A 72,089-nucleotide genomic window follows, 5' to 3' on the forward strand; every position below is an offset into this window, starting at 1 on the left:
CAGGCTGTACAATTCAGCCACTATATGGTCTGCTCATGCTTCAGCCACCTCTAGGCTGTGCCATTCAGCCACTATATGGTCTCCTCATGCATTACCACCTCCAGGCTGTGCCATTCCACCACTATATGGTCACCTCATGCTTCAGCCACCTCCAGGGAGTGCAATTCACCCACTATATGGTCTTCTCATGCTTCAGCCACCTCCAGGCTGTGCTATTCAGCCACTATATGGTCTCATCATGTTTCATCCCCTCCAGGCTGTGCCATTCAGCCACTATATGGTCTCCTCATGATTCAGCCAACTCCAGGCTGTGCCATTCAGCCACTATATGTTCTACTCATGCTGCCGCCAACTCCAGGCTGCGCCATTCAGCCACTATTTGTTCTACTCATGCTGCCGCCAACTCCCTCCATGCTGTGCCATTTAGTCACTATATGGTCCCCTCATGCTTCAGCCACCTCCAGGCTGTGCCATTCAGGTGGTCTCTTCATATGCCGCAAACTCCAGGCTGTGCCCTATGGTCTCCTCATGCTGCCTTGAGCTGCAGACTGTGTCATTCGGCCTCTATATGTTCTACTTATGCTGACGTCAACTCTAGGCTGTGCCATTCAGCCACTATATGGTCTCCTCATGCTTCAGCCACCTCCAGGCTGTGCCATTCCCCCACTATATGGTCTCCTCATGCTTCAACAACCTCCAGGCTGTACAATTCAGCCACAATATGGTCTCCTCATGCTTCAGCCACCTCCAGGCTATGCCATTCAGCCACTATATGGTCTCCTCATGCTTTACTACCTCCAGGCTGTGCCATTCACCCACTATATGGTCTCCTCATGCTTCAGCCACCTCCAGGGCATGCAATTCAGCCATTATGTGGTTTTCTCATGCTTCAGCCACCTCCAGGCTGTGCTATTCAGCCACTATATGGTCTCCTCATGTTTCCCCACCTCCAGGCTATGCCATTCGGCCACTATATGGTCTCCATGCTTCAGCCAACTCCAGGCTTTGCCATTCAGCTACTATATGGTCTCCTCATGCTTCAACCACCTCCAGGCTGTACAATTCAGCCACTATATGGTCTCCTCATGCTTCAGCAACCTCCAGGCTGTGCCATTCAGCCACTATATGGTCTCCTCTTGCTTTAGCCACCTCCAGGGCGTGCAATTCACCCACTATATGGTCTTCTCATGCTTCAGCCACCTCCAGGCTGTGCCATTCAGCCACTATGTGTTCTACTCATGCCGCTGCCAACTCCAGGCTGTGCCACTCAGCCACTATATGTTCTACTCATGCTGCCGCCAACTCCAGGCTGTGCCACTCAGCCACTATATGTTCTACTCATGCTGCTGCCAACTCCAGGCTGTGCCATTCAGCCACTATATGATCTCCTCATCTGCTGCCAATTCCAGGCTGCGTATATGGTTTTCTGATGCTGCTTGGCCATGGACATTATCTACAAATTTTTATGGTAGCTCTAGCTACCATAAATCTTCAATTTAAATTTTAAAATTCATCTTTAAATCTTAGGGATTGTGAGGCCCTATGGTCTCCTCATGCTGCCGTGAGCTCCAGACTGTGTAATTCGGCCACTATATGTTCTACTCATGCTGCCGTCAACTCTAGGCTGTGCCATTCAGCCACTATATCGTCTCCTCATGCTTCAGCCACCTCCAGGCTGTGCCATTCAGACACTACATGGTCTCCTCATGCTTCAACCACCTCCAGGCTGTACAATTCAGCCACTATATGGTCTCCTCATGCTTCAGCCACCTCCAAGCTGTGCCATTCAGCCACTATGTGTTCTACTCATGCCGCTGCCAACTCCAGGCTGTTCCACTCAGCCACTATATGTTCTACTCATGCTGCCGCCAACTCCAGGCTGTGCCACTCAGCCACTATATGTTCCACTCATGCTGCTGCCAACTCCAGACTGTGCCATTCAGCCACTATATGATCTCCTCATCTGCCGCCAATTCCAGGCTGCGTATATGGTTTTCTGATGCTGCTGGGCCATGGACATTATCTACAAATTTTTATGGTAGCTCTAGCTACCATAAATCTTCAATTTAAATTTTAAAATTCATCTTTAAATCTTAGGGATTGTGAGGCCCTATGGTCTCCTCATGCTGCCGTGAGCTCCAGACTGTGTAATTCGGCCACTATATGTTCTACTCATGCTGCCGTCAACTCTAGGCTGTGCCATTCAGCCACTATATCGTCTCCTGATGCTTCAGCCACCTCCAGGCTGTGCCATTCAGACACTATATGGTCTCCTCATGCTTCAACCACCTCCAGGCTGTACAATTCAGCCACTATATGGTCTCCTCATGCTTCAGCCACCTCCAGGCTGTGCCATTCAGCCACTATATGGTCTCCTCATGCTTCAGCCACCTCCAGGGCATGCAATTCAGCCACTATATGGTCTCCCCATGCTTCAGCCACCTCCAGGCTGTGCTATGCAGCCACTATATTGTCTACTCATGTTTCACCACCTCAAGGCTATGCCATTCGGCCACTATATGGTCTCCATGCTTCAGCCACCTCCAGGTTGTGCCATTGAGCTACTATATGGTCTCCTCATGCTTCAGCAACCTCCAGACTGTGCCATTCAGCCACTTTATGGTCTCCTCTTGCTTCAGCCACCTCCAGGGTGTGCAATTCACCCATTATATGATCTCCTCATGCTTCAGCCACCTCCAGGGTGCTATTCAGCCACTATATGGCCTTCTCATGTTTCACCACCTCCAGGCTGTGCCATTCAGCCACTATATGGTCTCCTCATGATTCAGCCAACTCCAGGATGTGCCATTCAGCCACTATATGTTCTACTCACGCTGCTGCCAACTCCATGCTGTGCCATTCAGCCACTATATGGTCTCCTCATGCTTTAGCCACCTCCAGGCTGTGCCATTCAGACACTATATGGTCTCCCCATATGCCGCCAACTCCAGGCTGTGCCATTCAGCCACCATATGTTCTACTCATGCTGCCGCCAACTCCAGGCTGTGCCATTCAGCCGCTATATGTTCTACTCATGCTGCCGCCAACTCCAGGCTGTGCCATTCAGCCACTTTATGGTCTCCTCCTGCTTCAGCCAACTCCAGGCTGTGCCATTTGGCCACTCTATGGTCTCCTCATGCTTTACCACCTCCAGGCTGTGCCATTCAGCCACTATATGGTCTCTTCATAATTCAGCCACCTCCAGGCTGTGCCATTCAGCCACTATATGGTCTCCTCATGCTGCCACAAACTCCAGACTGTGCCATTCAGCCACTATATGTTCTACTCATGCTGCCGCCAACTCCAGGCTGTGCCATTCAGCCACTATTTGTTTCACTCATGCTGCCGCCAACTCCCTCAAGGCTGCGCCATTCAGCCACTATATGGTCCCCTCATGCTTCAGCTACCTCCAGGCTGTGCCATTCAGGTGGTCTCTTCATATGCCGCCAACGCCAGTGTCACGATGCCGGCTGGCAGGTAGTGGATCCTCTGTGCCAGAGAGGGATTGGCGAGGACCGCGCTAGTGGACCGGTTCTAAGTCACTACTGGTTTTCACCAGAGCCCGCCGCAAAGCGGGATGGTCTTGCTGCGGCGGTAGTGACCAGGTCGTATCCACTAGCAACGGCTCACCTCTCTGACTGCTGATGATAGGCGAGGTACAAGGGAGTAGACAGAAGCAAGGTCGGACGTAGCAGAAGGTCGGGGGCAGGCGGCAAGGTACGTAGTCAGGGTGGATAGCAGAAGTTCTGGTACACAGGCTTTAGACACACAAAACGCTTTCACTAGGCACAAGGGCAACAAGATCCGGCAAGGGAGTGCATGGGAGGAGGTCAGATATAGTCAGGGACCAGGTGGAAGCCAATTAAGCTAATTGGGCCAGGCACCAATCATTGGTGCACTGGCCCTTTAAGTCTCAGGGAGCTGGCGCGCGCGCGCCCTAGAGAGCGGAGCCGCACGCGCCAGCACATGACAGCAGGGGACGGGAACGGGTAAGTGACCTGGGATGCGATTCGCGAGCGGGCGCGTCCCGCTGTGCGAATCGCATCCCCAACGGCCATGACAGTGCAGCGCTCCCGGTCAGCGGGACTGACCGGGGAGCTGCAGGGAGAAAGACGCCGTGAGCGCTCCGGGGAGGAGCGGGGACCCGGAGCGCTAGGCGTAACAGCCAGGCTGTGCTATTCAGCCACTATATGTTCTACTCATGCTGCTGCCAACTCAAGGCTGGGCCATTCAGCCACTATATGTTCTACTCATGCTGCCGCCAACTCCAGGCTGTGCCATTCAGCCACTATATGTTCTACTCATGCTGCCGCCAACTCCAGGCTGTGCCATTCAGCCACTATATGGTCTCCTCATCTGCCACCAACTCCAGGCTGTGTATATGGTTTACTGATGCTGCTGGGCCTGGGACATTCAGCCACTATATGTTCCCCTCATGCTTCAGCCACCTCCAGGCTGTGCCATTCAGGTGGTCTCTTCATATGCAGCCAACTCCAGGCTGTGCCATTCAGCCACAATATGTTCTACTCATGCTGCTGCCAACTCCAGGCTGTGCCATTCAGCCACTATATGGTCTCCTCATCTGCCGCCAACTCCAGGGTGTGTATATGGTTTACTGATGCTGCTGGGCCTGGGACATTACCTACAAATTTTTTTGATAGTTCTAGCTACCATAAATCTTCAATTTAAATTTTAAAATTCATTTTTAAATCTTAGGGATTGTGAGGCCCTATGGTCTCCTCATGCTGCCGCGAGCTGCAGACTGTGTCATTTGGCCACTATATGTTCTACTCATTGTGACACTCACTGGAGGAAACAGGAGGTGGATCCGCTGGGCCCGCGTGGCAGGTGTAGAGAGCCGTACCAGGGAGCGGAATCTAAGACGCCGCTGGTCTTCACCAGAGCCCACCGCAAAGCAGGATGGACTTGCTGCGGCAGGCGACATCCAGGTCGCTACCGCTGGCACCACTCGTCCACGCGGGCATCCGAGGTGGAACTAGGCACGGAGAGGTGGTACTGGGAGATAGGAAGCGGACTGCCGGCCAGGCAGGTGAGAAATTCGTGGTCGGGACTAGCCGAAGGTCAGAGGCAGGCGGCACAGATACGTGATCAGGGACGTAGTAATAGGTCAGGGGCAGGTGGCACAGATTCGTAGTAAGGGATGTAACAAAAGGTCAGGTACACAGGTGGGTCAGAACAGTACACAGTAAGCTTTCTCTAGGGCAAAAAGCACAAAGATCAGGCAGGGAACCATGGGAAGTGACTTGCTTATATAAGGTGGGGAAAACCAGGGACCAATAGAAAAAGCGCACTGTCCCTTTAAATCAGACAGAGTGGTGCGCGCGTGTCTCTCCCCTAGGGCGCGCGCGGGAGGACGCACGGGAGGCGCGCTGTGACAAGTCCAGGGACGCGGCTCCCGTGCGAGCAGGGCGAGGCGGCTGCTCGCGGAGAAGCCCCGGGGAGAGACGTCAGAAGAGAGAGGTGAATGACGGGATTGTGACGCCGAACCACCGGCATGCGGGAGCGAGGGAGAAGTCGCAGATGGCCCCGTGCTGGACAACGGGACCCGGCGCGGGCCTTGACACTCATGCTGCCATCAACTCTAGGCTGTGCCATTCAGCCACTATATGGTCTCCTCATGCTTCAGCCAACTCCAGGCTGTGCCATTCAGACACTATATGGTCTCCTCATGCTGCCTCCAACTCCAAGCTGTGCCATTCAGCCACTATATGTTCTCCTCATGCTTCAGCCAACTCCAGGCTGTGCCATTCAGCCACTATATGGTCTTCTCATGCTTCAGCCAACTCCATGCTGTGCCATTCAGCCAATATATGGTCTCCTCATGTTTCAGAAAACTCCAGGCTGTGCCATTCAACCACTTTAGGGTCTACTCATGATTCAGCCACCTCCAGGTTGTTCCATTCAGCCACTATATGGTCTCTTCATGCTACCACAAACTCCAGGCTGTCATTCAGCCACTATATGGTCTCCTCATACTGATGCCATCTCCAGGCTCTGTCATTGTGCCGCCATGTGACATGTGACTCCTTGTTAGATTTGGTCCTTTGTAACCACATGCCGGGGCCCGGGACATTAAAACTTGGAAGTGTAATCTTAAATTTCAATTTCAAAATCTTAAATATAAATTTTAAAATCTTAAATTTCAATAAAAAAATGGATGTAATCTTTTCAAGACTGAGGCCCTATGGTCGTCGATGTCATATAGTAGCTGTGGAGTAACCACAATAATCCAATGAAACAGGTTGGAGCGATCACAATGAACCATTACTGATAAAATCAAACATTTGCAGTTCCACAAAAGAGTAAGACAGTGGGATGGGGGGCGGGGGCGGTGAGAGGCATGGGCAGGAACAGGTGGTAGCTCGCCTCGCAGCGAACCGCCAACACGATGCTCACCAGTATGGGTACTCACAAAATGTAAATAAATTCTAATTAAGTTAAATAAAAATGACATTAAAAATCTATTTACTCACTTCAATTTTGACGCCTTATGGTCTCCCTTTTGCCACATTCGGACGCTCTGCTGCAGTGATTCTAATAGCGATGCCTGTAATCTGCATATCGTATTGAATAACAGCATTATTTCACTACCCCAGCACACTCCCTATGCGTGGTAGAACAAAGCAAACTGTTCTACACCCCTATTGAGGATCTCTGTACGCCAGAAATAGCCATTTTTAATACAGATTCGCTGCAAATAAATTTGGACCGAACCGAACTCTTTTGGAATATTCGGCGAATTGGTCTAATCCAATTTTACAAAAGTTTGCTTATCTCTAGCTTATAGTAAGGTGTATACAGATCCTGTGTACAGCTGGTATCTACTGCTATATGTGTCAGTGTATGGGGGTAATACTGTTCTTTGTACAGCTGTTTTACTCAGTAACAGTATGGTTCATTAGTCAGTCAGTGTGATCATAATGTGTGTTCCTTGTGTGCCGGTATTATTAAACCATTGTACACTGGTATTATTAGTAATGTTATTCTGTGTATAGTGGACATGGCACTTTGGATCTCGACTGAGAAAGGAAACTGAAAGAAGACACTGCTTCATGAAGACAGCCCTGAGATTGAAGACACAATTACTACAATCAGGTTTAATGTTACTATATGTTACATCATATGTAACAATTATCATTAGTATTATTACACTGTTCTCACAAGCGGTTATGAGGCTATGGTTATGATTCTTCTAATGCCATGATAACAAAATAGCAGCGATGTGACCATTCTGAATAATTGTCGCCTCCATTAAATTCAATAATCTAGCGATGAAGTTATCACTGCTACATTGTAAACATTTAGAAATAACTCAAAATTCCGTATATTTTTTAATTTTCACATTATAGTATTTTGGGTACAAAACATCCAACTTAAACTCCCAGTAGCAAACATATTGTACAAGCATTTTGCATCAAACAACAGCATGTGCAGATTACACAAGCATGCTGCATTTCATATGCAAATAGAAAAACTATATTTTTCTGGCTGCAAGAAATGGAATGGAGGGGGGGGGGGGGGGTTCACAATGGAAGAAGACTGGTAAATAAACTTGGATTATTCATTTTATCTTTTTGTAAATCAAATTTCTCAACCAAGCACTATTGTCAGGAAAATATGACATGGGTGTGCCTCCTTTCCATGTTGAAAATGAAGGAATAACTATAGAGGGTGCATTTGCACCAGGGCCTCAGTAGTTGGGGTTAATCCACCCTAAAATGTTGTGCCATAGCAGGGAGTGAGATGCTGGAGATGTATGCATGTATTTGTAAATAAGGCACAATTGGCATTGGAAAAAATAAATATCTCATCAATAATTTATATGGACTTTTTGTAAATCCAAGGAGTTGGCAACCTTGATGTATTGGCAGCCTGTCAACCACTGTCCTGATGGGAAGGGGAGAGGCAGGGTGCATTTTCCTTATGAAGGAAACAGACTCGTAACTATGAGTCCACTGTATTCTTTTAGTGCAACTATTAGCCAGACACAACAAACTTGTTTTGTGTTGTTTTGACTTCTAGTATTAACCTGAACATACCTGTCGTAACTGGAGACTTGGGTCCCTTTTCTAAGTTTGCGAAGGGTCCCAGCAGTCAGACTCCTCACAATCAGACATTTATCCTTTATCCTGTAAACAGGTCATATGTTATTGTGGTATGCTTTAAGGGCAGGTAATGGGACCTACTTGCTCTTCTCATCTGTGAAACTTAAAGCGTACCTGTCATATCCCACAAATTTTTTTTTTATATGTTCTCAGTACCTAATCCTGATCATGTACATATAAATTTTCATTTGTCAAACACTTATATTTCTCAAAAACACCTTCTATCTGTTGCTCACTTGCTTTGTTATTCTGTGCTGAGTCTACTGTGCTGTGCTGAGTCCCTTCATCTAATCACTACAGGCTTTTCTTTAACCCCCTCCTCTCTGTTTTCATGCTGCAGTCTGATAGGACAGGGGAGAGCACAGAGGAGTTCTAGCCTCATCCTCACTTATTGGACTTTGGCCATGGCTGTCTTTTAACTTGGACAAAGATTACGCTGCAGCCAGACAGGATTTTGCTGTCACCTTGACTATGCTCATTTGCCCTCCCTTTGACACGCCTCACCTTTCTACTGTGGTGACACACTGTAACAGACCTCCTCCTCATGCTGCTGGTTGAGCGAGTGGTTTGGATGCTGGTTATCTAACTTTCTTGTGGTAGGCAGAGTGGTGCCCTTCATCAAGAGGGGGCGCTCTAGGCAGTTGCCTATTTTGCCAATAGGCAGAGCCAGCCCTGTCTTTATTTGATAAAAATGCAGTTCCCTGTGGAAAGGCCTGCACAGTTTCCTACTAGTAGCAAAAGGAATGGGATCAACCAGAGCTGGGCCCAGTCTCTCTAAGGGCCCTATAGCAATCTCATTGTCTATCTCCATGGTTTGTACACTCATGCCCACAAACATCATTTTTATTACATTTGACATATCTTTTAAAAGATAAGACATGCAGTATGTTTTTAAGAAACTATGCAGGAATGGTAATTGTCTAACCTGCTATTTTTTCATGTGTATGTATATACTACTTTTAATGAACGAAGACTGTCAATCATGTTCTCCTGCTTTCAAGTTGCTGCTCTTACTAATAAAAGTATTTAGCAGTCTATAGATTTTTCATATTTTACTAAATAACTGGTTTCCATTTCTGTAGAGTGACAGATCTAGTCCTCCAGTGAGCTATTTATCCATTTCATCCATATAAGTCAAACTGGTGATTATTAAAAAGGTTTGACAGTTCTTAAAATAATACAGTAACCTATTCTGACAACAAAAATGTAAAAAACAAATTTTTTGTTCATTCTGTGTAAATTATTATAAACAGATTACATACATGACATTATACTTGTAACAGTCAACAGGTAAGGACTGTGCCACCCAACTGGATTGGCCTTAGTCAACTCTCGGGCAAGGCTCCAAGGGGACAGGCAGAGGCATGTTTAGGTACTGGCCAAGATCGGGGACAGGCAGCATACTGGCATAGTTAAAGGAGTACTCCCGGATGGTAAAATTGCCCGTCATACTGCCGGCAGTAAAAAAAAATAAAGAGGTACATACTTTCCGTTGCTCCCCCAGTGCCTCCGGTAACCCGCTCCGGCCCCTGCCGCGAGCTTCTTCATGATTGCTGGTGGTCGGCGAGTTAGCGAAGTCCCGCCCCGGCCGGAGATAGGCTGAGCGGTAGTTTGACATTTTAGGCCCCGGCAGCAGGTAGAGGCACCAGTGGAGCAACGAAAGGTATGTACATCTTTATTTTTTACTGCCGGCAGTGTGATGGGCAAATTTCCCATCCCAGAGTACTCCTTTAAAGACAGGCTAACTATTCAGGGTGGGGAGCATAGCTACTTATTTAACAGGCCAGGTCATACACAGTAGAATCAATAAGGGATAAAACAGGAACAGTCAAGAGACTGGCAGAGAACATACACTGTAACAGAACCGCATAGATAAATACCTTCAGTGGGTTGGTGAGAGATTTTGGGTCCCCACGCTGGCACATCCTCACCCTGTGGTTGGCGCATGGAACTCAAGGTACATTAGAAGCAAGACAGCGGGAGGGAGCAAAGGACAGATCATAGACACCAGACGTAACCCGATGTCTATGACTGTGGGATTGGACTGCCAGTGTTAAAATGTTCTTATTTACCTATCGTTATAAGTAAATCATCTCCCATGCATCATTCTGTACTTTACATTTATGTGTAATATTTATAAAATTGTTTTTTGTTTTGTTTTTACATTGAAGTTTGAGAATTTTTTTTTTTTACCCCATTCATTTCATAGATAGATAGAACCTAGGAAAATTTCTATAAACATTTGTTTAACTCTTTAATGAACACGCTGCTTTAATTTTTATTTTTTTTGTTTTTTTGTTAGCCCTGTCAAAGGCTTCATTAAGCCATGGTAACCCATTTATGTCCTAGTGATTGTGTCACCATACCCAAGATATATTTTATCTCGGGCATGGAGTTCCCATCCCAGAGTACTCCTTTAACCTCTTCAGGACCCATGATGTATGCATACGTCATCACACCCTGGGTTTTAAGGACCCATGACGTATGCATACGTCATGTCTTTTCCTGGTCTCCGCCGCTCACCCGGCGGAGATCGGAAGCGGATCCCTGCTGAAATCCTTCAGCAGGGATCCAGGGCAAACGCCGAGGGGGGCCATGTAGGCCCCCCATGTCGGCGATCGCCGCAAATCGCAAGGGAAATCGTCCTTGCGATCTGCGGCGATACCGGGCTGATCGGGTCTCTGGGACCCGACCGCCCGGTAATTTCGCATGATCCCGGCTGTCACAGACAGCCAGGACCATGCTAACGTATAGGAGCGAGGTGGCAAGCCTGCCACCTCCTCCTATACCCTGCGATCTGTCGGTTAGTTAACCGACCAATCGCAGGAGGGGGGGCGGTTACTTCCTCCCGCCCTGCCCGGCCCCTTGAAGTCCGGAGAGGACGGGAGGAAGACCGGAGGACGCGGCGGGGGACGGGGGAGTGCTGGGGACTGGCCCCGGTACTTACCTCGTCCCTGAAGACCCGGATCCCGGCGAGGAAGATGGCGGCGGCGGCGACGGCGACAGGTGAGTAGATCTTCAGCCGCGGTCAGGCCCTTTACAGCAATGCACGTCGCCATAAAGCGACATGCATTGCTGTATTGGGACCCTATATACTACAACTCCCAGCATGCCCAGACAGCCCTTGGCATCTGGGCATGCTGGGAGTTGCAGTTTTGCAACATCTGGAGGTCCACAGTTTGGAGACCACTGTGCCCTTCCAGATGTTGCAAAACTACACATTCTCAGCATGCCCTTACTGTCCAGGCATGCTGGGAGTTGTAGTTCTGTAACATCTGGCCCTTCAGATGTTGCAGAACTACAACTCCCAGCATGCCTGGACAGTTTTGGCATACTGGAAGTTGTAGTTTTGCACCATCTGGAAGGGCACAGATTGGGAACCACTGTATTAGTGGTCTGCAAACTGTAGTCCTCCAGATGTTGCAAACTACAACTCCAAGCATGCTGGGAGTTGTAGTTCGGCAACATCTGGCTCTAAAGATGTTGCCGAACTACTACTCCCAGCATGCCTGAGAATGTTTGGGAGTTGTGGTTTTGCAACAACAGGAGGCACACTGGTTGGGAAACATTGTCTGTTTCCTAACTCAGTGTTTCCCAACCCCTGTGCCTCCAGCTGTTGCAAAACTATAACTACCAGCATGCACTGATAGACTGTGCATGCTGGGAGTTGTAGTTTTGCAACAGCTGGAGTTCCCCCCCCCCCCCTGTGAATGTACAGGGTACATTCACATGGGCAGGGGGCTTACAGTGAGTATCAGGCTGCAAGTTTGCAATGCAGCAAATTTTGCGCGGCAGCTCAAACTCGCAGCGGGAAAATCGCTGTAACCCCCCCTGCCCGTGTGACTGTACCCTAAAAACACTACACTACACTAACACAAAATAAAATAAAAAGTAAAGAACACTACATATACACATACCCCTACACAGCCCCCCTCCCCAATAAAAATGAAAAACGTCTGGTACGCCACTGTTTCCAAAATGGAGCCTCCAGCTGTTGCAAAACAACAACTCCCAGAATTGCCGGACAGCCGTTGACTGTCCAAGCATGCTGGGAGTTTTGCAATAGCTGGAGGCACCCTGTTTGGGAATCACTGGCGTAGAATACCCCTATGTCCACCCCAATGCAAATCCCTAATTCAGGCCTCAAATGCGCATGGCGCTCTCACTTCGGAGCCCTGTCGTATTTCAAGGCAACAGTTTAGGGTCACATATGGGGTATCGCCATACTCGGGAGAAATTGCCTTACAAATTTTGGGGGGCTTTTTCTCCTTTCACCCCTTATGAAAAGGTGAAATTGGGGTCTACACCAGCATGTTAGTGTAAAAAAATAAATTTGTTACACTAACATGCTGGTGTTGCCCTATACTTTTCATTTTGACAAGAGGTAAAAGGGAAAAAAGCCCCCCAAAATTTGTAATGCAACTTCTCCCGACTACGGAGATACCCCATATGTGGGCGCAAAGTGCTCTGGGGGCGCACAACAAGGCTCAGAAGGGAGAATGCACCATGTACATTTGAGGTGATTTGCACAGGGGTGGCTAATTGTTACAGCGGTTTTGACAAACGCAAAAAAAATAAAACCCCACATGTGACCCCATTTCGGAAACTACACCCCTCACGGAATGTAATGAGGGGTGCAGTGAGAATTTACACCCCACTGGTGTCTGACAGATCTTTGGAACAGTGGGCTGCGCAAATTAAAAATTTTGTACAGACCACTGTTCCAAAGATCTGACAGACACCAGTGGAGGGTAAATGCTCACTGTAGCCCTTGTTACGTTCCTCAAGGGGTCTAGTTCCTCAAGGGGTCTAGTTTCCAAAATGTTCTGACACCATTGGGGCTTCCTAAATGCGACAAGCCCCCCGAGCAAAATTTGCTCTCAAAAAGCCAAATATGACTCCTTCTCTTCTGAGCATTGTAGTTCGCCCGTAGTGCGCTTCAGGTCAACTTATGGGGTACCTCCATACTCGGAAGAGATGGGGTTACAAATTTTGGGGGGTATTTTCTGCTATTAACCCTTGCAAAAATGTGAAATTTGGGGGGGAAACACACATTTTAGTGAATTTTTTTTTTTTTTTACGTATGCAAAAGTCGTGAAACCCCTGTGGGGTATTAAGGCTCACTTTATTCCTTGTTACGTTCCTCAAGGGGTCTAGTTTCCAAAATGGTATGCCATGTGGGTATTTTTTGCTGTTCTGGCACCATAGGGGCTTCCTAAATGCGACATGCCCCCGAGCAAAATTTGCTCTCAAAAAGCCAAATATGACTCCTTCTTTTCTGAGCATTGTAGTTCACCCATAGTGCGCTTCATGTCAACTTATGGGGTACCTCCATACTCAGAAGAGATGGGGTTACAAATTTTGGGGGCTATTTTCTGCTATTAACCCTTGCAAAAATGTGAAATTTGGGGGGAAACACACATTTTATAGAATTGTTTGTTAAAATTTTTTTACATATGCAAAAGTTGTGAAACACCTGTGGGGTATTAAGGCTCACTTTATTCCTTGTTACGTTCCTCAAGGGGTCTAGTTACCAAAATGTTATGCCATGTGGGTTTTGTTTCCTGTTCTGGCACCATTGGGGCTTCCTAAATGCGACAAGCCCCCCGAGCAAAATTTGCTCTCAAAAAGCCAAATATGACTCCTTCTCTTCTGAGCATTGTAGTTCGCCCGTAGTGCGCTTCAGGTCAACTTATGGGGTACCTCCATACTCGGAAGAGATGGGGTTACAAATTTTGGGGGGTATTTTCTGCTATTAACCCTTGCAAAAATGTGAAATTTGGGGGGGAAACACACATTTTAGTGAAATTTTTTTTTTTTTTTACGTATGCAAAAGTCGTGAAACCCCTGTGGGGTATTAAGGCTCACTTTATTCCTTGTTACGTTCCTCAAGGGGTCTAGTTTCCAAAATGGTATGCCATGTGGGTTTTGTTTCCTGTTCTGGCACCATAGGGGCTTCCTAAATGCAACATGCCCCCCAAAAACCATTTCAGAAAAACATACGCTCCAAAATCCCCTTGTCGCTCCTTCCCTTCTGAGCCCTCTACTGCGCCCGCCGAACACTTTACATAGACATATGAGGTATGTGCTTAGTCGAGAGGAATTGGGCTACAAATAGAAGTATACATTTTCTCCTTTTACCCCTTGTAAAAATTCAAAAATTGGGTCTACAAGAACATGCGAGTGTAAAAAATGAAGATTGTGAATTTTCTCCTTCACTTTGCTGCTATTCCTGTGAAACACCTAAAGGGTTAAAATGCTGACTGAATGTCATTTTGAATATTTTGGGGGGTGCAGTTTTTATAATGGGGTCATTTGTGGGGTATTTCTAAGATGAAGACCCTTCAAATCCACTTCAAACCTGAACTGGTCCCTGAAAAATTGTGATTTTGGAAATTTTGTGAAAAATTGGAAAATTGCTGCTGAACTTTGAAGCCCTCTGGTGTCTTCCAAAAGTAAAAACACGTCAATTTTATGATGCAAATATAAAGTAGACATATTGTATATGTGAATAAAATAAAATAATATTTGGAATATCCATTTTCATTACAAGCAGAGAGCTTCAAAGTTAGAAAAATGCTAAATTTTCAAATTTTTCATCAAATGTTGGGATTTTTCACCAAGAAAGGATGCAAGTTACCAAAAAATTTTACCACTAAGTTAAAGTAGAATATGTCACGAAAAAACAATCTCGGAATCAAAATGATAACTAAAAGCATTCCAGAGTTATTAATGTTTAAAGTGACAGTGGTCAGATGTGCAAAAAATGGCCGGGTCCTAAGGTGTAAAATGGCTGGGTCCTTAAGGGGTTAAAGACAGGCTAACTATTCAGGGTGGGGAGCATAGCTACTTATTTAACAGGCCAGGTCATACACAGTAGAATCAATAAGGGATAAAACAGGAACAGTCAAGAGACTGGCAGAGGACATAAACTGTAATAGATAAATACCTTCAGTGGATTGGTGAGAGATTTTGGGTCCCCACGCTGGCACATCCTCACCCTGTGGTTGGCGCATGGAACTCAAGGTACATTAGAAGCAAGACAGCGGGAGGGAGCAAAGCACAGAGCATAGACACCAGACGTAACCCGATGTCTATGACGGTGGGATTGGACTGCCAGTGTTAAAATGTTCTTATTTACCTATCGTTATAAGTAAATCATCTCCCATGCATCATTCTGTACTTTACATTTATGTGTGATATTTATTAAAAAAAAATTTTGTTTTGTTTTTACATTGAAGTTTGAGAATGTTTTTTTTTTTTTACCCCATTCATTTCATAGATAGATAGAAGACAACCTAGGAAAATTTCTATAAACATTTGTTTAACTCTTTAATGACCACGCTGCTTTCATTTTGTTGTTGTTTTTTTTTTTTTTTTGTTAGCCCTGTTAAAGGCTTCATTAAGCCATGGTAACCCATTTATGTCCTAGTGATTGTGTCACCATACTCAAGATATATTTTATCTCGGGCATGGAGTTCACCAGAGTTTCACAGGTTGCCACAGAGTCCTCTTCCACTCCTCCAGAGCTGGTGGATGTTAGAGACCGTGCGCTCCTCCCCCTTCCATTTGAGGATGCCCCACATATGCTAAATAGGTCTGGAGACAAGCTTGGCCAGTCCACCTTGAGACAGGGGGGCTTACCTATTTGTCTGTATACACAAGGGTGCTACTAACAGCAAAAAAAGCAATATGTTCCACAAAAGAAAAGCTATTACTGTACAAAGTGCACACCCATAGGAGCAATATTCATTTATTATACCTTTATTTGACAAACACATGGTACAAAAATTATAAACACTGGGGCAGTTAAAACAATTTAAAAAGGCTCCTACAGAGCAAAGCTGAACATGCAAATATGCAGGATGGGATACCAAGAGACCCCCATGCATTCCGTCACTGGCGGGGACTTCCTCAGGGGTGTTGCAAGCTTGGCCAGTCCATCACCTTTACCCTCAGCTTCTTCTATGAAAGGCAGTGGTGTCTAAGAAGTGCATTTGGGGTAGTTATATTGGAATACTGCCCTGCAGCCCAGTCTCCGAAGGGAGGGGATCATGCTCTGCTTCAGTATGTCACAGTATGGCATTCATGGTTCCCCCAATGCTCCCCAGTGTCAGCAGCGCTCATGTAGCCCCAGACCATGACACACCCAACACCATGCTTGACTGTAGGAAAGACACACTTGTCTTCCTGTACTTCCTGTACACACTTGTACTCCTCACCTGGTTTCCATCAAACATGATGCCATCTGAACCAAATAAGTTTATCTTGGTCTCATGGTTCCAGAAATCCATTCTTTCAGTCTAGGTCATCATTATGTAGAACAACATTTCTTTTTTTTTTCTTCAGATTTTCAGAGAGTTCTTAGTCATGAGGTGTCATGTTAAACTTTCAGTGACCAGTATAAGAGAGTGTGAGAGCAATAACACCAAATTTAAGAAACCTGCTCCCATTCAAACCTGAGACCGGGGAGATACAATGACTAGTTGAGCCCAATTTGGACATTTCCATTTAGGGGTGCACTTACTTTTGTTGCCATGGTTTAGACGTTACTGGCTGTGTGTTGAATTATTTTGAGGGTATATCCAACCAATTTTTGCCCCGCCTGGAGGGGAGGGTACAATATAGCCAACAAACAACAAAGGTGCCAAACAGGCACTATTCCCTCATGGATCCCTCCACCATAAAACTTAACTTTTATTTATTATTAGTAAAATATGTGCAAAGTGGGTTTAAAAGCACATCCACTATCTGTCATCCTTGAGAAAGCCACGCTCTAGTGGCGAAACATGTAGGATGTAGCAGTGCACACAGATTTTAAGTTGCACCACTATCCACGAGTTAAATTAAAGAGCAAAGTGCATGTTGCACTTGCTCATTGGCAATTGCCATTAGTTGGTGCTACTATAAGCACTAAATATCCTAACCGTAGAAGGACTATTGAAAATAAAGTGTAACTGTGCTGGATCCCCAGAAAAGTATAATAATCCAGCACATACACAGGGAAACAGGGACTGGATAGATAATAACAATCAAGTGGATAGTAGATGTGCTTTGAAACCCACTTTGCACACATTTTACTTGGGGGGAGGGATCCATGAGGGAATAGTGCCTGTTGGGCACCTGAGTTATTTTGATGGGGCACAACATTAAAGGGGTACTCCACAAAAAAAAATTTAACTGGTGCCAAAAAGTTAAAAATATTTTTAAATGACTTCTATTTAAAAATCTTAAACCTTCTAGTACTTATCAGCTGCTGTATGCTCCAAAGGAAGATATTTTCTTTTTCAATTTCCTTTGTGTCTAAACACAGTGCTCTCTGTTGACACCTCTGTCCATTTTAGAAACTGAGTAGGATCAAACCCCCATAGCAAATCTATCCTGCTCTGGACAGTTCCTAAAATGGACAGAGGTGTCAGCAGAGAGCACTGTGTTTAGACAGAAAGGAAATTTAAAAAGAAATAAACTTCCCGTGGAGCATACAGCAGCTGATAAATTCTAGAAGGATTGAGATTTTTAAATAGAAGTAATTTACAAATTGTTAATTTAAATAAAAATGTTTTCAAGTGGAGTACCCCTTTAAACACTGTTATACAGGCTGTGCACTCACTACTTTACATTGTAGTAGAGGGTCATTTCTTCCCTGTTGTAATATAAAAAGAAATAATAAAATAATTACAAAAATGTGGGAAGTGGACCTACTTACGTGAGATACTTTATGTATACACATGAAGATAAATACTAAACATTTCATTTGTTGTGCTTTAGCCCTTATTTAAAGCTTTGGTTTGTTATTGTTAATGAGATTTTAATCTGGTCCATCTCAGTACACAGAAAACAAGTGCAGATCTGTATCTGGACTTCAGTAATGTCATTTGTCTAAAAATGTGCCTGGAAATCAATACTCCGCTCCACCAATACAACACACTTCATTAACACTAAAATATTGAGTTGTTTTTCCCGTAATAACATTTTTGCACAACATTCTACTATTTTCTCTTAGAAATAAGTGTCCCTTCAGGTAGTGTTCACACATTCATATGAGTAATCTATGTGCCCTAGTATCCCAGATTACCGTATTTTCGCCATATAAGAGGCTCCGCCATATAAGACGCACCCAATTTTAAAGGCTGAAAATCCAGAAAAAAAATGATTCTGAACCTTCAACCTGCGGACCTCCAGATGTTGCAAAGCTACAACTCCCCCCCCCCCCCCCCCCCCAGTTTTGGGGAAGAAAAAGTGCGTCTTATACGCCGAAAAATACGGTAACTGTTTCTGTGCCTAAGATCACCTTTCATATGCCTGTTAACCCAGTGTCTGCCCACAGCCACCAGGGATTTTAATAAAGACGCCAATGACTATAATGGGGTCCACTGGGCTTCAGGCATAATGTTAGCATTTTTGTCAACCTGAACTTTTGAAGTCAGTCAGGGATGGGAGCCATGATGCCCGGAGTATTGCCCGTGACCACTGAGACCAGGATTGGCTGCACATGATCCCATGACAACCAATCCAAAAGGGGTTCAGAGAGGAGCCCCAATGGGATCAGAGAGGTAAGTAGCTGCTTGTTTATTATTTTAAATCAGTTAGGACTCTTTTAGGAAACAAAGTAAAACTTGATAAAATACTTTAAGGAAGCAAATGCAATTAAATCAAAGGAGGGGGACCAAGTCAGGAAAAACTGGTGCACAGAGCATCTGGGGGTCTAGAAACATCAGACCATGTGTGCACCTTTGGAGACCAGCATTTCAAACTTACTCTAATGTTAATGGGTCAAAAAAAGTTCCCATGTTTTGCAATTTAAATGTGGTAAGTATGCAAGTACTTACACATGGGCCTTATGCTGTTTGTGTGTAACACCGACAATTTAAAGGCGTAATCCGGAGGAAACATTTTTTTTTTTTTCAAATCAACTGGTGCCAGAAAGTTAAACAGATTTGTATATTACTTCTATTGAAAAATCTTAATCCTCTCAGTACTTATCAGCTGCTGTATGCTCGACAGGAAGTTGTGTAGTTGTTTCCAGTCTGACCACAGTGCTATCTGCTGACACCTCTGTCCATGTCAGGAACAGGAGAGGTTCGCTATATGGATTTGCTCCTGCTTTGTTCCTGTCATGAACAGAGGTGTCAGCAGAGAGCACTGTGGTCAAAGTGGGAAGAACTACACAACTTCCTCTGTAGTATACAGCAGCTGATAAGTACTGAAAGGATTACGATTTTTAAATAGAAGTAATTTACAAATCTGCATAACTTTCTTGCACCAGTTGATTTAAAAAAAAACTTCCTCTTGAGTACCCCTTTTAACACAGAATAGTTTGCCAAAGGTGTGCAAAAGAAAATATATACATTGCAACTACTATATGTAAGTAAAAAAAAAAATAAATGCTTTGATACAAATTATAAGATGAAAAAATTTTACCTTTATACACAGTACCAAAACCATGACGGTAATAGTTTTTTACTGCCATGAAGGTAAAGGGTTAAATCTATAACACTTACCTATACCCATGGCAGTGATAGTGACCTAAAGTAAAAAAAATTAATCAAAAAAAAAAAGTTCAGGGATTTTTTATTTTATTTTATTATTGCTATGATCAAATCTCCTTTGTTATGGCAACACATATAGTTAACAATTGATAAATGTATATTTGTGATAGTGTAATGTCAGTAACCAATAGCATTATACCATGCACACGTATGTAGTTGTAGAATGTGATGATACAATCTGGGGGGGGCTATTGTCTGACCAATTAGGTGCAAGTGTACAGGACGGCTGTGACAGAACCTATCTGTGCTGGAAGCGATGTTTTGGTTGTTGTAATGTAGGTCACTTTAATGACATTTCATAAACACCAGAGGCTTTACTGGAGCACAGACCTTCACTGATCTGACAGAAACAACAAATCTTATAAGATGCTCAAAAACTACAACTCCCCTGCAGAGGACAAATAAAATGTAATCAAAAGGGTTTGGATAAAGGGAGAATTGAATAAAACGCACGTGTCATTTTACTGAGCTTTTATGTCCAGATTCTGTAATGGCTGAAAAACAGAAAGCGTCATGTAAGAGGATATCTGCAAAAAAATATATAAGAATGAATAATAGAAGTGAAAGAAAGTAAATACATTTTCCCGAACATCGCTTTTATGGATAATCCCAGATTGAAGGTTCGCTTCATAAAAAAAATCTGGGGACTGCTTTAACATCAGTTCTCTAATAGTTTGTTTACTTTTTAACAGAATCTGAAAGTAAAGAAAAGTCTAAAGTAGAGCAGATTGTAACTTATTCTATGATGTCTTATTCTACTGTATGATGTCTTGTTCTATGATGTCTTATTCTATGTCTTGTTCTATGATGTCTTATTCTATGTCTTGTTCTATGATGTCTTGTTCTATAATGTCTTGTTCTATGTCTTGTTCTATGATGTCTTGTTCTATAATGTCTTGTTCTATGTCTTGTTCTATGATGTCTTGTTCTATAATGTCTTGTTCTATGATGTCTTGTTCTATGATGTCTTGTTCTATGATGTCTTATTCTATTATGTCTTGTTCTATGATGTCTTCTTCTATGATGTCTTATTCTATTATGTCTTATTCTATTATGTCTTGTTCTATGAGGTCTTATTCTATTATGTCTTGTTCTATGATGTCTTCTTCTATGATGTCTTATTCTATGATGAAACGAAAGCAGGAGGTCCAGCACTTCAAAATATGCAGCTGTAATGGTGAAAACGACACGCGTACAGGCAGTTGTCAGACGCGTTTCGAGCGCATGTGCTCGAAACGCGTCTGTAAACTGCCTGTACGTGTGTCGTTTTCACCATTAAAGCTGCATATTTTGAAGTGCTGGACCTCCTGCTTTTGTTTCGTCCCGTGGTGTGTGCCTGGTCGGGCACGGGTCCGTGCACCAAGTTGGGAGAGGTGAGCTGAATATTGTTTCACTTTGCTTATTCTATGATGTCTTATTCTATAATGTCTTGTTCTATAATGTCTTGTTCTATGATGTCTTATTCTATGATGTCTTATTCTATTATGTCTTGTTCTATGATATCTTATTCTATTATGTCTTGTTCTATGATGCCTTATTCTATTATGTCTTGTTCTATGATGTCTTCTTCTATGATGTCTTATTCTATGATGTCTTATTCTATGATGTCTTATTCTATAATGTCTTGTTCTATGATGTCTTATTCTATAATGTCTTGTTCTATGATGTCTTATTCTATTATGTCTTGTTCTATGATGTCTTATTCTATTATGTCTTGTTCTATGATGTCTTCTTCTATGATGTCTTATTCTATTATGTCTTGTTCTATGATGTCTTATTCTATTATGTCTTGTTCTATGATGTCTTATTCTATTATATCTTGTTCTATGATGTCTTATTCTATGATGTCTTGTTCTATGGTGTCTTGTTCTATGGTGTCTTATTCTATGATGTCTTGTTCTATGGTGTCTTGTTCTATGATGTCTTATTCTATAATTGCAAAAGACGCGTGCACCGCTCACCACTTCAATACATCACTGCATCACCTGTGCAGGGACGCGCCGGTCCCGCCCTCGGCCAAGTAATCGAATAGTAAGAAAGGATTCGTCCAGCACTCTGGATATGGAGATAAAATAGGTTCTTGCTTTAGTGATAAATCTTCGGACAGGAATCACAACAGAGAAAATGTCTGACGCGTTTTACACGTAAGTGCTTAATCGTAGACTGACAAACCACACAAGTTAAAATACATGTAAAAGGGTCACATGACCCAAAATGTCATTAATTAAAAATCGCACAAGACAGATGTGAAAACCCGGTATGGATGTGTTCCTTGTGTCCTCACCGGTGGACATAGCATTATCCGGATTGTTTCTATAAAATATTTCCAAAACAGTCAAAAACAACCACCAATCAACAAATATGTATATCAAAAAACATTTTTTCCATCAAAAATAGAAAAGGATAAAACATAATGAAAAATACTGTAAAGGATTCATTAGTGAACCATCCTCTTAAAGCATAGAAAGGAGTCTCAAGTGCCCACTCCATTGCAGTCGTAACTTGTTAGTTCCATATTTTCTTTCCGGTTGCTATGGGTTATCACCTGCAGGACTCCTCTTAAAGCATAGAAGGGAGTCTCAAGTGCCCCCTCTATTGCATAACATAGAAATACCTACTCCATTGTTACTGACGTCCGACACATGTTTTCTAATTCTCGTTTTTAACGAATTACTAGTTCATCCCACGTACTGTATATTGCATGTAACACAGGTAGCCACATACACCACATATTTGGAATTGCAATTAATGGATTCCCGTATGGTGTGTGTACTACCTGTGCGGCATGAGGGTGACACTCTTAGAGACATCCATAAAGCTACAGGTAAGGCATCTTGTATGTCCGCATTTCCAGTTGCCCAAGTTATCCAACCAAGTACGATGTGAATATTTACTATCATTCCTATTACTTAAGAAAGACTTGGGAGTACTGTAGATCCTATGGACGGACCCCTTTTAGAAACTGTGGCAATGCCCTCTGACACTATTACTTTTAAAATGGGATCCGTCTCTAAGACCGGGATATATTTTGTTATAATTTGAGTGATTTGATTAAACTGGACACTATATGGGGTGACAAAAAAAGGTCTATTATTTTTCTTATAGCTATTTCCATTTGTTGTTCTCCCTGTTTGTGATTCGACATGGTTATTATGTCTCCGAGAATATGACATTTATTCTGTTCTATTGATGTTCTCAGTTCTATTCGGGCCCTGGTTAGAAGTTCCTCTGCATAACCCCTGTTTTTAAATCTCTCAATAAGGTCATTAGTTGCTGTTATTAAAGGGGTACTCCGGCGCTAAGACATCTTATCCCCTATCCAAAGGATAGGGGATAAGATGCCTGATCGCGGGGGTCCCGCCGCTTGGGATTTCCGTGATCTTGCACGCAGCACCCCATTAGAATCAGTCCCCAGAGCACGTTCGCTCTGGGTCTGATTACTGGCGATCATGGGGGCCGGAGCATTGTGATGTCATGGCCCCGCCCCCGTGTGATGACAAGTTCCGCCCCCTCAGTGCAAGCCTATGTGAGGGGGCATGACAGCTGTCACATAGGCTTGCATTCACACGGGGGCGGGGCCATGTCGTCACAATGCTCTGGCCCCCCGTGATCGCCAGTAATCAGACCCGGAGCGAACGTGCTCCGGGGACTGATTCTAATGGGGTGCTGCGTGCAAGATCACGGAGGTCCCCAGCGGCGGGACCCCTGCTATCAGGCATCTTATCCCCTATACTTTGGATAGGGGATAAGATGTCTTTGCGCCAGACTACCCCTTTAAGTTCTCTGGGCTTGTACAATTTATTTTCAGACGACACATTTCACCAGATGGAATGTTGTTTAAAACATGTTTAGGATGGCATGAAGAGGGCAGTAGGACCGAATTTGTTGCTGTTTCTTTTCTGTACGGGGCGATCTCAATCTGGGTTCCACTAGCATATATAGTAATATTCAAGAAGTTAACCGTGGAACCTCCGAAGTGGTATGTGAAGCCCAGATTGAGACCGTTATTGCTGATATAGTGTATAAACTCCTGAAAGCGGTCCTCTGAACATTTCCAAATGATCAATAGATCATCTATAAAACAACCAATCCAATGAATGTCCTCAAAAAAGGGGTTGTTGCGGTAAAAATGTACTGTTGTTCCCAATGAAAGATGAAAATATTGGCAAAAGAAGGGGAATATTTCGCCCCCATAGAGGCTCCCCTGGTCTGAAGAAAAAAATAGCTGTCAAACAAAGTAATTGTGGTAACAAAACCTATCACATAACCACTGAGACAAAAATGTTTGCAAAAATAGTGTACAATCTTTAGTAAGGTGCATAAATGCATAAAATCATAATTAAAATGGAACAGAGACAGACAGAAAATACAGGCGTCTCATACAGTACATAAGGTGAGTATTCTAGTGCAGGGACTATCTAGAGTTATTCAACAAAGGTATATGGGTAAAAGGAGCAGCTATATATACATATTAGCACAATGCCCATAATAAGTACCTGAGGACTACCCGAATATACTGCACATAACACAACAATAGGGGTCCCAAACATACAAATGCGATCGTACATAGAGCATATAGTATCATAACCAGACCACTATACCCTGTAACCCTAGCACAGATTTAGGTGAGGACCCGCCAAAATATGGCACATATCACCTCAACATGCTATGGTCCAAGAATAAGGAACGGTCTGATGACACATGATGCACAAGTTAAATCCGGACACCCTTACCAGCAGAGACTGCCACCCCAACGTCGTTTCACAATGAGCTTCTTCAGGGAATGACATCGACATTGACATTCCCTGAAGAAGCTCATTGCGAAACGGCGTTGGGGTGGCGGTCTCTGCTGGTAAGGGTGTCCGGATTTAACTTGTGCATCATGTGTCATCTGACCGTTCCTTATTCTTGGACCATAGCATGTTGAGGTGATATGTGCCATATTTTGGCGGGTCCTCACCTAAATCTGTGCTAGGGTTACAGGGTATAGTGGTCTGGTTATGATACTATATGCTCTATGTACGATCGCATTTGTATGTTTGGGACCCCTATTGTTGTGTTATGTGCAGTATATTCGGGTAGTCCTCAGGTACTTATTATGGGCATTGTGCTAATATGTATATATAGCTGCTCCTTTTACCCATATACCTTTGTGGAATAACTCTAGATAGTCCCTGCACTAGAATACTTACCTTATGTACTGTATGAGACGCCTGTATTTTCTGTCTGTCTCTGTTCCATTTAATTGTGATTTTATGCATTTATGCACCTTAATAAAGATTGTACACTATTTTTACAAACATTTTTGTCTCAGTGGTTATGTGATAGGTTTTGTTATAGTGAGTGTTTCCATCTGAGATACATACTTAGTACATTATACCAAGTGGCCCTTTCTTTGGTAGTTTAAAGTAATTGTGGTGTAACAAAAATTCTGTGGCTAAGACGATAAATTCCTTCAGACCAGGGGAGTAACTACTGAATCTGTGAAGGTGTATGGATAATGCTTCCAAACCTTTATCCCATAGGATGGAGGGGTAGAGTCCTATCAAATCACATGTGACCCATGAAAATTCCTCTTTCCAGACTACTTTGCTTAGAATGTTGATTACATGCTTAGTGTCCTGCATGTAGGCATTTCTATGTTATCCAGACACTTTAGGGAGACTCATGTAGGGGATGTTAGATCCCTTAAAGTTTCAGGGATAGAATGAGTCAAAATGGGTCCTAGAGGAGGAGACCATAGGAGGAAATAATACAACAGAGAAACATTTTGGATGTTTCTCTTGGAAACGAGATATCCAAAAGGTTTGAACAAAAGATTAGATCTAATTGTAACTTGTCCTTAACCCCCTGTGTTACCATCATTTCTCTATTTCTTAAATGTGACTTTATTTTATTGCCAGTGTTGTATCCATGTTAGCATCTATACTAAGATAGATTATATACTTTCTATGACTTGAGATCTGTTGTACTATAATTTATGTATTGATTATGTGTTCTCTTGTTCCTCTTGTTCCTCCTTTTTGTAGCTAATTCGTGTGAAAATCATTTGTATGAAGTATAAAGAAGATGTGATCATTGCGCCCTGCAGGTGGTAACCCATAGCAACCGGAAAGAAAATATGGAACTAACAAGTTACGACTGCAATGTAGGGGGCACTTGAGGGGGCACTTGAGACTCCCTTCTATGCTTTAAGAGGATGGTTCACTAATGAATCCTTTACAGTATTATTCAATATGTTTTATAATTTTCTATTTTTGATAGAAAAAAAGTTTTTTGATATACATATTTGTTGATTGGTGGTTGTTTTTGACTGTTTTGGATATATTTTATAGAAACAATCCGGATAATGTTATGGCCACAGGTGAGGATGCAAGGAACACATCCATATCGGGTTTTCACATCTGTCTTGTGCGGTTTTTAATTAATGACGTATTGGGTCATGTGACCCTTTTACATGTATTTTAACTTGTGTGGTTTGTAGTACATGTCAGTCTACGATTAAGCACTTACATGCGAAACGCGTCAGACATTTTCTCTGTTGTGATTCCTGTCCGAAGATTTATCAATAAAGCAAGAACCTATTTTATCTGCACATCCCGAGTGCTGTACGAAACCTTTCTTACTATTCTTACTCTATAATGTCTTATTCTATGTCTTGTTCTATGGTGTCTTATTCTATGATGACTTGTTCTATGATGTCTTATTCTATGTTTTGTTCTATGATGTTTTGTTCTATGATGTCTTATTCTATTATGTCTTGTTCTACGATGTCTAATTCTATGGTGTCTTATTCTATGATTTGTTCTATGATGCCTTTTTCTATTATGTCTTGTTCTACGATGTCTTATTCTATGATGACTTCTTCTATGATGCCTTATTCTATGATGACTTGTTCTATGGTGTCTTATTTTATGTCTTGTTCTATGATGTCTTTTTCTATTATGTCTTGTTCTATGAAGTCTTCTTGTTCTATGATGTCTTATTGTTCTATAATGTCTTATTCTATGATGTCTTGTTTGTGCATGATGCACTGCAATTCCTATGAAGACATTGCAGAAAGGACAAAGTGTAGGATTTGGTTTCAATGAAACAATAAAACTCTATAGAGCTTTTCTGTTTACCATGTGCATCTTGAAAAAAATGTCCTTATATTATTCCAATATTTATTAGTGTTAGTGAGTTATTTTACATGGTTCACAGTGCATTTGTGTATTCTATTATTTCAGTTTTTGTTGTGGCAAATTTACTATACTGTATATACATGCAACAGACAAAAAATGATGTTTTTTATTATGTTTTTTTTTTCCCTCTTCTGTCTGAAAACAGGATGGATCCTGTTCACTGTAACATAAAAGTCAATAAGCAACAGGATGGGTAAATTTTTTTGTAATCTTTAAAAAGAAAAACAGTAGCTTTCCAACGGATGTGAACAGGGCCCTCGCCAACAACATTAAAATGTGCTGTTAAATGTTAATACATTTGTTTTTTCTTCTCTGCTCTGATCCATGGGCAACCATAGAGTTGGTCTCATGGCAAAGATTAAGATAAGGCCCCCTCCTGCTCCTGGTTCTGGATAACACTGCCATATTACTAAAAACTAAGAAATGTTCTGCCAAGCTGGCAGCGGATTGTTTGCAGTTTTTGTGGATTGAATGTGCATGGAACTTGTGCAGAATTTATGCAGAATTTATTGTGCTCCACACACAGATTCTGGATGAAATTCAGAGTCCCATTGACTTTGATGGGACTCTTCCATTGAATTCCGTAAAATTCCATAAAAAATTCAGTTTACCACATTGTTAACTTCATGTAGCTGAATTTTTCTTACGGATTCCGCAAGAAAATTCCACCATGTGAACATACCCTAAGGGGACTAAAGTTAAATGAAGAAATGGAAATTGCAACCTGAAATTTGTTTTTTTCATACAACCATTTGGGACTAGTTTAAATCTCCCCTACAAATACCCTTTGTTGATGCAGAGATTGAAATACTTAATAAAAGTAACTGTTGTGTTATCAGATCAGGGCAAATAGAACAGAAGTAATTAAATTGCATTGTTCTTTTTTTAATGTGTTTCATGCAGATGAATAAAAGCTTTCTGCTACAGATACAGAATAGTCAATACACATTGACTGTGCTACTTTAATGTCTCAATTGTTGTGATTGACCTTGGCTGATCCCTTAAAACAATGTTATGAAAGCTGCAAAGGACTGTGTTAAAAGGCCTTTGTACTATGTAAAGTATATGTTCATCTGTATCATAGCAAAGCACAACAGAAAAGCAAAAGGTCATATAGCCTGAGACTATTACATTAATTAATTATTATTAATCTGCTGACTGTATATTACTTATGATCTGCGCTTCTTGGCTGATGGCATACATTTTTCAGACTTCTCTGTCTTTAAATTTCAGAGCTTGTTTTTCACCACATGAATAAATTAAACCCTTTTAAGCTAAATTTTAAGCAGCAAATATATTTTGTTTCAGAAAGTGACGCTTGGACTTGGGGAATTACATATAAGATATTAGGACACCAGCGATGGTTTGATGGTTTTGACCCATTAAAAGTAAGTCTCTTGTGTACGTCATTGTCATATCATTATCAGGTCATATATTGTCATTGGCAAATCATTTTGTGTTTTGCTATTTGACCAAATGTGCTTCTTTGATAAGACATCCACCCCTGAACATTAACATGAATAATTTCATTCTATATATGCAAAATATCTGTATATCCACTTTTCTGGTAAACAATGCCAACTCCCATGCACAGACTTGACTGAAGACATCTTGGTTATGAAGGACCCAACATTGGAGGTTTCAGGATTTCGCTTTAATAATTTGGCTGTGGCACCCCAGACATCTGGTGCACAGAGCTAACTTTGCTCCGTGCCGGATGACTGGCGATGCGTGGCAGAGGCTCGTGATGTCACGTCCCCTCCTAAAGACTTGCATTGAGGGGGCGTGACCGTGAAGTCACGAGCCTCTAGCCGTGCACCCAACGTTCTAAATGAATGCCGGGTGCAGCAGAGAGATTGATAGGGGATAAGATGTCTGGATAGGGGATAAGATGTCTAGGGGCGGAGTACCCCTTTAACTCCTGTTCAGTTGCTTATGATCCTTTTCATGTGCATGACAAAGCTATTGCTGCTACTACTACATTGAAACTACAGTACGAACCCTTATATGAGTATGCCTAAAGGACTTGTCATATACACTATGTCAGTGTTGCAGACATTTTAGAACTGATGCTTCCACTGAACCCTAGATATTGCTGGGAGAAGCGAGCGGCAGCATACTTCACTCCCTGGTTCTGCACTTGCCCTGAAGATATAATCCATAGACTTATAATGTAACCTGTCTCTTACTTTGAGTTAGACCAAGTGCTAAATAAAGTGTTACTGTCACTTGGAATCAGCCTGTAAAAGTATGCACACAATTTATAGACTGTTTAGATGCGAAATGCAGCCATACCTTTGGTGGTTACCATGCAGATGCACTGAGTGTCTAAAGCTAAAGATAAGTGATTTTTTGAAAAATTCGATTCAGCCGATTCACCGAATTTTTCAAAAAAATTCAATTTCGATCCGAATAAATTTGCGGCAAATTTTTATTAGTAATTGATTTTAATATTGTGTTTAATAAAATGTGTGCGAGTGTGTGTTTCACTTTTTTTTCTCTATTTTTTACATTTTTTAGGTAGTACTACTACTCCCAGCATGGAACAAACTGTTCCATGATGGGAGTAGTAGTACCTGTGCTAATGGACAAATCTCCCCGGGTGTCACTTCTGACACCTGCAGTGATCGTCCTGTATAGTGTCTATAGTATATAGATGCGGGCAGCTTTCTCACATCTCTGCAATAGGATGATCGCATCAGTTGTCAGGAGTGACACCCGCTGTGATCTGTCCAAATTTTCATGAAATTTGGAACTAATTCGACTTCGTCCAATTCAATTCGCTTATCTCTATCTACAGCCATCAGGAGTGAAAGCCCTCACACACATACCACACGCACCGCGATACAGCACATGCACGGAGGACCTCTTTATCTCACACACAATGGTGGAAACTGTTCCTTAGGCAGAGTGCAGCCCCGGGGCATTGCGGATCCCTGCCCAAGCCTATCTGACTGTTTTAAAAAGTGATTTTTATCGATATTAAAGGCATTGAAGAAGCAGATGAAAGTATGGCTGCATTACACATCCAGACAGCTTATACACTGTGTGCATAGTTTTATAGGCTGATTCCAAGAGACAGTTGCGCTTTAAGGGAGTAAAGCTGTTCACTTCTGTCAGCTATCTAGGGAGCTTTGCTTAAAAATGACAGTAATGCTTTACAATAAATCTCTTAAAATAAGTTCTCCAACACAAATTCTGATTATTACAATATGACATGGGGAATGACATCATGGCCAACTGCTGTTAAGTGAGTTTCTCCCTCACTGCTCTTCATTTAGTACCCATCTATTTTTTGGCTTCAAGAGGACCTATCACTGGGATTACTTTTTTGTTCTCTAAATGCAGTGGCGTTGCTAGGGTTGGTGTCACCCGGTGCGGTAGAAAATGGTGTCACCCCCATACCTCCCCCCTCCCCCCAGTAAGTTTTTAGCCTGTTGTGACAGACACCACTGTTGTAGCGCATTGTGAGAAATTCCAGTATAATAATCAGATATACCAGTTGCCACAGAATAGAAAAGTGTTAAAGAAGTTTTCACCATTGAAATATACAGCTCCCAGAATTACTTAAAGGGGTACTCCACTGGAAAACATTTACTTTTATATCAACTGCTGCCAGAAAGTTAAACAGATTTTTAAATTACTTCTATTTAAAATCTTAATACTTACAGTACTTATAAGCTGGTGTATGCTCCACAGGAAGTTGTGTAGTTCTTTCCAGTCTGACCACAGTGCTATTTGCTGACACCTCTGTCCATGTCAGGAACTGTCCAGAGCAGGATAGGTTTGCTATGGGGATTTGCTCCTACTATGGACAGTTCTTGACATGGACAGAGGTGTCAGCACAGAGCACTGTGGTCAGACAGAAAATAAATTAAAAAAGAAAATAACTTCCTGTGAATCGCTTATACAGCTGCTAATACGTACTGGAAGGATTAAGATTTTTAAATAGAAGTAATTTACAAATCTGTTTAACTTTGTAGCACCAGCTGATTAAAAAAAAATTTTTCCAGTAGAGTACCCCTTTGAGCAGTGGTGAGGTTATGCTGGGAGTTGTAGTTTCACTGACCTAACTGTAGAACTGACAAGTGACTACAGCTCTGATAGGACACAGAGAGGAGAATACACAATAATATCAGTGACTACAGGTCATGTCTTCTCTATAGTCTTCCCTTATCTAATTCAGATGGTACATACCGCCTGGTCCAGCTAAAACTTCTCTCTGCAGAATGTGACGCCCAGACGTCTCCTCACTATGTCAGCGCATTCTCATCCTCTATATGAAAACAATAATTATTATAAACCTGCCAGACACTGTATCCTCTAAATATAATACTACTATACACTATACTCTTTCATTATAAACCTTCCATACACCATACCCACTGAATATAATACTACCATACACTGTACATTCTGAATATAATACCAACACATACTGTACACTCTGAATATAAATCTGCCACATACTGTACCCCTGAATATACCGCCACACACTGTACCCACTGAATATAATACTACCACACACTGTACATTCTGAATATAATACCAACACATACTGTACACTCTGAATATAAATCTGCCACATACTGTACCCCTGAATATACCGCCACACACTGTACCCACTGAATATAATACTACCACACACTGTACATTCTGAATATAATACCAACACATACTGTACCCTCTGAATATAAATCTGCCACATACTGTACCCCTGAATATAATACCGCCACACACTATACCCTCTGAATATAATACTACCACAAACTGCGCCCTCTGAATATAATACTACCACAAACTGCGCCCTCTGAAAATAAATCTGCCAAATACTGTACCCTCTGAATATAAATCTGCCACATACTGTACCCCTGAATATAAATCTGCCACATACTGTACCCCTGAATATAATACCGCCACATACTGTACCCTCGGAATATAATACTACCACCCACTGCACCCTCTGAATATAATACTTAGAGATGAGCAAACTACAGTAAATTCAACTCGTCACAAACTTCTCTGCTCGGCAGTTGATGACTTATCCTGCGTAAATTAGTTCAGCCTTCAGGTACTCCCTTGGGCTGAAAAAGGTGGATACAGTTCTAGGAGACTCTTTCCTAGGACTGTATCCACCTTTTTCAGCCCACCGGAGTACCTGAAGGCTGAACTAATTTACGCAGGATAAGTCATCAACTGCCGAGCCGAGAAGTTTGTGACGAATCGAATTTACTGTGAGTTCGCTCATCTCTAATAATACTACCACAAACTGCGCCCTCTGAATATAATACTACCACAAACTGCGCCCTCTGAATATAACGTTGCCATACAGTGCCCCCTCTGAATATAATACCACAACCAAAGTAACACCCCTCAACATCCGTTAGCTGATGCTATTACCACGGGAGGGGGGTATTGGTGGTGTTGCTAGTGGATGATAGGGGTGCTACTACTGGGGGGGTGTTGCTGGAGAATGATGAGGGTGCTACTGGCCATCCCCCCTGGCAGTATCACCCCCATCATCCATCGGCAGGATCATCCTCCTGGCAGGAGCACCTCCATCATCCACCATCAGGATATGTTGATGGAGGTGCTGCTGGGGGGGTGTTGCTGGTGGATGATGAGGGTGCTACTGCCAGGGGGGGGGGGAGCATTAGGTAGGCAGCAGTGCCCCCACATTAGGTAGGTCGCAGTTTCCCCACATTAGGTAGCATCTATTCCCCACATTAGGCAGCATAGATTCCCCACATTTGGTACCAGTTCCCCCACATTAGGTAGGTACCAGTTATCCCACATTAGGTAGCAATTTCCCCACATTAGGTAGCAATTTCTCCACATTAGGTAGCACAGATTCCCCACATAAGGTAGCATAGACTTCCCACATTTGGTAGCACAGATTCCCCACATTAGGTAGCATAGACTCCGCACATTTGGTAGTAGTTTCCCCACATTAGGCCGCAGGTTCCCTTGCAGGTTCCCCATAATGGGTCAAAGTCTCCCCACAATAGATCGCTGGTTATACCACCCCCCCCCCCCCCCCCCACACACACACACACACAAAAAACACATACAACACAGAGAGACAAACACACACACACACAGTCAGAGAGACACACTCACAGACAGACACACACAGAGTCACACAGTCACACACACACAGAGTCACACACACACTCAGAGACTCACACAAACACACACAGTCACATACACACAGTCACACACAAGCATAGATAGAGACAGACAGACAGAGAGACAGACATACACACTCACCCATCCAGCGCAGCGATCCTTCTCACCGGGCGCCGTGCGAGTGACGTAACTCACGTCCTCCTGCGCGGCCATGCGGTGTGACGTCAGGCCGGCGCAGACGTGGGAGCGGAGGACGGGCACAGTGCTGGTGAAGGTGAGGGGTGTGATGACGGTCGGGCGCACAGTGAAAGTGAAAGAGGGGGTTTGCTGACGGACGGGCGCACCGCTCACACGGGGGGGGGGGGGGGGGTGCTGACGGATGGGAGGCCGGCCGGGCACAGATGGGGGGGGGGTGCTGCGGAGCGTCTTGGTGTCACCCCATTAGGTTGGTGTCACCCGGTGCGGGCCGCACCCCCCGCACCCGGGTCGCAACGCCACTGACTAAATGTATTGCTTAAACAAAAATTAAAAACCCTAAATCAGCAGCGGACTGACAACAATTGAAGCCCCTGGACAAAATTAAGCAATGGCTGCCACAAAACATCACCTGTTGCCCCAACTCTGCCCTGTTCCCAATCCCACTTAAAGGGGTACTCCGGTGGAAAACTTTTTTTTTTTTTTTTATTCAACTGATGCCAGAAAGTTAAACAGATTTGTAAATTACTTTTATTAAAAAACCTTAAACCTTCCAGTACTTATCAGCTGCTGTACACCACAGAGGAAATATTTTTTTTTTCTCTGTCACGACCACAGTGGTCTCTGCTGACACTCTTTTTATTAGAAAAATACAAAACTTATCAAATACAAAACACAAAGCAAGCTTAACCAGCTATAACATAAATAAGAAATACTTTAGAACCAAAAACAAAACCTCAAACAAAACCCTGTCTAACCGGCCAGCCCAGCTTTACTAAGATACTAAAATACTAAGATATTAAAATATGCCCAAAATATCTAAATCAAACACTCACACGCTTACCGAAAATGAACATAAGAAAAATAAATAAATAAATAAAATAGCACAACTTGGCTTGTCAAAATATAAACATAAAAGTTATCATTACCCGACTATAACTCAAAACCATCCATACTTGGGAACACGCAACAAGAAAACTAAACAGAAACCTCAAAAAAAAAAAAAAAATATTATGTTTTTTTACTTTTTTTTTTTTATATATTTTTTTTTACTTATTTTTTTACATTATTTATATTTTTTTTAATCTTTTTATATATATACATATATACATATATATACATACACACACATTTTTTTTATAAACAAAAAAAAATAAAATAAATAAAATAAAATAGCAATAATAAGAAGAAGAATAATAATCAAAATAATCATATCACACATACATTCACTTACAAAATGTCCAAATTAACTGGATCCTCTATCCGGGACTAATGAAAATACCAAAGAAAACATAAAACAGACCAAAAAACTGAAATAAACAAAATAAATCACATGTCAACACAACAACTGGTCCGGCTACCATAACGCTATAACATGAAACAATATGAAACAATATAGGTATAACAATATAGATATAACACAATATACGTACAAAATTACTAAATATACTATATAAATAAAATATAATATAAACAAAATATATGCACTACAGAAAACACCTACAAGATCAATAGAAAACCCTAGGAAAAACCCTACACTAAAACTGTACCCTCACCCATACCACCCCTCCTGTACATGGGTCAGAGTCCATACCGTTCTTACAGTTCACAAAGTCCAGTCCTTAACTGACCCATGTCAGGTCCCCCAAAGATGAACACCACCACCCACAAGCACACCCTCCCCACCTAGCACTCCTCCCAACCAACTTATACACAAACTTATACACACTGAACCACAAACCACTTTAGGCCCAAGTTTGGTCGCCTGTAAGCCCTTCATACCATATCAGCTTAAAAACAAAACAAAAAGCTAGCGTGCACATGCATCAGCCCACCACCAGGGAGAAGGATGGCAGACTTGATACATTCAAAATAATTTTACACTCTTTCCCTAACTCCCCCTACAATTCTCCCTAATCCTATCCCTCCATTCAAACTAACCCTGTTCTCATCCTATCTCTATCCCTATAACACTGTCCCTAACCAAAATAAAGGTACTCTACCTAAAAGGTCTAGTACCTAGGGCACATCAAAAGAAAACCCTCTCCATAGGAGAGAAGCCCTACTGGTACCAAGACTGCCATACTCCAAAGACCTGATCTTCCCGAGGTCACCAGTGATGTTCCTACAGACCTCCACCTCGGAGAGGATTTTCTGTTGGGTCGACACTAAACACCGTGCATTCCACGTGTAGTACCTAACCACTAAACTAACTAAGAATAAAGTGCCCCGATCTCGGCCACCCAGGTTCCTGAATGCCCCATAAGCCCACTCCTGATAGGTAAGGCCGGCAAGTTGACTCCAGCCGATGGAAGCGCCCACCCTGTTGTAAACCCCTATATTAAAGGGACAATGAAGCAGGAAATGGTCCATGCTTTCCAGCGTGTCCCCGCACTCTTCTCGGGGACATCCCCGGTCATCAGAGTTCCTACACTTCAAATTGTCCCTCACATATAGCTTCCCCTGAAAGCAGCGCCAGGCCAAGTCCCAAAACTTCTGGGGGATCCTTTTCATGTTTAAAAGGTACAACCCCACCCTCAGATCCCGACCTGGGCGGTCCCTGAGCGCCAGAGGCTTCTGGAAGTGGGTCAACAGAACCCGTTTTTCAAGGAACTGCCTTGACTGGGTCCTGATCTCCCACACTCCCAGACCCCACCGACGTATCACCTTCAGAGTCGGGGTAGCGTAAGCCGGAAGATGCCCATGGGGCGTACGGAGGTCCTTCACTTGCCCTCCTGTCTCCCATTCCTGGAAGAAAGGCCGAAACCATTCCCTGCAGGAGAGTACCCACGGAGAAGCCCTCTCTGACCAGAGGTTTGAGATGTTAGCTTTCAAGAAGGTGTTGGTTAAGAACACCACAGGGTTTACCATAGATAAACCCCCTAGTCTCCTCGTGCGGTACGTAACCTCCCTCTTGACTAGGTTCATCCTGTTTCCCCATAACAGTTGGAAAAACAGGCTGTAGATCCTAGTGTGGTAAGCCTCTGGCAAGATACATACGCTGCCCAGATAGATAAACAAGGGGAGCAGGTACGATTTGATCAGGTGTACCCTTTCCCTGAGGGTCATAGACCAACTCTTCCATTGGTCCACCTTCTGAGCGGCATCCTGGAGCTTACCATCCCAGTTTTTGGTGGGATAATCATCCTTGCCGAATATGATGCCCAAAACTTTTGCTGACTCTTGGGGCCCTGGAAGGGTGTCCGGGAGATCAAACGTGGGATCTCCCCCTCCCAGCCAGAGACTCTCACACTTATCCCGGTTGATCTTAGACCCGGATGCCTCCGAGTAGCGGTCCACTTCCGACATCACCACATCGACCTCCTCTCGCGAGGACACGAAAATGGTGACATCGTCAGCGTACGCCACCACTCTCTGGGCGACATCCAGCTCCGCCAGACTCATCCCGACTCCCGCCAACGGCCCACAATCTACCCTCCGGACGAAGGGATCGATTGCGAACACGTATAACAGCGGGCTCAAAGGACAACCCTGACGGACTCCGGACCCCACCTCAAAAGAGCGGCCAGACCAACCGTTCACCAGTGGGAAACTCTCTGCCCCTGCATACAAGATCTTAAGCCAATTAACAAAAGGACTCGGTAAGCCATATCTCAGGAGGACGGACCAGAGGTACTCGTGGTTCACCCAATCAAACGCTTTGGCCTGATCCAGGGACAGCAAGTACCCCTTCCAGAAACCCGCACTACTCCGCTCCACTGCCTCCCTGACACTAAGGACCGCACTTAAGGTGCTTCGGCCTGGAACAGAGCAGTGCTGGGCCCGCGAAAGGAGCCGGGGTGCAAACTTCACCAGCCGATTAAACAGTATCTTAGCCAGAAGCTTCCTGTCCGTATTGAGAAGAGCTATGGGCCTCCAATTCTCAATACGGCTGGGATCTTTACCCTTTGACAAAAGAATCAGGGCTGACCTCCTCAATGACTTCGGCAGAGTGCCCGAGGAGAGACACTCATTGAATACCTCAGTCAAGAGTGGAGCTAAAGACTCCTTAAAGGTCCTGTACCACTCGGATGTTAAGCCATCCGGACCTGGTGACTTCTTAGGGGCAAGCCCCTCGATCGCCAGTCTCACTTCCTCTTCCCTGATTTCTTCTGCCAAAACATCAAGAGAGGGGTCTACCCCTGGCTCAGGAATGGTTTCAGTCAGGAAAACCGACATCTTGTCTCGATCTAGATCCTTCCTCCCCAAGAGGTGCGAGTAGAAGGATCTGACGACCTCCAAGATCCCTGATCTGGACCGATTCAGAGATCCTGTACTATCAATCAGTCCTGAAATGACTTTACTACTCACTGACATCTTACAGTTTCTGTAAGGGTCGGGCGAGCGGTACCTCCCGTAATCCCTCTCAAAAACCAAAGATGCGTGCCTATCATACTGACACCCCATCAGCAAGGATTTCACTCTGGAGATATCCTCTCGGCTACCTCCAGTCGAGACGAGAAGCTCGAGTTTCCTCCTCAGTCCCTGATACAGGCGATACCTGTTCAGGGACCTGAGGCTCGAGAGCTGGTGGAAGAACCCCGCAACCCGCTTCTTGAATATCTCCCACCACTCTGACTTACTACTACATAGGCCCAGTAAAGGTACCTGACTCTGAAGAAAATTCTCAAAGGACTGTCTTACCTCCACTTCCTCCAGGAGGGACGAATTCAGCTTCCAGTAACCTTTACCCATCCGGGGGGTCTCTGAAACATTCAGGGAAAACAAAATCATACAGTGATCGGAGAACTCCACCTCAACCACGGACACTGCGGAAGAGACGGCTTCCTCCTTTAAATAAAACCTATCTATTCTAGACCTGCGACTACCTTGATGATAGGTGAAACCCGCGTGGCCCGAGGGGTTCCGGATGTGGGCATCCTCTAGGCGAGCTTCTCTAGCTATGCTAATCAGTGCCACACTATCACAAGTCAGCGGACCATTGGAGCCTCTCCTATCTTGGGACCTCGTGACATTATTGAAGTCCCCTCCAAAGATCACCTGCCGACTCGTAAAAGAAAGGGCTTAATCCTCATAAAGAGATCTTTACGGCCCCGCTTAGTTTGCGGGGCATAGATGTTAATGAGCCGGAGCTCCTGCCCCTTCATGAGGACATCTAGGATCAGGCACCTCCCCATTTCTAATTCAATAACCCGTCGGCATTCAACAGGAGCGGTAAAAAGGACCACCACCCCACTATACGGCTCAGCCGCAAGAGACCAGTGGGAGGGACCGCGCCTCCACTCTCTCCTGGCTTTTACCAGGGAGGCTAGATCTGACAACCTGGTCTCCTGTAAAAAGAAAATGTCGGCTTCAACGCGGCCGAGAAAATCAAAGGCTGCAAATCTAGCCGTATCAGATTTTATGCTGGCACAATTAATAGATGCCAGCGTCAATGGGGTGAGTGCCGCCATACAGGGTGATTGAGTTAGACGGCCTTCTATCCCTTACACCTTCTTCCTCTCCTTTCCCCCACCCCCATCTGAGTCAGAGGAAGACCCCTTTTAAGGCTGTGGGATAAATCCATCCCAGGATCTTTACCTTTGGAATCCAGAGTTGCCTTTCCCCTTGAGGAACCCACCTCAGGGGTGGAAGGCTCGGCGCCCCCTTGAGGCTGCACCACTTCCCGCCCCTCTTCCTCCCCCTCAAGAGGAGGAGGCGAGATAGTATCCCCGAGGGCCTCATACCGATTCGAGAGGACGATCAGAGGGTCGGAGACTGGGATGTTCCTTTTCAGGTCTGGGGCTGTAACAGAAGAGAGGAACAGAACCTCCTTACTTTTTCCCCTTTTCCTCCTCCTCTTCTTTTTACGGTCACCATTTAGTTTCTGCCCTCCCTCCTCCTCCTCATCCACTGTTTCGTATTGGGAAGAACTGGAGGAGAGGGCAATCTCACCCTCCTCTCTGCGAATTCTCCCGACCTCCTCATCCAACTCAGTCTCACCCAAAACCTCAGATTGCTGACCAACTGAGCCCGTGCCTGGAGAGGGACCCAGAGCTACCCCTGGCACCTGGGAAATCTCCTGGACCCTCTCCAACCTGCGCTTCTCCTCTCGCCTCAGCTTAGAGGGGGTCTTGTGCTTCTCCCTCACTGGTTTTGGTGCCCCTTCTCCATGGCTGGTCCCCTCCCCCACTGAGGCAACCGACAGGCTCTCCCCAGCAGGAGTGGTCGCAGCATAGGAAAAGGAGCGCGGACACCGGCTGAAAGGGTGACCTAAGTCACCACACAAGTTACACCTAATCTGCCCACAGGTGGCTGCCAGGTGACCCACCCCACAGCAGAGGGCGCATATCTGCTGAGTGCAGTTTGCACTAAAATGGTTGGGGTCACCACACCTGTGACACAGCTTCGGCTGCCCTTGGTAGAAGACCTGAATCCTGTCGCGTCCAAGGAAGGTGGCCGAAGGGATGTGGGTGACTGTGTTCCCTGAACGCCTGAGACGGACGGAAAACGTCCAGGCCCCAGACCAGATCCCGTGTTCATCAAAATTCTTTTGGGGGACGTCCGTCACCTCCCCGTACCTGCCCAGCCAGGTCATGATATCGTAGCATGAAAGTGACTCATTACGGGTTAATACGGTCACCTTCTTCAGCATGCTTTGGCGGGATACCGCTTTTACAGCAAAATCACGCCATCCGGGCTCGTTCTTCATCAGCTCATAATTAGACCAGAAAAGATCAAGTCCCTCTGGCCTAACAAAGCTGACGTCAAACTCGGAGGAGCCGAAGGGGTGAATCAGGGCAAAGATGTCCCTAGCCCTGAAACCCATCTGGAGCAGAAGCTCCACCACCTTGCCCCTTTGTGGGCACGCATCATTGCCAGTCCACACCAAACGGGCCACATTCCTGCGGCCAGCCTCCTGCCCGGGTGTATGGAGGGACCATACGATCTCCCCATCTTTTTCTCGGAACGCTCCAAGACCATGTCTCTCCACCCAAAAAGACAGGTCCAACTCCTTTCCCTCTACCTGGAGCGTCCTCTCTCCTCTCCTAAGCGCCTCCAGGAGGCGCCGCTGCAAGTGACCATTTCCAGATTCCAAAGGTAAAGAACTCCCTGAACCTCCCGAACCCCCAGCCGCCACACTTGCATAACTCCTGGCGACTGGGGGGGCAGCCGGACCAGACCCCGACACACCAGAGCCACCAGCACTTACACCACAATCATTCCTCCCATCCATGACACTCCTCCTATTCATACCACTACCATTCCTCTCATCCACAGCACTACCACTCCTCCCATCTGCACCACTACCACTCCTCCCATTCACACCACTACTCCTCTCATCCACAGAACTTCCACTCCTCCCATTCACAGCACTACCACTCCTCCCATTCACACCACTACTCCTCTCATCCACAGAACTTCCACTCCTCCCATTCACAGCACTACCACTCCTCTCATTCACACCACTACTCCTCTCATCCACAGCACTTCCACTCCTCCCATTCACAGCACTACCACTCCTCTCATTCACACCACTACTCCTCTCATCCACAGCACTTCCACTCCTCCCATTCACAGCACTACCACTCCTCTCATTCACACCACTACTCCTCTCATCCACAGCACTTCCACTCCTCCCATTCACAGCACTACCTCTCCTCCCATTCACACCACTACTCCTCTCATCCACAGAACTTCCACTCCTCCCATTCACAGTACTACCACTCCTCTCATCCACACAGGTATTACTAAACCCTTTCAGTGCAGTAACTTTTTCACTCTTACTTTTGGCTGAGCTGGCCGAGATAGACTGTAATGTTGCTGGTGCCGATGTCACTAACTCTGCCTCTGGCATCACATCTCTGCCGCTGATGTCACTAGTTCCATCTCCTGACGTCACTTCCATGAGCAGGGCCGCCCCTCCTCCACCATGTGACGTGTAGGAAATCCCCTCCCTCACAGGGGAAGTTTCCATTATGTCAGCACTTGCACTGAACGACCGCATGGACTGTCCAGCTGATGCCCGGACACTCCCCCCCCTCACAGGGGAGTGCCCTGCAGCACCAGCAATGCCCAGGGGACCGCCCCCCACTTCAAGCCTGTCCTGCCCTTCCCTACCGACAGGACAGGAGGGCTTCTCAGCATCTCCCTCCGCCATCTTGGATTTCACACTGTACCCCCCGTGCTGGCCCCGCTCCACCTCAGAAGTGGGGTCTTGCAGAGTGGGGGGCCCAGCAGCCTGTACCGACTTCTCAGCCGGCCCAGACTGCTGGAAAGGACTAAATACAAAACGGGTGACTTCTCCCACTTTCCTCTTCTTTTTGCTCCTCTGCCCTTTCTTCTTCCCTCCTTCAGGGCCCAGATCATCACCAAAAGAAAAGTTCTGGAAATGAGTGGGGGATTCCTGCAGGATGATGGCCCGGAGCACCCCGCCATCACTGTCCTCCTCGCTCTCATCAGCAGATGACACAGGTAAGGCCACCATTTGAGCAGCAGCAAGGTGGTCTTCACTGAGGGGGGGGCTAGGGGTGACACAGACAGCAGGGGCCCCACCATCCAGCACCACACTCTCCACCCTCCCCTCAGCCTCTCCGACAATCTCTGACTGTTCCACCTCCTCCTCCTCACCGCCACTACTCTCCCCATCATCCACCACCTCCTTACCTGGGGATTTCATGGCGGTGAATCTGTCCTTGTTTAGCAATTTTTCACGGAAAAGTCCACTGCCTTCCAAAAGGACCTTTCTCCTTTCTTCCAACGCCTTAATCTCTGTTTTCCGGGCTTGTATTCTCACCCTCAGCTCGGGTCGTTTTTTCTTGGGACCCCTGTCAGCCAGGTTTTGGGCCAGGCGCAAATCCTCCCTGGCTGCCTTTAGTTCTTTCCCACAGCGGTCGTACTCTGTAAACCGAGCCATCATCCTGGAGCAATATATTTCCGCGGACTCTTTCGGGTCTCGGTTGCCCCACATCTCAACATTCTGCAGGCTTTTCTTGGCCTTCCTGCCACTAGTGGCCTTTCCACTACTCGCCGTTGCCTGGGGAGCAGGGACCACATTACTGCGGTCCCTGCTAGATTTTCTCACACAGGCCGGAAGACTGGCTGTAGTTGGCTTCTCTCCACCCCCCGCCAGCCTGGAACGGGAAGTGGAGCCCCGAGATTCCCGGGGCTCCATGCAGGGAGGCTCTCCCCAGGAGTCTGCCACCCTCCTGGGAAAAGCTGCTAGAACACCTGCCTCTGTAGTCTGCTTGGAAGTCCTGGAGAGCTCAAACAGGGACACACCCGCACGCTTCTCACACTGAACTGGTGTGTTTCACAGGAAGTGCTCTCTGCTGACACCTCTGTCCATGTCAGGAACTGTCCAGAGCAGGAGAAAATCTCCATAGCAAACTTATACTGCTCTGGACAGTTCCTAAAATGGATAGAGGTGTCAGCAGAGAGCACTGTGGTCATGACAGAAAATAAATCCCAAAAGAAAAATAATTTCCTCTGTAGTATACAGCCACTTATAAGTACTGGAAGGATTAAGATTTTTTTTATTAGAAGTAATTTACAAATCTGTTTAACTTTCTACCACCAGTTAATAAAAAAAAAAAAAAGTTTTCCACCGAAGTACCCCTTTAAACCCCGCCTCATGCCCCATGAGGGTGTGGCTTATTGTGGATGTGGTTTATTGAGTGTGTGATTTGTGGGTGTGTAGCTTGTCACAGGGTGTTTTTTTTCTGAATTTCCCCTGTATATTTTCCTGACTGTAAGGACCTAACATTGAGGACAATACAGAGGAAGGGGATTGCTCAAGCCATTAACCCCTTAAGGACCTGGCCAATTTTCATTTTTGCTCTTAGCTTTTTCCTCCTCCCCTTCTAAAAATCATAACGCCATTTTGTAACTTTTGGGGGCTTTCGTTTCTACGCAATGCACTTTTCAGTAAAAATGGCACCTCATCTTTATTTTGCAGGTCCATGCAGTTACAAGGATACCCAATTTACTTAAAAATAAATTACAACTACATGCACCAAAATTAGTATGCTTAACCCCTTAAGGACTCAGGGTTTTTCCGTTTTTGCACTTTCGTTTTTTCCTCCTTACCTTTTAAAAATCATAACCCTTTCAATTTTCCACCTAAAAATCCATATTATGGCTTATTTTTTGCGTCGCCAATTCTACTTTGCAGTGACATTAGTCATTTTACCAAAAAATGCACGGCGAAACGGAAAAAAAAATCATTGTGCGACAAAATCGAAAAAAACCCGCCATTTTGTAACTTTTGGGGGCTTTCGTTTCTACGCAGTGCATATTTCAGTAAAAATTACACCTTATCATTATTCTGTAGGTCCATACGGTTAAAATGATACCCTACTTATATAGGTTTGATTTTGTCGCACTTCTGGAAAAAATCATAACTACATGCAGGAAAATTTATACGTTTAAAAATGTCATTTTCTGACCCCTATAACTTTTTTATTTTTCCACGTATGGGGTGGTATGAGGACTCATTTTTTGCGCCGTGATCTGAAGTTTTTATCGGTATGATTTTTGTTTTGATCGGACTTTTTGATCACTTTTTATTCATTTTTTAATGATATAAAAAGTGACCAAAATACGCTTTTTTGGACTTTGGAATTTTTTTGCGCGTACGCCATTGACCGTACGGCTTAATTAATGATATATTTTTATAGTTCGGACATTTACGCACGCGGCGATACCACATATGTTTATTTTTTATTTTTTTTACACTGTTTTATTTTTTTTATGGGAAAAGGGGGGTGATTCAAACTTTTATTAGGGAAGGGGTTAAATGACCTTTATTAACACTTTTTTTTTACATTTTTTTTGCAGTGTTATAGGTCCCATAGGGACCTATAACACTGCACACACTGATCTCTAATGCTGATCACTGGCGTGCATTAACACGCCTGTGATCAGCATTATCAGCGCTTGACTGCTCCTGCCTGGATCTCAGGCACGGAGCAGTCATTCGTCGATCGGACACCGAGGAGGCAGGTAAGAGCCCTCCCGTTGTCCGATCAGCTGTTCGGGACGCCGCGATTTCACCGCGGCGGTCCCGAACAGCCCGACTGAGCAGCCAGGTCACTTTCACTTTCACTTTAGAAGCGGCGGTCAGCTTTGACCACCGCTTCTAAAGGGTTAATACCGCACATCGCCGCGATCGGCGATGTGTGGTATTAGCCGCGGGTCCCGGCCGTTGATTAGCGCCGGGACCGACGCGATATGATGCGGGATCGCGGCGCGATCCCGCTTCATATCGCGGGAGCCGGCGCAGGACGTAAATATACGTCCTGCGTCGTTAAGGGGTTAAAAATGCCCTCGTCTGACCCCTATAATTTTTTATTATTCTGCATATGGGGCTCATTTGTTGCACTATGATCTGTAGTTTTTATCAGTACCATTTTTATTTTGATGGGACTTTTTAATCTCTTTTTATTAATTTTTTTCGGGTATATGAAGTGACCAAAAATGCGCAATTTTGGACTTTGGTATTTTTTTTACGTTTTGCTGGTGCTGAAAACAAGTGATGGCCTGCTCAGCCAATCACTAGCCAAAACAGGACCCCATCTCGGCTGGTGATTGGTTGAATGGGCCATCACAACTCACTTCTTCACAGCAAGACCATGTGTCCAAGGGTGGGGTGTCATTAAGGAGATCGTCCCCCCACCCCCCCCCCCCCCCACCCCACCCACGATAAGACACATCCTTTGGATAGGGGATTAGTTTATTTAGTGGAATACCCCCTATTGAAGAATACAAGATTTACTAAACAGACATGTGACGGTGACAGAGCCTCTATGATTCTACCTGTGATCAGTGCGGATCCCCTAGTTTAGTCTTCAGGAAGGCAATGATCTGCTCTGGTGGGCGGCACATCAAAGTAGAGGGGCAACCTGTCAGCTGGAGTGGAAAAGTAGAGCACACTAGAGCAGACCGCAGTACAGCGTGAGAGAGATCTCCTTCTGAGCCTCCACATCTTATGAACTCAAATCTCCAATAAATCATCATCAACACTTGTCAAATAGAATTATGAGTGCTACGGTAAAAGACATTATGGTGGTAATCTCTCTGCCCATATGGCTATGTAAAACTCTATAAACAGTACATCATTTTTCCACTAATACAGCTAACAGATTAACTAACTAATTATTTTCCATAATGTGGTAACTAAATATACCCCTGAAATATGTCACCGTCTTCTTATGGATAACACTATGCACATGGCCATGCCATGAATTATTTGCTTGTTCATTGATTTCCCTCTTTAATTATAGGTGTATTATCTGCCTTGAAAATCAGAATTTTGTACAATCCAACCATTAACAAAAATCATTATACCTTTTTCAGCATAAAATACAGTGTATATATATATATATATATATATATATATATATATATATATATATGTGTGTGTGTGTGTATACAGGGTGGGCCATTTATATGGATACAACTTAATAAAATGGGAATGGTTGGTGATATTAACTTCCTGTTTGTGGCACATTAGTATATGTGAGGGGGGACACTTTTCAAGATTGGTGGTGACCATGGTGGCCATTTTGAAGTTGGCCATTTTGAATCCAACTTTTGTTTTTTCAATAGGAAGAGGGTCATGTGACACATCAAACTTATTGGGAATTTCACAATAAAAACAATGATGTGCTTGGTTTTAACGTAACTTTATTCTTTCATGAGTTATTTACAAGTTTCTGACCACTTATAAAATATGTTCAATGTGCTGCCCATTGTGTTGGATTGTCAATGCAACCCTCTTCTCCCACTCTTCACACACTGATAGCAACACCGCAGGAGAAATGCTAGCACAGGCTTCCAGTATCCGTAGTTTCAGGTGCTGCACATCTCGTATCTTTACAGCATAGAGAATTGCCTTCAGATGACCCCAAAGATAAGTCTAAGGGGGTCAGATCGGGAGACCTTGGGGGCCATTCAATTGGCCCACGACAACCAATCCACTTTCTTGCTGAAATTGTGATCGCAGCATCCAAGGTGTTTCTGGGCATGTGTCATCCCACTGAGACCCAGGATACGCAATTGCTGGGATGCGGATGTAACTACTTGGAAATAGAGGTCCTAATACTCGGCTGTGCCTGTGCTTTTGGTTGCCTGTCAGCTTTATGGCATAGTAGAGCAATGGTCGGCACTATCTGAGTGGTGATGGTGGTGCACGAGGAGAGAAGTAATGCAGTGTAATAAAGGTGGTCCCAGCACTCACCGAAGCAAGCAAATTGATGATTTATTGTATATCCAAATCACAGGACGCGTTTCGGCACTTAGCCTTCCTCTGCTGTCTCAGCTTTATGGCATAAGCCACTATCATAGAGTAGTGGGTGCAGTGTATGAGCGATTAGGAGATTGCATGTCAAAGACTAATAAAAATTAAAGAGTACAGTTTCACAAAATACAATACAATTTTATTCTGTTAAAAATAAAACTTCCCAAAAAAAGAAGGAAAAATACACATTTTCCCCTTACAATTTTTTTTTATAAAGCATTAAAAAACCAAAAAAAGAAAATACACATATCTGTTATCTACACATCTATAAAAACCTTAAATATATGATTATTTATCCCACCTGGTGATCACAGCAAACATTGAAATAAAAGACAAAAAACTATGACAGAATTGCTGTATTTTGTAAATAATAAATAAAAAAACAAACATTATGAAAGCAATAAAAAAAAAATTCATATGTACCCCAGGGTGCAATTAAAAGGGCACCATGAAAAAGTACAACTTGTCCCAGAAGTTGGCAGAAAAAAATTAATAAATAAAATAATAAAAATAAAATAATAAATAATAATAAAAAGCTATGGCTCCTGGAAAGCAAAGATGAAAAAAAAATAGAAAATTGCTTGATCATAAAAGGGTTAATTAAGAAAAAAGAAAGAAAGTTAAAAAAAATATAAAAAAAACAGCCTTGGATAGTTTTGGAGGAGTGATTGACCCAGTTGGAAACAATCGGTCTGAAGAAGGACAATGCAAAAAACCATGACAAAATTCTGTGAGTGTAATGTACTGAATAATACCGTCAACACATCCTGTTTCCATTCGCTCACTATACAATGTGTTAACACGCTGGTCTCAAACTGTGGCCCTCCAGATGTTGCAAAACTTTAACTCCCAGCATGCCCAGACAGCCAACGGCTGTCTGGGCATGCTGGGAGTTAAAGTTTTGCAACATCTGGAAGGCCACAGTTTGAGACCAGTGTGTTAACATGTTGTATAGTGTAGATGTTCTACAGATTACAATCTATTTGATATTAAAGGGGTACTCTGCCAAAAAACATTTTATCCCCTATTCAAAGGATAGGGGATAAGATGTCTGATTGCGGGGATCCCACCGCTGGGAACCCCCTGCGATCACCGGCCGGCAGCGGTGGCCTCCAGAAGCTTGAAGCTTGCGCAATCGTGACATCACGCCACACCCCTCCATTCATGTCTATAGGAGGGGCGTGATGGCTAGTACATAGCCGTCATGCCTCCTCCCATAGACATGAATGGAGGGGGAGTGTCGGCTTTAGCCGCAAGTCATCCGGCATGGAGCGGAGTTCGCTCTCTGTGCACAGAGGACTGGGGTGCCTTTGGATAAGGGATAAGATTTTTTTCGGCAAAGTACCCCTTTAAGATCATTATCCCAAACAAAAGTCATACAGCTCCAGTTATTATACAAAAGAAAACCTAAGGGGAAGTAGCAGCATTGTTTTTTCCCAGATGTCTTCCCTGTTCTGAAAATATTAAGTCAGGGCATCTCCTAAAACAACAAAAATAGATATATAGTCAAGTTGTTTCAAGTCTTCACCCTCCGCATCTGTAAGACCTTAGGCTTGTAGTCACCTGAATTTATGCTTAATTCATGTTGTGTTTCTCCCAGCATTTAGATTTTGTGTCTTCCAATGTTACGAGTTTGTAGGAAGCAGCGCAGCATCACGTCATCTTACTTTGGACTTGAGAGCGTTGAAACATTTCCTTTACCTTTCACTCTATTCTTGTGTATTTCGAATCATTTCTGCCAGCTGCCTGGAGCACAAGTTTTTTTAGGACAGCTGGTAACTGGGGAATCTGAGAAATGTGTTTATTGCGCTGCCATTTTGAATACATTTCAATCTTGTCAGTAGATTCTTGGCATATCATCTTTTAAACATATGTTGAAATAAATCTGCTAATGGTCAAAATGAATGATGTGGGAACTCTTATACACAGTTTAGGAACCAAATTACATGTTCAGTAAGAAAATTTATCTTCAGGTCAGAGAAATTTCCCCTACACCCAAACAGAGGTTCTAAAGGGGTTATCGACCATAAGGTGATTTTAGTATGTACCTGCCAGACAGTAATGGACATGCTTAGGAAGGATTTGCGCTTGTCTTGGGGCTAAATAACCATATTGTGAGATTACCATAACAATGTGGCTATCTTTTTGTGAACTGGCTATTTCCTGTTCGAGTTTGTTCCCTTAAACTTCAAATCCCATGATTCCTTGTTTGTAAGTGTGAGGTCACTTTTCTCCCTCCCACACATCAGCCACCCAGCCATTGAAACACACATGTGATCCCTTCCCTGCAATACACCAGTGTTTTCTGACCAGGGTGCCTCCACCTGTTGCAAAAACAGAATGATCTTCCTCCAATCCAGCGGTCGCAAAATCCATTGAAGCAAAGACAGCCTCCTTCTGAACACTTGCCTAGTGATGTAATGTCTCGGGCCACACTGCAACCTGCGACAACACTCAATTTGTATGTTGTTAAAAATAAATCTTAGGGCAAAAATCACAGAATTGCAAGACCACCATGAAACACAGGTATAGATACTAAATTATGAACTACACCAACTTTACAGCCCCTGTTGCATAGTCAAATAAAAAATAATCCCAGAATACCCCTTTAATATTAATTTTTTTTAAAACAGCACTTGTTACGCTTGCTCTTTTGGGTAGAATGGATGAGTTGGTCATCAGGAAAAATGACTGGTGTAGACCGAATGAATGGTGGAGACTATTACATGTAAATGCAATGTCGACAATTGGGGAGATCATCAAACCATGGGGAAGGGTGAATCAATGGAACACACAGCAGCATGCTCTACCAGGATTGATTTTCTCAAGTGACAATTTTCGTTTGCATTCCATTGCAATACCATTGTTCTTTGCGGCTTTGAGAGTGAATTTGACAGATAATCTTTTAAAGGTAAACAACATTTCTAGTAACATGTATATTCTCCAAGGAACATATCTAGCCAGTGGTTATTTGTAGTGTTGCTCGCGAATATTCGCAATTCGAATTTTATTCGCGAATATCGCATATTCGCGAATTCGCGAATATTCGCGAAAATAGCGCTATAAATTCGTAATTACGAATATTAGTTTTTTTTTTTTTTTTTTTTCACAGTACACATCACAGTGATCATCCCTCTCTGCTTCTAGCTTATGTGGTGTAAAAAGGCTCTAATACTACTGTGTGAGACCGACGTGCGAATGTTCGCATATGCGAAGATTTGCATATGCTAATTTTCGCATATGCAAATTTTCGCTTATGCTAATTTTGTATATGCGATTTTTCGCATAGGCTTATTTTCGCACACGCGAATATACGCATATGCGAAAATAAAATGAGCATATTACGAATATGCGAATATTCGCGAATATGACGAATATTCGTCCATATATTCGCGAATATTCGCGAATTCGAATATGGCCTATGCCGCTCAACACTAGTTATTTGTGTGCCAAGAATTCTAAATGTCAGGATTTATTGATACCAGAAAGAGAAGTAATGAGTTGATACCATCAGAGCCATCAGATACCAACTTCTATATTAAGTGGGATCATATGGTTTGAACCTTTCAAAAATATTGGACCATTTTAACACAAGAATGAAAATACTGCCCAAAGCACCATGTGTCATATCAAGATACAGTCAAAAACTTCAGGACCTTGTTGTGAAGAGTCATTATGTACCACCAAAGTCTCTCTAAACTTTTTTCATCACAGGGTCCTAAGTGGGGATCTGTACCATGCAAGAACCTAGAAGTTCCTGCAAGGAATGTGCATATGATGAGAACAAATACAGATACCACATGTCCATGTGGATACATTTATGTTGGAATGACCTCCAGGGAATTGCACATTTGAGATGTTAAAGGGGTATTCCGGCCAAATACATCTTATCCCCTATCCAAAGAATAGGGGATAAGATGTCTGATCTCGGGGGGCCCGCTGCTGGTGCCCCCGCAATCTTCGTGCAGCTCCCTCATTCTATGCGGGGCTGCGTCTCCAGTCTCATAAACCTCTTTGTTTCTGGGACTGGAGACATGACGCCAAGCCCCCTCCATTCATGTCTACGGGAGGGGGTGTGATGGCCGTCACGCCCCCTCCCATAGACATGAATGGAGGGGGGGGTAACGTGACATCACTAGGGGCATGGTGTGACGTCACATCTCCATAGGCTTCCGAGACTGGAGACGCAGCTCCGCATAGAATGAGGGTGCTGCATGGAGATTGCGGGTGTCCTATCGGCAAGCCCCCCACAATCAGACATCTTATCCCCTATCCTTTGGATAGGGAATAAGATGTATTTGGCCGGAATACCCTTTTAAGACTGCAATGAAGATTGATTTGACGGGTACGGATTTTATAGAGAGACTAAAACTGATTCTAAGACATTTTTAACTGGCGTTGACCAATAAGATGGCTCTTGTTCCATGGGATTGTGTCTATCTGGGAGCTAGAGGAGGAGATGGGATGAATACATTTGGGCAGATGGAATGTATGTGGATCACGTTGCTTATAACAACATTACCACATGGCTTGAAAGAACAGTGGAGTTTCTCATGTTTTTGTAATATCACCACTCTCGCGGGTTGTATAATTTAGTTTATTTTTATTTTTCTTATGAGGGGTTCCAGGGTTGGTCATACGCCAGGGCATTTCATTATTGCATATTACTGCATATTATCTTGCTGTACTGTTTGTATATTTTGACAGGATTTTCAGGCCTCTGTTTCATTCAAAAGTCTTATGTGTTTATCCAGATTGGTCATGAGACAAAAAAGTGTCGGTGGATATATAAAAGAAAAAGGAAAGTCAAAAATGGTTACTTAGAGTTGTTTCATGCAGCAAATAAAAAAAATTACACTATGTATTCATTTGTTCACTCTTCTTTTCAAAATTTTTCACATTTAAGTATGTTTGCATGTCACATTTACACTCATTTATTTTTCACACATCATACTACTCACTTTCCCTTTCTTTATTATTTTTACATTGCTTTCACACACACAAAATATTCTCTCTCACACTTTATTCACACTTACTTTTTTTTTTTTCTGTCCAACCGCTTTAAAACAGTTTTTTGCACGGTCATTTTGAGACAGGCATCCATTGCACATTATTCATTCACACTTCACAGATATACATTTAGTCATCCTTTCATCTAAATATTTTTATATATTGTAGTTATTGAGCTTGATTTATATTATATTAAGAGACCTTGACTACATTTACACAGCACTGTGCAAGACTGAAAATGTTTCCTAGAGTAGTTATATCACCATGTTTTTATACTTTGGTCCCTGTGCGATAATATTTACTTAATGCTCTCAGTTTTAGGTTTTTTAATGTTTACATTGTATTTATGTTTTTAAGGGTACTTTGGGTTATGTATTTGATAAATAAAGTTGTTGCTCAAGTTACTTCTATGAATTTCTTATTAAAGGGGTACTCCACTGGAAAACATTTTTTTTTTTTTTTTTTTTTCTTTTGTCAACTGGTGCCAGAAAGTTCAACAGATTTATAAATTACTTCTATTAAAAAATCTTAATCCTTCCAGTACTTATCAGCTGCTGTATGATCCACAGGAAGTTTTTTTCTTTTTGAATTTCCTTTCTGTCTGACCACAGTGCTCTCTGCTGACACATTTGTCCATTTTAGGAACTGTCCAGAGAAGGAGAGGTTTTCTATGGGGATTTGATCCTACTCTGGACAGTTAGATGGGCAGAGGTGTCAGCAGAGATCACTGTGGTCAGACAGAAAGGAAATTCAAAAAGAAAAGAAGTTCTGCTGGAGCATACAGCAGCTGATAAGTACTGGAAGGATTACGATTTTTTTAATAGAAGTAATTTACATATCTGTTTAACTTTCTGGCACCAGTTGATTTTACTTTTTTTTTTCCAGTGGAGTATCCCTTTAATAGTGGGCTTTTGATAGGACTATATAGCTTTGTTTGTTAGCGTATGCCATATTTTTGTATATAGGTATAGAGGGCTTAATGCTTATAAAGGTTTTTGCTCTACCAGGACTAGACTGGCCCACCAGAGTACCAAAGTATTTCCTAATGGGCCACGACTCTGATACAATAATAGATTCTAACATTTTTACAGTAGATTTGGAGACTTTATGTGGAGCTGACTTCAGAGTCACCTGCCTCAAGGTTTCTTATGACCCATAAACAATCTATTATATATATATATATATATTGACGTGATGTCCTGTGTGAGCAAAGATAACAATCAGGACAATTTTAATTTTATTTGCTTTCATATTTTCCTGCGTGCCATATTTAATTTTATTTTCACAGAAGACCTATTTGTTGTGGAAAAAGTTGTTAAGTATGTTAAGGATACAGGACGTACAGGTACGCCCCCATTTCTACCTGTACGTCCTGAGTTTCCTTAACGGGGTTTAAACCATTCTCACGATCATAGAACGCTTTAAACCCTGTGGGTCCCGACTGCTATCAGCAGTCAGGACCCAGGGTTAAGGCCAGGCACTGCCGATCAGGCCGATGCCTGGTATTAACCCTTTAGATGCCGCAATCAAAGTTGATAGCAGCGTCTAAAGTGAAAGCAAAACTATCCTGGCAGCTCAGCAGAGCTGATCGGGACTATAGCGATAGAATGGCGATGTCTGATTAAGCTTACTGGACAACAGGAGGGTCCTCACCTGCCTCCTGGTCGTCCAATTGGCGATCAACTGCTCCAATAAAGTAATGTGATTTAAAAAATCATATGTGGTACTGCCACGTGCGTAAATGTCCGAACTATTAAAATGTAACCTAGAAACCTGAATTTTTGCACAGGTGTTTTTAAGACATAGACAAGGAATAAGAAAGGATTTTTCGAAATACAAGTCTATGGAAAATATATGTTACTGCATAACTTCCAAACGGCTGGAGATATTTCGATAATACTTGGTCACATGTTACTTATATGTCCATTTAAAATATAGGATAGTTAATTTAACCCTTAACTACCCCCATTTGTGAGGGTCGGGGTTTTTGTTTAAAGTCCCATGCAAATCAATGGGAAATATATGTTCCCACATAACTTCCGTACGGCTGAAGATATTTCAATACCTGGTACACAGGAGGTCGTGATAGGAGGTTGGGATAGGAGGTCGAGATGGGAGGTCGGGATAGGAGGACAGTATAGGAAGTCGGGATATGAGGTCAGGATAGGAGGTCGGGTTAGGAGGTCGAGATAGGAGGACGGGATAGGAGGTCGGGATAGGAGGATGGAATTTGAGGTCAAAATAGGAGGTAAAGATAGGAGGTCGAGATAGGAGGTCAAGATAGGAGGACGGGATATGAGGTCGGGATAGGAGGTCGGGATAGGAGGTCGGGATAGGAGGTCGGGATAGGAGGTCGAGATAGGAGGTCGGGATAGGAGGTCGGGATAGGAGGTCAGGATAGGAGATCAGGATAGGAGGACGGGATAGGAGGACGGGATAGGAGGTCGGGAGAGGAGGTCGGGAGAGGAGGTTGGGATAGGAGGTCGGGATAGGAGGTCGGGATAGGAGGTCGGGTTAGGAGGTCGAGATAGGAGGACGGGATAGGAGGACGGGATAGGAGGTCGGGATAGGAGGACGGGATAGGAGGTAGGGATAGGAGGTAAAGATAGGAGGTCGAGTTAGGAGGATGGGATATGAGGATGGGATATTAGGACGGGATAGGAGTTCGGGATAGGAGGTTGGGATAGGAGATCGGGATAGGAGGACGGGATAGGAGGATTGGATAGGAGGTCGGGATAGGAGGTTGAGATAGGAGGACGGGATAGGAGGATGGGATATGAGGACTGTTGGCAGTATATAAGCAGCGTAAGAAGGCAGGTTCCCCTGCACGCGGACTCTGTAAAAGTCCTCAAAGGACTTAGATCTTCAATTCCATGAAACAGCAGATGTAATGTTTCGGGATGTTTGGATGCCCGACAACTTTACCCAGAGGGGCCTCATTACTATAGGGTCGTAAAAAGTAAATCTATGTTACCCCAAATTTAACGCGAGTGAAGCAACGGGCGAAAGCTAGTCTTATACATAAGGACCTGACTCACTGACTCATGAACGCCCAGCCTAAACCCTTGGACCTAGAAACCTGAATTTTTGCACAGGTGTTGTTTTTAAGACGTAGACAAGGAATAAGAAAGGATTTTTTTAAATTCAACCCTTAAGGGGGTGAAAAAGGGGTTTTTTTTTTTTTTTTTTTTAAGTCTATGGGAAATATATGTTACTGCATAACTTCCAAACGGCTGGAGATATTTCAATAATACTTGGTCACATGTTACTTATATGTCCACTTAAAAAATAGGATAGTTAATTTAACACATAACTACCCCCATTTGTGAGGGTTGGGGTTTTTGTTTAAAGTCCCATGCAAATCAATGGGAAATGTATGTTCCCACATAACTTCCGTACGGCTGGAGATATTTCAATACCTGGTACACATATTACAGGTCGGGATATGAGGACGGGATGGGAGGTCGGGATATGAGGATGGGATGGGAGGTCGGGATAGGAGGTCGAGATAGCAGGTCGAAATTAGTGTTGCTCACGAATATTCGCAATTCGAATATTATTCGCGAATATCGCATATTCGCGAATTTTGCGAATATAGCGCTATATATTCGTAATTACGAATATTGGTTTTTTTTTTTCTTCACAGTACACATCACAGTGATCATCCCTCTCTGCTTCCAGCTTGTGTGGTGTAAAGAAGGCTGTAATACTACTGTGTGAGACTGGTGTGCGAAAATTCGCATATACGAAAATTAGCATATGCAAATTTTCGTGTATGCTAATTTTGTATATGCTAATATCCACATATGTTAATTTTCGCATATGCGAATTTACGCATATGCGAAAATAAAACGAGAGCATAACGAATATTCGCGAATATTCGCGAATATATGACGAATATTCGTCCATATATTCGCGAATATTCGCGAATTCGAATATGGCCTATGCCGCTCAACACTAGTCGAAATAGGAGGTCGAGATAGGAGGATGGGAGGATGGGATATGAGGTCGAGATAGGAGGACAGGATAGGAGGTAGAGATCGGAGGACAGGATAGGAGGTCGGGATAGGAGGTCGGGTTTGGAGGTCGAGATAGGAGGTCGATATAGGAGGACAGGATAGGAGGTCGGGATAGGAGGTCGGGATAGGAGGTCGGGATAGGAGGTCGAGATAGGAGGACGGGATAGTCGGGATAGAAGGTAGAGATAGGACGGGATAGGAGGTTGGGATAGGAGGTTAGGATAGGAGGTAAAGATAGGAGGTCGAGATAGGAGGTCGAGATAGGAGGAAGGGATAGGAGGATGGGATAGGAGGTCCGGATAGGAGGTTGAGATAGGAGGTCGAGATAGGAGGACGGGATGGTTGGGATAGGAGGTCGAGATAGGACGGGATAGGAGGACGGGATAGGAGGTCGGGATAGGAGGTCAAGATAGGAGGACAGGATAGTTGGGATTGGAGGTCGAGATAGGACGGGATAGGAGGTCGAGATAGGAGGTCGGGATAGGAGGCGGGATATGAGGACGTGATAGGAGGCCGGAATAGGAGGTTGGGATAGGAGGTTAGGATAGGAGGTAAAGATAGGAGGTCGAGATAGGAGGTCGAGATAGGAGGAAGGGATAGGAGGGCGGGATAGGAGGTCGAAATAGGAGGTCGAGATAGGAGGACGGGATGGTAGGGATAGAAGGTCGAGATAGGACGGGATAGGAGGTCGGGATAGGAGGTCAGGATAGGAGGTCAGGATAAGAGGTTGGGATAGGAGGTAAAGATAGGAAGTCGAGATAGGAGGAAGGGATAGGAGGTCGGGATAGGAGGTTGAGATAGGAGGTCGAGATAGGAGGACAGGATATGAGGATAGGGATAGGAAGTCGAGATAGGAGGATGAGATAGGAGGATGGGATAGGAGGACGGGATAGTAGGACGGGATAGGAGGTGAAGATAGGAGGATGGGATAGGAGGTCGGAATAGGAGGGATAGGAGGACGGGATATGAGGACGGGATAGGAGGTCGGGACAGGAGGTCAGGACAGGAGGACGGGATAGGAGGTCGGGATAGGAGGTTGGGATAGGAGGTAAAGATAGAAGGTCGAGATAGGAGGAATGGATAGGAGGACCGGATAGGAGGTCGGGATAGGAGGTTGGGATAGGAGGTCGGGATAGGAGGTCGAGATAGGAGAACAGGATATGAGGACGGGGTAGGAAGTTGAGATAGGAGGATGGGATAGGAGGACGGGATAGGAGGACGGCATAGTAGGACGGGATAGGAGGTCGAGATAGGAGGAGGGGATAGGAGGTCGGGAAAGGAGGGATAGGAGGATGAGATATGAGGACAGGATAGGAGGTCGGGATAGCAGGTCGGGATAGGAGGTCGAGATAGGAGGACGGGATAGGAGTTCGAGATAGGACGTCGAGATAGGAGGACGGGAAAGGAGGTCGGGATAGGAGGTCAAGATAGGAGGTCGGGATAGGAGGATGGGATATGAGGACGGGATAGGAGATTGGGATAGGAGGTCAGGATAGAAGGTCGGGATAGGAGGACGGGATAGGAGGTCAGGATAGGAGGTCAGGATAGGAGGTCGAGATTTATTTGGATGCGCCATACATTTTATGGTAAAATGAGTGATTACAAAGTACAATTGGTCATGCAAAAAACAAGCCCTCGTATGGGTCTGCGGATTGAAATATAAAAGAGTTATGATTTTTAGAAAGCTGGGGGTCCGAGTTCTGGGACCCCCTCCCAACTAACCCCCCGACCCCCCCACCCCCGCGCGATCCCCTGTTTGGAGCACCAGTTCTCCAGCACAGGGGCACGTCCCGATCCCCGCCCATAGCAGAGGCCGCCACACCCCCTCCATGAAGCTCCATGGGAGGACCATTCAGCAATCTTCGGCTCTCCCATAGAGCTATATAGACCCGAGTGCTCGGACCGCCCCCCCACGTTCTAAAACTTTTTCTTCATGATACTTATCCTTTAAGGTAAAAATGGGCTTGGTCCTTAAGGGGTTATGTTGGGACCTGTAAATGTATGCCAAAAGCTTAACTATATGCAACACAGAAAGTGAATTTAAGTATGGAACCCAGTGACAGGCACCGATCAAAATAGCAAATAGCAGAACACAGTACCTGCAAGGGCAGAGAATAATTAAGGTCAGTCCAAATCTGAGGTCAGGGCAGGTAGCAAAGGTGCACAGTCAGAAGAATAGACAAAAGGTGCAATCTATGGGGTCCAATAAAAGGGTCTGGAAGGCAGGAACAGGGAGCGTGGGAACAACAGCTCAGTCTATGTGTTCAAAGCAACAGAATAATGCAGTACAGATCTAAACAACTGGCTGGGTTTTAAAGACCACAGGAGCCAGAAATTTCCTTGTTGACGCAGCTCTATAGGATGTCCCTCAGACATTCCCTACTGAGGTGCACTCGTCACAGGCCACCATGATTGCACGGGGAGAAGTCAAGATGGTGTTCTCTGTGGATTTTGTCTGTACTTAAGTAAGGGAGCCCCTCTGGCTTCATGACACCATATAATATCATTCATTGATCTACATACAGGTTTAATACATTTCACATCAGCGCACATTAGTTATACAACAAATAGCCTGGGAGAAAAGAAATACATACATTGCCAATTTGTCACAATGAAGCTCAAGTGGCTTTGCGGTATGTTGTTATGTAAATGTATACAGCATATATTTCTTTGACATAAAAGCTTAACCTTTGCTTCAGCATGCAGGCTCTGAAAAATGAGGGAGCTGTCAGTGTCGTCTGTAACTAGTGTTGCTCGCGAATATTCGCAATTCGAATATTATTCGCGAATATCGCATGTTCGCGAATTCGCGAATTTCGCGAATATAGCGCTATATATTCGTAATTATGAATATTCATTTTTTTTTTGTTTTTTTTTTCTTCACAGTACACATCACAGTGATCACCCCTCTCTGCTTCCAGCTTGTGTGGTGTAAATAAGGCTGTAATACTACTGTGTGAGACTGGCGAGCAAATATTCGCATATGCGAATTTTCACACATGCGAATTTTCGCGCATGTTAATTTTTGTATGCTAATTTTCACATATGCAAATTTTCGCATACGCGAATTTACGCATATGCGAAAATAAAACGAGAATATAACGAATATGCGAATATTCGCGAATATATGACGAATATTCGTCCATATATTCGCGAATATTCGCGAATTCGAATATGGCCTATGCCGCTCAACACTATCTGTAACCACTGTATTCATTATAGGAAGCATTCAAAATACTTTCACAGAAAGTTTATCATAACTGTGGCAGTGTGCTCCTCCAAAGTGAAATATGTTATTGTCTCTGTTAGAATACTAAAGTGTGTATTCTTGGTACTCTATTTTGGGACTTTTGTTAAACCCCTTAAGGACTTAAGTGTACGCCACTTAAAAAAAAAAAATTTAAATCAACTGGTGCCAGAAAGTTACGCAGATTTGTAAATTACTTCTATTAAATAAATCTTAATCCTTCCAGTACTTATCACCTGCTGTTTACTACAGAGGAAGTTCTTTTCTTTTTTAATTTCTTTTCTGTCTGACCACAATGCTCTCTGCTGACACTTCTGTCCATTTTAGAAACTGTCCAGAGTAGGAGCAAATCTCCATAGCAAACCTCATCTGTTCTGGACAGTTCCTGACATGGACAGAGGTGTCAGCAGAGAGCACTGTGGCCAGACAGAAAGGAAATTCAAAAAGAAAAGAACTTCTTGTCGAAAATACAGAAGCTTGTAAGTACTAGATGGATTAAGTAATTTTTAACTTTTTGTTGATTAAAAAAAAAATGTTTTCCAGTGGAGTACCCCTTTCAGGACCAAGCCAATTATTATTTTTGCACTTTTTTTTATTTTCTCCGCCCTCATAAGACCTACAGACCCATATGAGGGCTTGTTTTTTGCTTAACCAATTTTACTTTGTAATCACATCAATCATTTTATAACAAAATCTACGACCAAGCCAAAAAATAATAATATGTGTGGGGTTAAATAGAAAATTTTGGGGGCTTCCATTTCTACGCAGTTCACTTTTTGGTAAAAATGACACCTTATCTTTATTCTGTATGTCCATACAGTTACAAGGATACCCAATTTATTTAGGTTTTATTTTATTTTACTACTTTAAAAAAATTATGCACCAAAATTAATATGCTTCAAAGTGTCCTCTTCTGACCCCTATAACTTTTTTATTTTTCCACATACAGGGCAATATGAGGGCTAATTTTTTGCACTCTGATGTGTAGTTTATATCAGTATAATTTTTGTTTTGATGGGACTTTTTGATCACTTTTTATTAATTTTTTTATAGTATATGAAGTGACCAAAAATGCGCAATTTTGGACTTTGGTATTTTTTTTACGTTTTGCTGGTGCTGAAAACAAGTGATGGCCTGCTCAGCCAATCACTAGCCAAAACAGGACCCCATCTCGGCTGGTGATTGGTTGAATGGATTTTTTTACCTGTACGACATCAATCGTGCGGTTTAACCAATCTTATATTTGAATAGTTCAGGCATTTATACACACGGCGGAACAACATATGATATTTATTTTTGATTACAAAATTTTATTTTAAAAAAATGGGAAAAGGGGAGGTGATACAAAGTTTTATTATGGAAGGGGATAATTCACTTTTATTTAACACTTTTTTATTAGTCCCTATACGGGGCTATACCATGCAATATTTTGATTCCATACAATGCTTACACTGAGCATTGGCTCAGCTTTGATCAGTGTTATCGGTGCTCTGCTGGTCTAACCTGCCATGGCCGGCCGGGGAAATCTGAGCACCAATCGGACGAGTACCAGGACGCAAAGGTGTACCTGTATGCCCTTTATCCTTAACAGGTTAAAGGAATATGAAACCTTAAAAATAATAATAGATTAAGAAAAACCTTTTAATAAAAGGAGTGTTGGCAGGATCTTCTAAAATGTAAACTTTACAGCCTTTGTAGCATAGTCAAATAAATATTGAATATGCATTTAAATTTAGTGTTATCGCTCTTACACTCTCTATTACTGGTCACTGGAAGTTCAACATGGGATATCATGGCATAGAATGGCTTAAAAAAAAAAAAAAAAAAAAAAAAAAGAGTTGTTGCTCTCCATAAATGTATACACAATAGCTGTGTGTTAAAGCGTACCCGTCAGATCCAACCAAAATTTTTTTTTTTATATATATCACTCAGTACCTAATCCTGACCAGGAACATCTAATTTTTATGTGTCTAGAACCTTTATTTATTTTTTTATTACACTTTCAATTTAGCTCGCTAGTCTGAATTCCTCTCAAAGGGAGGGTTTGTGGCCTCACTGTGCAGGTCCCCGCCCCCTCCCTCAGTATGCTGTCTGCTCACATCTCCCCTAGCATTAGCAAAACTACAACTCCCAGCTTGTCCTTACTGACAGTAGCGGGACACAAGCTGATGGAGGATTTTTCCTCTAGCTGTGAGCCCTGCGCTCACAGCTGTCAATCAAGGAAGTGTGTCCATGACATAGGTGATGATGCATGGATGCAGCAGGACTAGTATGTGTCCAAGCAGGCAGGGGAGGGCAGTTGTTTGACTGGCTTTTTCAGTATGAAATACTGAAAATTTTCTAATGAAAGTGTAACGAAGCTGGATGTGGATCCTCTAACCTGTGTGGCTGATGACTCGGACCGTATCAGGGAGCGAAGACTAAGGTGCCACTGGTCTTCACCAGAGCCCTCCGCAAGGCAGGATGGGCTTGCTGCGGCAGGCGACACCCAGGTCGCTACCCCCCGACACGGCTCGACCACACAGATAGCCGGGCAAGGCTATGTACAGGAGGATAAGGCAGTAGTGTAGTCAACGTAGCAGAAGGTAAAGGCAGGCGGCAAAGGTGCTGAGTCAAATAATGTAGCGGAAGGTCTGGATACAAGCGCAAGGCAAACAGGCTATAGGGAACGCTTAATCTCAGGATAGGGGCACTGAAGATCCAGCAGGGAAGTGTGGGAGGTGCAGGGACTTATAAGATAGTGTCAGGTGCAAACAATAATTATGGGCATACTGGCGGCCCTTTAAATTTCAGAGCTCTGGCACGCATGCCCTTGGAGAAGGAGACGCGCGAGCCGGAGCTGAGACACAGCAGAGGAGGCGGCAGCAGTACAGGGTAAGTGACGGGCTGGGATTCGCATGCGGGTGCGTCCCACGATGCGAATCCCAGCCCCGCCGACAGCCGGGGACAAGTGAACACTGCGCTCGTGGCTGGTGCAGGAGCGCGGGACGTAACAGAAAGCAATTGCAAAACCTATTGGTTTTGCATGCTTTACAACATATCAAAAGTTTTTGTATCTGACTGCCCATTCAAGTTATTTTTATGGGACACAACATTAAACACTATTACAGTCTGTGCACTCACTACTTTACATTGTAGCAGAGTGTAATTTCTTCACATGAAAAGATACATAAATGTGAGGTGTGTACTTATGTGATACACTGTACATATGAACTGCAGTTTCTTGCTAGAAATGTGGCGTGTCTTAGAGTAAGAACCTCTAGCTGCCAGTAGCCAGGCCACACAGAGCACCTAAGTCCAGGACACTGCAGCAGCCAGGGGTCCAGTCTAGGACACTATTTAGGCAAGTTCTGAGTCTATTTGTAAGATAGGCTTAACAAAGACCCCATAGTTTTATTTTACTTAGACCAAAGGGGGCTTCCAGCCAGGCCCAGTACTGCATGGCTTCCACATCACTTCCTGAAACGTATCATCCCCTATTTTTTTATTTTGTTTATTATTAATAAATGGTTCTGCTGAGAACCTCTCTAAGATTCATTCTGGCTTTCTTTCATCCATCCTCATGATTCTGCAGCGCCAATCTTCAAGGGTCCTATTTCTTCTGGTTCTATTCTATTACGCTCAGGACAACTGCTCACTCACTTCTGTGACCCACCGGCTGAGCAGCGACTCAATCAATTAAGTATCCCATTATCTACGGGGTGACAGGAATTTTTATATCTATATTGAGGTGAGCTGCCATCTACAAGTTTGTGGGTTGCCCACCCAACATTAATTCCACGTGCTAGGGATAACACACGAGGCGCCGTTTTTCAGGCAGCAAGAGGACTAGGGCTAGAGTAGAAGGGAAACATCTCCATATCACAAAGGAAGGAACACACACCTTTTCTTTAATTATTATTTTTACTAAATAAATCCAATTTTTCTAATCCCACCTGATTATGTAATCCATCAGTGCTATTCATTAACATAGCCTCCAAATCTTCTCCAGCTTTCCTTTGGAGTCGGAAACTGTTCACAGTATTACAGGAGTGCCTTAAAGGGGTACCTCAACCTCAAAACGTTATGGAAGATGCCCCAACATACTGTTCAATGAATGCTAGCAGTGCTGGAATGCTCTCGAACACACCCCTTTGACTAGGAGAATGGTAACACCCATTTGAATCATTGTTTTTAGTAAATTCCCTCCAATGTCTAGAAGTAGAAAGAATAATATCAGGTGACCCTACAGCCGTTGCCTGTTACTTTGGGATTTCATTTAGTCATAACCCCATTTTAAGAATAACACAATAGTCCTTTTCTACACATTCCAAACATGGCAGTAAGATTTTATGTGATATATTACTGAAGAAGAATATTCTGATTAAAGCAACAAGACTGTCAATAAATATAGACCGGCCACTTCTGAGCTATGGCAATAATAACCTATTAATGACATGAACATTATCCAAAGTCAGGTTACGTCTCTGATTTATGATAATGACAACACATAAATTGTTTTCCCGATAAACTGCAGAAAAACTTTATGCCCTGGCAATTGTTCTTTTTTAAAGGAGATGGATAGGGGATAACTTTCAGATCACGGGGGGTCCGACCGCTGGGGTCCCCCCGCGATCTCCTATACGGGGCCCTGATGGCCCGCGAGAAGGGGGCGTGTTGACCACCGCACGAAGAGGCGGCTTACACGCCCCCTCAATACAACTCTGCGCTGCCTTTGGCAATCTCCTGCTCTGCCATAGAGTTGTATTGAGGGACGTGTCGGCCGCTTTGTGCGGTGGACAACACGCACTATCTGGCCAGCGAGCCGGGGCCCTGTACAGGAAATCGCGGGGGGCCCAATCGGTCAGACCCCCCGCGATCTGAAACTGATCCCCTATCCTTAGGATAGGGTATACATTTTTCACCACTGGACTACCCCTTCAACATATTTATTGGCTTTTCTACTGAATGCATTATTAGTAAAGTAAATATAAAACCTGCAGTATGCAGCTAAGAACTCAGCCGATATTCTCTGCTAACAGGTATCCGTTTTATATATTGAGTTTAACATTCTAAAAAATAATTAAAAGTGGGCACCACTAATTAACAAAAAAGTACAAGCCTAAATGTAATGAAACTGTCAATTACAAGGTCTTAAAAGCTCTCTTCCAAAAAAAAGAAAATGTGTGCATACGAGCCAAACCAGTATCCTCCCCCAAACTGTAGACCTTTTTTTTACACTATATTGTTGCACAAAAAGTGCACTATGTATATATATATATATATATATATATATATATATATATATATACACTCGCTGATACCAATTACAAGTACTTTTATTTTAAAGGGGTACTCCGGTGGAAACCCTTTTTTTTTTTTTTTTTTTTTTTTTATCAACTGGTGCCAGAAAGTTAATCAGATTTGTAAATTACTTCTATTAAATTACTTCTTAATCCTTCCAGTACTTATTAGCTGCTGAATACTACAGACGAAATTATTTTCTTTTTTGAACACAGTGCTCTCTGCTGACATCTCTGTCCATTTTAGACACTGTCTAAGCAGCATATGTTTTCTATGGTGATTTTCTCCTACTCTGGACAGTTCTTAAAATGGACAGAGATGTCAGCAGAGAGCACTGTGGTCATGATGTCAGCAGAGAGCTCTGTGTTCCATAAAGAAAATAATTTCCTCTGTAGTATTCAGCAGCTAATTGTTACGCCGAGCGCTCCGGGTCCCCGCTCCTCCCCGGAGCGCTCGCAACTTCCTCGCATTTGCAGCGCCCCGGTCAGACATGCTGACCGGGTGCGCTGCAATATCCCTCCCAGCCGGGATGCGATTCGCGATGCGGGAGGCGCCCGCTCGCGATGCGCATCCCGGCTCCCGTACCTGACTCGCTCCCCGTCGGTCTTGTCCCGGCGCGCGCGGCCCCGCTCCTTAGGGCGCGCGCGCGCCGGGTCTCTGCAATTTAAAGGGCCACTGCGCCACTGATTGGCGCAGCATGCTTAATTAGTGTGTTCACCTGTGCACTCCCTATTTATACATCACTTCCCCTGCACTCCCTTGCCGGATCTTGTTGCCATTGTGCCAGTGAAAGCGTTTCCTTGTGTGTTCCTAGCCTGTGTTCCAGACCTCCTGCCGTTGCCCCTGACTACGATCCTTGCTGCCTGCCCTGACCTTCTGCTACGTCCGACCTTGCTCTTGTCTACTCCCTTGTACCGCGCCTATCTTCAGCAGTCAGAGAGGTTGAGCCGTTGCTGGTGGATACGACCTGGTTGCTACCGCCGCTGCAAGACCATCCCGCTTTGCGGCGGGCTCTGGTGAATACCAGTAGCAACTTAGAACCGGTCCACCAACACGGTCCACGCCAATCCCTCTCTGGCACAGAGGATCCACCTCCAGCCAGCCGAATCGTGACAGTAGATCCGGCCATGGATCCCGCTGAAGTCCCACTGCCAGTTGTCGCCGACCTCACCACGGTGGTCGCCCAGCAGTCGCAACAGATAGCGCAACAAGGCCACCAGCTGTCTCAACTGACCGTGATGCTACAGCAGCTATTACCACAACTCCAGCAACAATCTCCTCCGCCAGCTCCTGCACCTCCTCCGCAGCGAGTGGCCGCTTCCGGCCTACGATTATCCTTGCCGGATAAATTTGATGGGGACTCTAAGTTTTGCCGTGGCTTTCTTTCACAATGTTCCCTGCACTTGGAGATGATGTCGGACCAGTTTCCTACTGAAAGGTCTAAGGTGGCTTTCGTAGTCAGCCTTCTGTCTGGGAAAGCTCTGTCATGGGCCACACCGCTCTGGGACCGCAATGACCCTGTCACTGCCTCTGTACACTCCTTCTTCACGGAGATTCGAAGTGTCTTTGAGGAACCTGCCCGAGCCTCTTCTGCTGAGACTGCCCTGCTGAACCTGGTCCAGGGTAATTCTTCTGTTGGCGAGTACGCCATCCAATTCCGTACTCTTGCCTCCAAATTATCCTGGAATAATGAGGCCCTCTGCGCGACCTTTAAAAAAGGCCTATCCAGCAACATTAAAGATGTGCTGGCCACACGAGAAATTCCTGCTAACCTGCATGAACTTATTCATCTGGCCACCCGCATTGACATGCGTTTTTCCGAAAGGCGTCAAGAGCTCCGCCAGGATATGGACTTTGTTCGCACGAGGCGGTTTCTCTCCCCGGCTCCTCTCTCCTCTGGTCCTCTGCAATCCGTTCCTGTGCCTCCCGCCGTGGAGGCTATGCAAGTTGACCGGTCTCGCTTGACACCTCAAGAGAGGACACGACGCCGCATGGAGAATCTGTGCCTGTACTGTGCCAGTACCGAACACTTCTTGAAGGATTGTCCTATCCGTCCTCCCCGCCTGGAAAGACGTACGCTGACTCCGCACAAAGGTGAGACAGTTCTTGATGTCAACTCTGCTTCTCCACGCCTTACTGTGCCTGTGCGGATATCTTCCTCTACCTTCTCCTTCTCTGCTATGGCCTTCCTGGATTCCGGATCTGCAGGAAATTTTATTTTGGCCTCTCTCATCAACAGGTTCAACATCCTGGTGACCAGTCTCGCCAGACCCCTCTACATCAATTCTGTTAGCAACGAAAGATTGGACTGTACCGTGCGTTACTGCACGGAACCTCTCCTAATGTGCATCGGACCTCATCACAAAAAAATTGAATTTTTGGTCCTCTCCAACTGCACTTCTGAAATTCTTCTTGGACTACCGTGGCTTCAATGCCATTCCCCAACCCTTGATTGGTCCACAGGAGAAATCAAGAACTGGGGTACTTCTTGTCTCAAGGACTGTCTTAAACCGGTTCCCAGTACTCCCTGCCGTGACCCTGTGGTTCCCCCTGTATCCGGTCTTCCTAAGGCTTATATGGACTATGCTGACGTCTTTTGCAAGAAGCAAGCTGAGACTTTACCCCCTCACAGGCCTTATGACTGTCCTATTGACTACTACTCCACCCCGGGGCAGAATCTATCCTCTGTCTGCTCCAGAGACTCTTGCCATGTCAGAGTACATCCAGGAAAATTTAAAAAAAGGGGTTTATCTGCAAATCCTCCTCTCCTGCCAGAGCTGGATTTTTTTTTGTATCCAAAAAAGATGGCTCCCTACGCCCTTGCATTGACTACCGCGGACTTAATAAAATCACGGTAAAAAAACGCTACCCCTTACCTCTTATCTCGGAACTCTTTGATCGCCTACAAGGTGCCCACATCTTTACCAAACTGGACTTAAGGGGGGCTTATAATCTCATCCGCATCAGGGAGGGGGACGAATGGAAGACTGCATTTAACACCAGAGATGGACACTTTGAGTATCTGGTCATTCCCTTTGGCCTGTGCAACGCCCCTGCCGTCTTCCAAGACTTTGTTAATGACATTTTTCGTGATCTCTTATATTCCTGTGTTGTGGTTTATCTGGACGATATTCTGATTTTTTCTGCCAACTTAGAAGAACACCGCCAGCATGTCCGCATGGTTCTTCAGAGACTTCGGGACAATCAACTTTATGCCAAAATGGAGAAATGTCTCTTTGAATGTCAATCCCTTCCTTTCCTAGGATACTTGGTCTCTGGCCAGGGACTACAAATGGACCCAGATAAACTCTCTGCCGTCTTAGATTGGCCACGCCCCTCCGGACTCCGTGCTATCCAACGTTTTTTGGGGTTTGCCAATTATTACAGACAATTTATTCCACACTTTTCCACTATTGTGGCTCCTATCGTGGCTTTAACCAAGAAAAATGCCAATCCCAAGTCCTGTTCTCCACAAGCGGAAGACGCATTTAAACATCTCAAGTCTGCCTTTTCTTCTGCTCCCGTGCTCTCCAGACCTGACCCATCTAAACCCTTCCTTTTGGAGGTAGATGCCTCCTCAGTGGGAGCTGGAGCTGTCCTTCTACAAAAAAATTCTTCTGGGCATGCTGTTACTTGTGGTTTTTTTTCTAGGACCTTCTCTCCAGCGGAGAGAAATTACTCCATCGGGGATCGAGAACTACTGGCCATTAAATTGGCGCTTGAGGAATGGAGGCATCTGCTGGAGGGATCAAAATTTCCAGTTATCATATACACTGATCACAAGAATCTCTCCTATCTCCAGTCTGCCCAACGACTGAACCCTCGCCAGGCCAGGTGGTCGTTGTTCTTTGCCCGTTTTAACTTTGAAATTCATTTTCGCCCTGCTGACAAGAACATTAGGGCCGATGCCCTCTCTCGTTCTTCTGATGCCTCTGAAGTAGAGGTCTCTCCGCAACACATCATTCCTCCGGACTGTCTGATCTCCACTTCTCCAGCCTCCATCAGGCAAACTCCTCCAGGGAAGACTTTCGTTTCTTCACGCCAGCGTCTCGGGATTCTCAAATGGGGACACTCCTCCCATCTCGCAGGCCATGCGGGCATCAAAAAATCCTTGCAACTCATCTCTCGTTTTTATTGGTGGCCGACTCTGGAGACGGATGTTGTTGATTTTGTGCGGGCCTGTACTGTCTGTGCCCGGGATAAGACTCCTCGCCAGAAGCCTGCTGGTCTCCTTTATCCTCTGCCCATTCTCGAACAGCCTTGGTCACAGATTGGTATGGACTTTATTACAGACTTGCCCTCATCCCGTGGCAACACAGTTGTTTGGGTGGTCGTTGATCGATTTTCCAAGATGGCACATTTTATTCCTCTTCCTGGTCTTCCTTCAGCGCCTCAGTTGGCAAAGCAATTTTTTGTACACATTTTTCGCCTTCATGGATTGCCCACGCATATCGTCTCGGATAGAGGCGTCCAATTCGTGTCTAAATTCTGGAGGGCCCTCTGTAAACAGCTCAAGATTAAATTAAACTTCTCTTCTTCTTATCATCCCCAATCCAATGGGCAAGTAGAAAGAATTAATCTGGTCCTGGGTGACTATTTACGGCATTTTGTTTCCTCCCGCAAGAATGACTGGGCAGATCTTCTACCATGGGCCGAATTCTCATACAACTTCAGAGTCTCCGAATCTTCTGCTAAGTCCCCATTTTTCGTGGTGTACGGCCGTCACCCTCTTCCCCCCCTCCCTACTCCCTTGCCCTCTGGTTTGCCCGCTGTGGATGAAGTGACTCGTGATCTTTCCACCATATGGAAAGAGACCCAAAATTCTCTTTTACAGGCTTCATCCCGGATGAAAAGATTTGCCAATAAGAAAAGAAGAACTCCCCCCATTTTTGCTCCCGGAGACAAGGTATGGCTCTCTGCTAAATATGTCCGCTTTCGTGTCCCCAGTTACAAACTGGGACCACGCTATCTTGGTCCTTTCAAAGTCTTGTGCCAGATCAACCCTGTCTCTTACAAACTCCTTCTTCCTCCTTCTCTTCGTATTCCCAATGCCTTCCATGTCTCTCTCCTTAAACCACTCATCATTAACCGCTTCTCTCCCAAACTTGTTTCTCCCACTCCTGTATCCGGTTCTTCTGACGTCTTCTCCGTGAAGGAGATTCTGGCCTCCAAGACGGTCAGAGGAAAAAAAATTTTTTGTGTGGATTGGGAAGGCTGTGGTCCAGAAGAGAGATCCTGGGAACCTGAGGACAACATCGTAGACAAAAGTCTTATTCTCAGGTTCTCAGGCTCCAAGAAGAGGGGGGGACCCAAGGGGGGGGTACTGTTACGCCGAGCGCTCCGGGTCCCCGCTCCTCCCCGGAGCGCTCGCAACTTCCTCGCATTTGCAGCGCCCCGGTCAGACCTGCTGACCGGGTGCGCTGCAATATCCCTCCCAGCCGGGATGCGATTCGCGATGCGGGAGGCGCCCGTTCGCGATGCGCATCCCGGCTCCCGTACCTGACTCGCTCCACGTCGGTCTTGTCCCGGCGCGAGCGGCCCCGCTCCTTAGGGCGCGCGCGCCGGGTCTCTGCAATTTAAAGGGCCACTGCGCCACTGATTGGCGCAGCAGGCTTAATTAGTGTGTTCACCTGTGCACTCCCTATTTATACATCACTTCCCCTGCACTCCCTTGCCGGATCTTGTTGCCATTGTGCCAGTGAAAGCGTTTCCTTGTGTGTTCCTAGCCTGTGTTCCAGACCTCCTGCCGTTGCCCCTGACTACGATCCTTGCTGCCTGCCCTGACCTTCTGCTACGTCCGACCTTGCTCTTGTCTACTCCCTTGTACCGCGCCTATCTTCAGCAGTCAGAGAGGTTGAGCCGTTGCTGGTGGATACGACCTGGTTGCTACCGCCGCTGCAAGACCATCCCGCTTTGCGGCGGGCTCTGGTGAATACCAGTAGCAACTTAGAACCGGTCCACCAACACGGTCCACGCCAATCCCTCTCTGGCACAGAGGATCCACCTCCAGCCAGCCGAATCGTGACACTAATAAGTACTGGAAGGATTAAGATTTTTTAATAGAAGTAATTTACAATTCTGTTTAACTTTCGGCATCAGTTGATTAAAAAAAAAAAAGTTTTCCACCAGAGTACACCTTTATCTCCAATGGATTGGTTGGTGTCCACTAGTAAGCCTGGCAAGAGGACATAGTTTTAAATTAGAGGGGCAAAGGTTTAAAAGTAATATCAGGAAGTATTACTTTACTGAGAGAGTTTTTCATTCATTTTTTTCATTCATTTTTTTCATTCATTTTTTTCATTCATTTTTTTCATTCAATTTATTTTTCTTTTTTTAATTTTCTTTTTAATATTTATTTCCAATTATTTTTATTTAAAAACCATTTACCTGGAATTGAGCATTGGTGGCATGAGGTTGGCATGGAACCTTGCCTCGTGGCCACCGCTTTACTTATTGACTGCTGCGTCATAATGTCCGTGAGCTGAAAGATATTCTTGTATTTGTATGGCTTTTCTTGTGTTCCTCTATGTAAGGGAAGTTTTTCCAGTTCTCAAGATCGCGCCGTCGCACCAATTTCCTTGGTGCGCAGGCGCAGGTACGTGACCCTGCACGGACGGATGAGCCAGCATTGCGCACGCGCCGACATGCATTGGCGTTTGCAGGACGGAGATCTCAAACCAATGATTGACTATAACGTCATGTTAGGGGGCGAGCTGGCACAGACGGCGCTTCCGGAACGCCGAGTGTCCATGCACGCCATCACACACACTTAAGGTATAGTGTTACTGTAATTATTTCTCTGATTGTTTGACTGTTTTTAATTATAGGCAATCTGATTGTTTTAAGATCACTGTAAGCACTTTAGTGTCCAGTTTTTCTGGATATTTTTATATGCACTTTGCTCATAATAAGAAGGAAATATGAGCCTTACAATGTATACCGATCACTCTACTGTACACAGTTTTTGCTTTAATTGCACTTTATTGTATTTTGATATTGCACGTTATTGATAATTGTTTCACTTTATGACTACTTGTATAATAGAAATCACAAATCTGTTTAGTTCAGCTTGAAAAAGATCCTGGAGAGGATCGAAACGTCACTGCTGTTTTGCACATTGCCTTGATGGAATAAAATTCACCTTTTTTTACGTTATTGGAGTGCTGCCCTGATCTTCCTTTTTTATCTTTGGATGGATCGTTGGACTTGATCCTTTTACAGGTTGCCTGCACCTTTCCTTTTACATTGTTTGGATTTTAGAGTGCTGTTGCTTTTCTGTTTTTTGTATATATATATATATATATATATATATATATATATATACACATACATATAGATAAGGATAAAGACAGCATCAGGTGGAAGCCTCTGTGCAAGTGTTTAGCCAGGCAACCAACCCAGGTGAAAATTCAAAAGTCCAAGGAATCACGGCACGAAACAGGCTCAGGATCTTATGAAAAAGCTGGAGTCTTTTATTTTATCCCATACAAAAATGCAACGTTTTGGCAGCAGTAGCCTTTGTCAAGCATAATGTGGTGACCCATGGGTGTATGGCGGGACCACGGGTGTAGCGGTGTTAGTGGTGGGATCAGGCTGTATTAACCCCGGGGGCAAGATGGTATTGACCCCAAGTGTTTGTGACGCCAGTGTGGTTTTAGGGTTCCGGAACACCACACCCGGCTTCTCCGCTATCCCAGTTGCTAGTAGTGAAATGAGAGTCCACAACCAGTTATGGTCAAACGGAGGCTTTACTGAGTATAAGACAGATGAAATTATCTTCACAGCTAAGGCCAGATTTCCCAGAGAGGTGGCCAGGACCCATAAGGACCTTGCAACTTGCTGGACCAATATACTTGTAATTAACTTGACCTGAGACTAAACTTGACTTGACTATATATGCAGGACTTGACTAGGGTCAGTGACAGCAGGCATTGACTTGAGATTTACTGGAATGGCTGTAGCATTTGAGGTCTTCCAGATGCTGATCACTTGCACTGAGATCTCTGGTGGTTCTGTGCTCAGTAAGGTAGCAGGCTGTAAAAGCTAAGAGAGTGAATTGTAATGCCCCCCCTTTATATAGTGGGGGGCTGGACTAAAGCCCATTGGT

The sequence above is a fragment of the Hyla sarda genome, chromosome 2 (assembly GCF_029499605.1).
Source record: "Hyla sarda isolate aHylSar1 chromosome 2, aHylSar1.hap1, whole genome shotgun sequence".
NCBI classification, from domain to species: Eukaryota; Metazoa; Chordata; class Amphibia; order Anura; family Hylidae; genus Hyla; species Hyla sarda.